The sequence below is a fragment of the Acomys russatus genome, chromosome 31 (assembly GCF_903995435.1).
Source record: "Acomys russatus chromosome 31, mAcoRus1.1, whole genome shotgun sequence".
Lineage (NCBI taxonomy): Eukaryota > Metazoa > Chordata > Mammalia > Rodentia > Muridae > Acomys > Acomys russatus.
This window is the reverse complement of record NC_067167.1, coordinates 12,738,642-12,810,183: the sequence shown is the minus strand read 5'-3', so window position 1 is coordinate 12,810,183 and position 71,542 is coordinate 12,738,642. Positions and strand designations below refer to the sequence as shown.

At 43.6% G+C, this 71,542-nt stretch overlaps 1 protein-coding gene across 1 annotated transcript; it reads left to right on the top strand.

Annotated features, from left to right (window-relative positions):
* The first annotated feature begins 16,782 nt into the window (after window positions 1–16,782).
* On the top strand, window positions 16,783–52,835 carry Slc17a8 (solute carrier family 17 member 8). The gene is made up of 11 exons (XM_051139834.1): window positions 16,783–17,027; window positions 21,774–21,892; window positions 24,363–24,477; window positions 26,369–26,456; window positions 34,260–34,346; window positions 35,236–35,375; window positions 36,092–36,241; window positions 37,364–37,496; window positions 43,706–43,816; window positions 51,054–51,181; window positions 52,491–52,835. Exons 1-11 carry the CDS (start codon window positions 16,914–16,916, stop codon window positions 52,833–52,835), a joined length of 1,530 nt encoding a protein of 509 aa, XP_050995791.1. The 5' UTR covers window positions 16,783–16,913.
* Window positions 52,836–71,542: the final 18,707 nt, after the last annotated feature.

Genomic DNA, 71,542 nt, shown 5'->3' with positions numbered 1-71,542 from the left:
CAGTGCTTCGTTTTAATTAGGTCTATTTTAAATATATTTTTATTTATTTATTTTTGGTTTTTCAAAACAGAGCTTCTCTGTGTAGCGTTGGCTGTCTTGGAATCACTTTGGACACCAGGCTGGCCTCGAACTCACAGAGATCCACCTGTCTCTGCCTCCCAGAGTGCTGAGATTACCGGCGTGTGCCACTGCACCCTGCTATAATTGATATTATAATTTTAATTAATTAATTAACTTTATATTATATCTTGATCAGAGTTCCCCTCCCTCCTCTCCCAGTCCTCCCTCTCTGCTCCCTCCCCTTCCTTTCTCCTCAGAGAAGGTTAGGCCTCGCATGGATATCAACCTGCCTTGGCATACCAAGTTACAGTAAGACTGGGCACGTCTTTTTCTGTTGAGGCTAGACAAAGCTGTCCAGTTAGGGGAAAAGGGATCCAAAGTAGGCAACAGAGTCAGAGGCAGCTCCTGCTCCTGATGTTGAAGAGCAAGCTACACATCTGTTACATATGTGTAGGGGGCCCAGGTCTGTTTCCTTCGTTCTCTTTGGTCGGTGTTTTAGTCTCTGTGAGCCCCTTGTCAGCCCAGCTTAGTTGATTCTGTAGGTCTCCTTGTGGTGTCCTTGACCTCTCTGGCTCCTTCAATCCTTCTTCCCACTCTTCCACAAGGCTCTCCAAGCTCTGCTCAATGTTTGGCTGTGGGTCCCTGCATCTGTTTCCATCAGTTGCTGGGTGAATCCTCTCATGTGACAGCTATGCTAGGCTCCTGTCTGCAAGCATAACAGAGAATCATTAACAGTGTCAGGGTGAGCTCTCTGTCACGGGATGGGTCTCTAGTTGGGCCAGTAATTGGTTGGCTATTTCCTCAATTTCTTCCCACCTCCTTTTTGAAACAGGGTTTCTCTGTGTAGCCTTGGCTGTCTCCTGGACTTTGTAGACCAGGCTGGCCTCAAACTCACAGCGATCCACCTGCCTCTGCCTCACTGAATGCTGAGATTACAGGTGTGCAGCACTGCACCTGGCTTTCTGCCCCTTCATTATTCCTGAAGATCTTTTTTTTTTTTTTTTAAGATTTGTTTATTTATTATGTATACAGTGTTTTGACTGCATGTATTCTTGCAAGCCAGAAGAGGGCATTAGATCTCATTATAGATGGTTGTGAGTTACCATGTGGTTGCTGGGAAGTGAATTCGGAACCTTTGGAAGAACAGACAGTGCTCTTAGCCTCTGAGCCATCTCTCGAGCCCCTGAAGATTGTATAGGCAGGAAAAATTGTGAGTCAAAGTGTTTTTTGGTTGATGTTCCCATCTGTTCATTGGAAGTCTTGCCTGGTTACAGGAGGTGGCTGTTTCTGGTTCCATATCCCCTATTGGTAGGAGTCTCAGCAAAGGTTACCCTCATAGATTCCTGGGAGTCTCCACTGTCCTAGGTTTCTAGATCATTCCAGAGATGCCCCCCCCAATTACAGCACACTCTCCCTCCATCCTCCCCACACCTGATCCCTCCTGCTCTCCTCCCTACACCTTCTCCCACCCAACACCCTCCCTCCATCCATCCTAACCCTGACCCTGACCCTAACGCTAATCTGATTATCTCAGCAGTTCAGTTTCTTAGCTGTGTGAACTGCAGCAAGTTTACTTAACCCCTCTGTCTGTGCCTCAACTTTCTCACAGAGTGTCATTTGATCATAGAACCTACTTGGGATCATTGTGAGGGCTTAGTGAACCAGTGACTAGTAAATGCTTGATGTCTGGGCCCTGAGAAATGTCCTTCAAATCATAGTGATCATTATCATCAACCATCCATAGCCCCCAGAGACTCAGCACTTGCCTCATGCCGTGCCCAGTGCTTTCTGCATGAATGGCTGAGCCCTAGAGGCTGATGCGGGCTTTGTTGCGTTCTGTTCCAGGTACACAATGTAATATTGCCAGTAGCCTGAAGCTATTTGGGACTTGGAGAATTGGTTTGAAGTTCTGCTAGGGGTTGTGTTCTGTGGAAGAGGCTACTTATATTTTACTGGCTTGCATTTGCTTTGAACAAATGCGTGGCCTTTGTGGGGAGGGATAATGTCTAGTAGAGGGATTGGATTTGTGGTTTCCTGGGGCCATAAGGTTCTGTGTCATGCAGGATTGTATTGGCAAGGTTGGTGACAAGAAATTATTAGGAGTACAGGGCTCAGAATGATTGTGCATGCATGCATACTTGTGTGTGTGTGTGTGTGTGTGTGTGTGTGTGTGTGTGTGTGCGTGTGTGTGTATAAACTGAAAAGCTTTTCCTAAAGCTCATGTGCAAAATACATATAATGAGCCAAGGCAATTCTTCAAAAGAGCAAAGTTGAAGGACTTTTCATTTTCTCATCCAAAGCGTATAAAGCAACAGTCACGAGAGTGTGATACTGACATATTAAATAGGCATAGATTGATGGAACTAAATTCAGAGTCCAAAAGTAGGGGTTGGTCCAATTGCTTTTTAAAATGAAGGTGCCAACGCGATCTACTGGAGAAAATATAGCATTGCCGGGCTGAGGGAATGGCTTCGCTACTAAAGCAATGAATTTTAAGCATGAGGATCCAAGTTGAGTCTCCAGAAATCATGTGCAAATAACCTAGCCAGGCAGTGTGCACTTGTAGTCCCAGCAGTGAGGAAGTGAGGCAGGAGGCTTCCTGAGGCCTGCCAATCTAGCCTACTAGGTGAGCTCCAGGGCAGTGAGAAACCTCGCCTCAAAGGAGGTAGAAGGTGTCCTGAGGATGACACTTGAAGCTGTCACCTAGATTCCATATGCACATGCACACATGCGCACACACGCACGCACACATGCGCACACATGCACACATGCATTAAAAAGAAATAATAGCACTTCTGACAAATGATGCTGAAACAATTGGGTCCTCACATGATGAATTTGAATATTTGTCTTATGACAAGGACACAGATGATCTCGGCATGGCCCATAGACTTGCACTTAAGCGCTGAAACATTGACACTCTTAGATGAAAACACGGGAGAAAACCTCAAAGGCTGAACAGAACAGCTGAATCGAAGTTTGTAAAAGAAAAAAAAAAAAACCGCATCAGGTTTTTTTCCCTCATCAAAATTCAAAAAGTCTGCCCTTTAAAATATAGGTGGAAGAGAGTGAAACCACAAACTGACTTGGGAAACTGTTCTGCGAAACACATATCTGACAGAGAACCTGCATTCATCAGGCCACCTGCCCATGGTGTCATTAATAATCAGACAAAAACCCGCTTAAAGTATGTAAAGTATCTGAAGAGAAACTTCACGCCCCTCCTCCAAGAGATGCTAATGGCTCATAAGCATGTGGTGAGGTGGTCAGTGTCATTGGTCATCAGGGAAATGCAGATTAAAACCACAGAGGGATGTTATTATAACCATATCGATGGCTGTACTTTAAAAAGATGACAAGCAGTGGCATGGATATGGAGGGATGGGAGCAATCATACGTGCTGGAGGAGTTGTCAAATACTGCAGCCACTTTGAAAATAACTTGGCGGTTTCTGAAAAAGTGAAGAGTACATTTTCACATCACCTAGAGTTTTAAAGCATTTTCACAAGAGAAATCAAAGCAGGCAGTCATATGTAAACATTCATAGTAGTTTTATTCGTAACAAAATAAGAATATAGAAATGCCCATCAATAAATCAACGGACAATGTGTGAGACATTCACACAATGAAATGCTATTGGCAGATGCAGGGTAGCCACATAATGAACTGTTAATAACTGCAAAAAGGAACCAGTACACGCCACGACCTGGACATCTCACATAGTGATAGAAGCCGACCACAAGAGACCAAGTCACACATGATTTTATTGACAGGCCAGAAAAGGCAAATCCATTAGAAACACTACGCATGTGGTTGCCAAGGGTAGCTAGGGGGTACGGATGGCGATCACCTGTGGGAGTGAGGGATCAATCTAGGTGATAGAAATATTCTAAAATGCCTTCATGAGGTGATTGTCCAAGTTGATAAATTTTACAAAGACTCATTGTACCATTTGCTTTGGGAGGAAAAAACACAATGCTGTTTGGATATGCTAATTACTAGCTGTGGAATCTCAGACACAACTAACTTCTTGCCTCAGTTTCCAGCCATTAAAAACTGGGAAAAATACGAAGTCAAAGGCAACAGTAGGGCGATGACTACGGTGTGTGGACAGAGTGTCGACACAGCATTCACTAGAGGAAGATCTTAGCAGGCCCTAGTTCCACGGACGCCTACTAAGGTCCTAATTTAATTGAATTCAAATCTGAAGACGGACTTGGACTGCAGTGTGTGGCAAACATGTCTAGCCTTGTGGAAATGGTTCTTGGGGTCCTGAGGGCCTACATCTGCAGATGGTGTCTCATCTGTCACACAGTGTCTTGGGCTTGGAGCATCAGTGCCACGGCTGTTTCTTCATGGCGACATTAGCCGTGGAGGCATCTTCCCGAAAAGCCTGTAACATTGAAGCAACTGGCTATTTCTGCAAGAGCCCACCCAGCTGGTGTTTAGGCCACACCCACTATCATCCAGGCCCTGGCAATTTGGTGGCTCGGAAGAGGGCCAGCTCTCCGGGTCTGTGACGCTTGGAGACGATGTCTTTGAGGGACAGCAATCTCCAGAGGCTGTGTAGATGAATGGGCAAGGAAGGTTTCTCAAGCAAGGGATGTCACTCGGGGAAGCCTTAGAAGCTTGCGTTGCTATGGAGAGCAGAGGGAAAGAAAACAAGAGTCAGGGAGGGTCCTGGGAGAAGTTTCAGGCCCCGCAATGAAGCTTTTACTTATCCTGAGGACAAGCGGTGAGGAGCTCAGAGCAGGTGGGAGGACAGGCTCCGATGTCCTGATGTCCTTGCTAAATCCTAAAGGCACCTGCGTCCCTCCTGGATGCTGCTGCCTGGGGTATGCATTCAGCCTTGAACCACAGTGCCCAGATGAAAGACTGCCGCCCCCCCCCCCCCCCCCGCAGCTACCCTAAAAGGTGGTGGCCCAGAGAGAGAGCCTGTCTGCAAGGCTGGTCCCTCGAAAAGCAGAAGCCTTGTAAACGTTTCGTAAACTTCACTCTGGGCTCCTGCCCTGGCTGAGAGCCCATTAATAAGCCCGGGCTGCAGAGGGGCAGGTGTTGCGCTGGTTACTATAACATCACCTGGTGGTGGGGGTCGGCGGGATGGGGGAGGAGGCTGACAGCACCACCTGAAAGCTAAAGGAGGCAGGAGGGGTTGGATCCGGCCTTGGCTGCTGCTGCTGCTGCTGCTGGTCTCGGGACCCCTCACTGGAGCTCACTTTAGCTCCTCTAGCTGCAGCCAGGGAGACAGGCTGTGTGCTCAGTCTGAGGCTGGCTGCCCAAAGACAGCAGCGGCCACACAGGCTGAATGAGCAGCAGCCTGTAGCTTCTGTCAGGGACTGGACTCCTAACCAGCAGCCCCCCCCCCCGCCCCCACTCAGCGTTTTTGATTCTGGAGCGAGAGGAGAGAAAGGGAGAGAGGGTTTTTCTCTTCTTGGAACACCTGAGCTGGGGGCTCAACCTCCTTTCTGATTGGAAGTAGTTCCCTCCATGAGAACTGAGTGTTCCTCAAGCGCAAACGCAGTGCCCCTGGGCCGGAGAGGGAAGAGGATGACAGTTTCTGAGGCTGCCTGCTAAGCATCCCCCCCCCCTCCGAGGTGCCCCTCGCCCCGATTCAAAATGCCATTTAAAGCATTTGAGACCTTCAAAGAAAAAATTCTGAAACCTGGGAAAGAAGGAGTGAAGAATGCCGTGGGAGATTCGTTGGGGATCCTACAAAGGTAAAAGACTCTGAACTCTCAAACTTTAGGTTTATTTCCGAGAGTAGCCTCGTATTGGCAAAGTCTGGGATACTTTGAACCGTGTTTATAAAACCGCATGTTAACGGGGAGGAGGTGGGTCAGACTAGATGGTTTCTGGAGCCAAGTTTAAAGATGCATCGAAAATATTGGGTCTTCCCTAGCATGCACAAGTTTTCGGGTTCTAACCTCAGCACTAGGAAGGGGTGGGAGCGTTAGTTTTAGTTAGGGAGCTACCAGGATAGGCACTGAGTTCTGTTTTTTTTTTTTTTTGTTGTTTTGTTTTGTTAGAGCTAGCGTTCGCAGCTGGTGGAAGTATTAGACAGCGTGCTCGTCATGGAAGCAAAATGAATTTTGGAGGCAAAATTTCATGTTAATTCAGCATTGAGCTGAAGTAGCTTAAGAGTTGTTTTTACTATAAATGGTAATCAAATATTTTCAGTGGTTTTGTTTTGTTTTTTAGTTCTCAACCCTAAAGACATAATACAAAGTGTATGAAATGGCTCTTCATGGCATCATTCTCCAAAAGGAGAGTGGGTGCCAGGTGGTTTGGAGGTGGTACCTTAAAACATTAGTGTTCTCTAAGGCAGACAATCTCCTGAAGCAGCCGCTGGGAAATGCGAAGAGGTGTCTAGTCCGTGACAAAAATAAAAATTTTAATACAAATATTAAATTTGTATTATTGTATTATATTGTATTGTATAATATTACTAACAGCTGGAGAGCTTGCCATGTGTGAAAGATTCAGTGTCGCATTTTAATTTGTTCATTTTTTTTTTAGACAGTAGTAAATATCTTCCCAGGTTTTGTGGATGAATTAATCAGTAGTCATTTTGTGCAAAGTAACATGATTCTCTTATTTCTCTGACATAGGGAGTGTGAACAATATCCTTGATATATCTTTTATTTTTTTCATGTGCCTGAATAATTATTTCTAATCCTGGGGCAGAGAGGAAATGACATTTGGCTTCTTCTTTTAGTTTTTTTTTTTTTTTTTTTTTTTCCCCCCACAAATTTCAAAGCTTTGGTGCTTCAAAGACCAGTTCTGGGTAATCTGAGTGATGTCCCAAGGTCTTCCTATCTCTTGTTTTCGCATCGTATGTTCCTCTTAGTGCTGAGTTTTCCATTGTGTCTCTCCTGATCAGGGCTCATCATCTCATAAGAGGAGGGAGATAGCAACCTTCTTACTTTAGTAATTAAAAGCAAAAAGGCTTCCCTCTGCGATGCCAGATCATCACGTGCAGATGAGAGCAGCTCACCTCAGCGAAAGCGCATAAACCAGCCAAATATAGAAAATGATTATGGTGTTTTTTTTTTTTTTTTTTTTAATGAGTGCTTTACTCTCTTGCTGATCACTTTTCAGGTAGCAGCTCACTGTGGCGGCGCTCGCTTGATTATAAGTGAAAGAAAGAAAGCACATTAGTATAATTGGCCTCTCTAAGGGATAACAAAAGGAATCGGGCAGCGTCAGGAGTGAAAACCCCGGCTTTGACCAGGGTCACCACTGTCTTCACACACATACACACACACACACCCTGCCCCCTCTTCCCCCGCCCCCCCAAGTCATCCAAGACTTGACAAAAAGTGCTTAGTCATCAGAAACGGCAACTTTGTCCCCCAGATACGCGGTTATCCACCTATCCCTACCACGGTTCCATTCTTCCATAAGTGACTTATGGTCAGATTTTTGTCCTCAATTACCATACACTCGATTGCATCAAGAAGAAGAGAGGTGGTTGCTTCCCATCTTATTATAAACATAGTTAACCTTAAGCAACCTTCCTCTGAACTGCCTTTTTTTTTTTTTTTTTAAAGAAACTTTATCACTTTTGAAAATAAGAAACCTCAGTGCTAAGAGCCGTTCCTACAGTGTGGCTGGGATGACTCGCATGGTGTTTACCAAGCCAGCTGGCTCAAGTTCACGGCGGAATTAGTAACGTCCAAGTCACACAGCCACAGCTCGAGACGGAACTGTGTGTCTGGGGCTCTTTAAACAACATCTGAAGCACTGGTTCCCAAACCTTCCTAATGCCGAGGCCTTTAATACAGTTCCTCGTGTTGCGATGTTCCCCCCCCCCCCAAATTATTTCATTGCTACTTCATAACTGCAATTTTGCTACTGTTATGAATCATAATGTACATATTTGATATACGGCTCTCGAAGGGGTCACGATCCCTTCATTCCATATAACAGCTAGCACAGGACAGGTGGAGAATACACTAAACTAATTCTGCATAGTGTCCTTGCTGGCATGATATGGGATGGCTTTAGAATAACCAAACCAAACCCAAGACTCAGTGTGCTTATCTGTGGAAATTGCTGGCAGGGAAAGGAAGGGAAGATAACATGTGGTCCTCAGTGCTAGTGATCTTTGCATCAGAATTATCCAGAGCCCCTCTGCCACAAGCCTCTATGACATACAACCTGTCCTGCTGAGAGCCCAGCATACAAAGGGCCTTTCCTCATCTTGTGGTTTTTTTTTTTACATAAAACCAGGCGATAGAATCCAAGCGTTAAGAGTAAAACAAAGCACGAACTCTTTTCTACTGCACGGGCATTAAGAGGTTAGAAGCCCTAATTTTAAGTCTGGGCAGGTGAAGGGTGATACAGGTGAAGGGCCGATACAGGCACGATCCCATCATAATGTTTCAGGTGGAGCGCATCTTCTCACTGGAATTCCCGAGATGGTTTTTAAATCGTGGACTGCTCCTCGTGGTTGAAGGGAGTGTCCGCCAGGCAGGGCAGCCTTTGAGAGTTAGGCATGGGGTTGATTACAGTCGGGCATCATTAGCCTCCCTGGAGAATGGTTTCTGGCAAGGAGCAGCTAAAACAATTGCTCAGCTGAAGGCACCATAAAAGTTTACAAGTGTGGAGTGAACGAAGGTGCTCACGCTTGAAGTAGAGCCTTGGCCTGCAGAGTTGACACAGAAGGCTTTGAACTTGGAATGCGTGTCCCAAAATCAGCATGCAAATTTGCTCAGCTTCTATGGCAATGAGGTCATGCCCATGACCTTTGATCTATAAACATATAATAATTATGGCAAAGGCATGCCCCCATGGGGAAAAAAATATTACCATTACAGTTCTATAGATGAAGAAATCAAGGCACAGAGAAATTCAGTAAGTTGTCCAACAGGACATAGCTTACAGATAGCATAGCTTAGGTTTCAAACAAGAAGTACTATATCAAATTATTTTTTCTCCTTCATTGTTAATTGACACATACTGATTGTGCATATTCATGGTGCATAGTGTGATGATTTGATGCCTTATACAATGTAATTTTCATATCAAGATAATTAGCATTCCCATCTCCTTGAGCATCCAGCATTCTTTGTGTTAGGAACGTTGGAGCTCCTTTTATCTTGTTCTTTATAAGAGAGACAATAAGTTGTTATAAACTATGGTCATCTTCTGTCCTGTTCTCCAGGCCTCCAGTCTTTTTCAACTCTTCCTAGCCTGTGCTGGATATTATTCTACATGCTGTGTCTGTGACATCACCCCCTCCCTGCCTTGAGTGTGTATGTATGGGATACTGGGAACTGAACCCAGGGCCTCACACAGACGTGCCACACATGCACTCACTGTCCCACCAACAAACAACTATGTGGTAAAGACACTCTGGGACCAAGAGAGCCTAAGTTCCAGCTGCTGTGACATCCTTGATCTGCATCACCTTAGGCACAACCGACACAGTGACACCAGGTGATCCTATTAAGCCATGTCAGACCACAACCCATCAGTGCTCAAAATGTCTTTGTTGCACCCGTGTCTTCTCAGTCTACTCTGTACCATCTAGCCCTCCTGGCTGTTATTGGAACTCCCAGAATCACCCAAATCCTGGCATTCATAGGGCTGGTTCCCAGGAAGAGCTATCCTGGCTCACCTATCTCCTCCCACCCACTTCCCAGCACCTCTTGCTTCATCTTATTCTATTTCTGTTTAGGCAGGGGTCTCTAAAAGCAGAGTGCAAGTCAGGGGAGTTCGGACAAGGCTGAACTCGAATTAGTGGAAATAGAACTTGTTCATTTAAAAAAAAATGTGGCGCAGGAAGTTAAGCAGGATAGGAATGGGGAGGTGACCAGCCTTGTATAACATGCTGTTAGTCAGTCAGTGGCTGTGGGCTGCCCCGGAGGGTGTGAAGGCAACCAGTCTGTGGGTAGCTTTAGAAGGAGGAGCCGTAATCTCCTGGTAGCCCTGAAAGACACTAGTATGTAGCTGTACTGTAGGCACGTGAGGCATTATGTGCTTCAGATCTACTTGCTTCTCTCAGAAAGACCACACAGTTCAAGTTTATCTGCTCCATGGCTCCGTGCTCTTAATCTCTCAAGACTCTTCCAGAGAAGTTACCAGAACAAACCCTAGCTCTCTCTATCGTAACCGGTCTCTCCTCTTCAGTCATTTTGATTCCTCTCACTTCCGTTGTCTCCCCTGGGAGGCTGACTCTGATATTCAGCCCTAAGGCATCTGAAGCCAAGTTAATATTTCCTTCTTTGGTCCATTGTTAATGAACCTATCCATTTGCAGGTCAGGCTAGACTGAGCGGCACTGGAGGATGTCTCAGTAGGTGTCGAGGTGTTGGGGTGTCAGGGTGCAGAATGTTTCTTCTTCTATGGTGAAGCCACAGTCCTGATCTCTCCTAAGGACCAGGATCCATTCTATTTGTCACTGTGGTGATTCTTGGTCTTTCTGTAGTCTTTCATGAGGCCTTCAAAGTGGCCAGGCAGTAGTCATAGCCCTTTATTTAATGGGAGGTCTGTTGTGTTTCATACATGACTTGAGCCAAGAGGTCAGGAGGTGATTCCAAGGTGCTGGCGAGATGGCCCAGCGGTTGGGAGTGTCTATTGCTTTTGCAGATGACGCGAGGACAGTTCCAGCACCCTCGTATGTCTAGAAGCTTCCTGGAACTGCAGTGCCAGGGGATCCAACACTCCCTGGCGCCTCTATAGGTACTGCACCTGTGTACAAACCCACACACAGACACATACGAAGACTCACATAATTAAAAAAAAAAAAAAGAAGTGATTTTATTAGGTTCCAAATGGGAGAGCTCTTCCTGGTGAACCAGGATCCTGTTGAGCCATGAGCTGAAATCTGAAGTGCTGGTTGCATCTCATGTGTTCGAGAAGTGAGAGTAAAGCAGGGGAACTTGTCCCATCTCTTTCCTCAGACTTAGGCATTTCTCCCCACTGTTTTAGTCACTGTTTTGTTGCTGTGAAGAGACACTAGAACCAAGGCAGCTCTTTAATAAAAAGAAAGCATGCTGGGCAGGGGTGGTGCGAGCCTTTAATCCCAGCACTTGGGAGGCAAAGGCAGGCAGATGGCTGTGAGTTCGAGGCCAGCCTGGTCTACAAAGCAAGTCTAAGCAAGTCCGGGATAGTCAAGGCTACACAGAGAAATCCTGTCTCAAAAAACAAAAAAAAACAAACAACAAACAAAAGAAAGAAAGAAAGCATTTAAACAGGCACTTGCTTATAGTTTCAGGGGAGTTAATCCATGGATCGTCATGGTGGGATGCAGACAGGGATGGCAATGGCTTAGAGCTTTACATCCTAATCTCCAAACAGCAGGCAAGGGACTGGGAAACACTGAGCCCGGTGTGGGGCCTCTGATAGCTCAAAGCCCAACCCCAGTGATGCACGTCCTCCAATGAGAACATGCCTCCTAATCCTTCCCAAACAGTTTCACCAACTGGGAACCAAGGATGCAACTGTCTGAGCCTATGACAGCCTTTCTCATTCAAACTACCACCGTCTCTCCAGCGCCCCCTCTGCTCCTCCCTCTACCCCCCCAACTATATTTTTGTAGCTTTGATCGCACCAGCTCATGAGAGGTATTTTTGGCTACATGGTCTTTTGCTACTGTGTGGCAAGGTGTTCCATTTTCCTCCAGCTCTGTTGCATGCTAGGGGCTAGGGCCTGACCTACTAGAGAGATATGGTTTCATTCTAGAATGCATGCTGCCTTTGAGATTCTGTTAGAAAGCTCATATGATACTTACCCTCATGTGGCACCATAGGTATGTTACATAATATGGCCCTCACAGCTCAGATGACTCTTACCGCATCTTGGATGAGTTGGGGCCACTTTCCTTGCTTTTGGAGCTTACTTAAAACTAACTGTTTTCAGTGTATACCTTGTATCATGGAATAAGTCTGTTTTGACTCCTGGCTTGAAGTCTAGAATGGTGGTGGCTTGTGGCTGTGGAGGTGGGAGTGCAAGGCTGCTGGCTCACATCCGGTTAGACCAGGAAGCAGAGATGGGGTAGGAAGCAGGGCCAGGTCACACACCTCAAGGCTTAGCCCCACTTGGTGAGCCTCTTACTCCAGCTGGGCTTTACCTTCTAAAGGTTCCTCAACTTCCCCAAAGAACACCAATATCCAGAGACTGGGTGTTTGAACATATGAGCCTGTGGAGAACATTTTACATACAAACTCTACACACACCCATACACACACACACACAGGCACTATACATATATATATGTATACACACATATACATACACACACACAGGTATACATGTATATATACATATACACACATTTATACACATATGTACATACATATACACACACACATATATTATGTTCATATACTTGTTTAAGCCCCCCATCTATTATATAATATATTATATATAAATGGAAAATGTATATTATTCCTTAACTCATCATATAGCCCTGAGAGGATATACCCCTTCTTACTTGGAATTGCTCCACAAATACTCAATCAAAACGAGTAGGGTTTATGTGTTCTGCTCACTGTGCGTGACTGCGTTGAGGTTGTTTCTTCCCAAGGGAAAAACCTTGTCCACAGTCCGAGGAACATTTGGAGTCACTAACAGGTTAACCTTTCTGAAAACGCTTGAAGGCTGCTCAGAGAGCCTTGGGCAGCCAGCCCCCGGGGCTTAGATGCTCACTAGACAGATGTACGTGAGAACAACGGAAGGAGCCTCCTATCGAGGGTGAAAGGCCCCAGCCCGCGCTCTGCAGTTTTCTATATTTGGACAAACAACAATGCTGGCTGTCACTCTGTAACCTAAAAGAAGCACCATAGGCAACCATGGAGAGAAACCCGAGTGGTCTAAAGAGCTATTATGGATAATTAAAGCCCTCTATTTCTTCAGAAAGAATTCTTTTTTTTTTTTCCTCTCTCTTATTCTTGGCCAAGTGTGCCCTCCATCCTTCCTACAGAGATTATTTGGAGGCATGGATGAATAGATTCTCACTCCGTCTCTAAGGGCTGCAAGTTTGGAGTGATGTGCGGGCAAGCCTCCATTTCCACTCAGCTGGGTGAGGACTCGTCTCTAGGAACTGTGGTGAGTGCTGGGAACTGAGACAAGGAGACAGCTTCTGCTCTTTGCATGCCCAGAGCCCACCAGATAGGGCAGGCCTTTGTGCACTACTGCACACATCCACACATGCACACACGGTCTCCACTCCGCATGCTGAAGATAGCAAACAAAACAAAAACAAAAAAACAAAACAAACAAAACAACACTCAAAACAACAACAACAACAAACACAAAAACCCTCTAACTTGATGTGATAAGCATTCAGACAGAGGAATATAATGTCTTCTGGCAGCAGAGGATGCAGAAAGTGCGCTCAGCACAAAACATAAGCCAGAGTAACACATGAAATGCCAAGGATGAAATACAGCTCATCATTTAGTCAATGTTCGCTCCATTACTGGTTGTAATAGTTGACTCTTTGTAGAGTAAAATCTTAATGGCTCCGTGACATATTAGTTTTGTTGTACAGATGAAAAAATGGGAGATTCAGAACAGCCAAGGCACCTGTCTAAAGCCACACAGCTAGTCATCACACCCAGGTTGTCTCACTGTCTGAAGTGGGCTTTGCCTCTCAGTCTTCCTTTTTGAGCCTGCATATATAAAGACACCAAGCCAAACCAACAACAAAACATAGCATAACCCCAGTAATTTCTTTAAAAATTTCTGAGACAGGGTCACACTATGTATCCCTTGCTGACTAGGACCTCAGTGTGCAGACCAGACTGGCCTCAAACTCACTGAGATCCACCTGTCTCTGTTTCTAACGTCCTGCGATTAAAGGCATGTTTCACTAGGCCTGACATAATTTAAATTTTATCATTATTACTTTGTTGTTATTGTTGTTTGTAGCAAGGAGGATGAAACACATGGCTATATACATACCAGGCAAGTGCTCTTTCACTAAATTACATCCTCCTGTATTTAAATTTTTTTTAAAACAATCAATCTGGTTGTTATCCCTTACCCAGTAAAAAATTACACTCTCATCAGTTTGATGTCCCCCTGCATCCAATCAGGCTGAGCAAATGACTCACACACACGACTTAGGAGATCTCTGTAGGATCCATACTTCCTTCTGACCCCTTGGTCTCTTAAAGTGGTGGCTCAGCTGTCACTTTTGACAAGGGAGCCTGGACCCAGTGCCCAGTGTCCTCTCTGCCTCTGTCATGAAGAAGTGGCTTCAAGTCGAGCCGCAGATCCTGCTGCTCAAAGGTCCACCGTTTCTTCAATTACTCCTGTGACCCCCATGCTGTCTTGTGCTTCCTTGGGAAAGTCTCAGGATGTCTTAGCAGGTACCATGTACAAGAGGATGCTCCTGTTGGTCTCACATCTTAGCAAGCACCGTGTACTAGAGGATGCAAGTGATGTATTGATTTGAGCCTTCTAGGAAGCAGACTCTAAGACAGATAGGACTAGACATAGGATACATGTGTTGAGAGAAATCCAGGAGGTAGTGGCGTGTGTCTGGTTGAGCATGCAGCCTACATGCTCTGTGTGAACAGAGAGGGAAGGGAGCCAGGTTAGGTAGAGCATTTTAGGTCACAGTACACTGCATTGTCTGGTGACTGTCACTGTGCATGTACGCGTCTTCCCTCTCTGCCAGCATGGGAGATGTAGGAGATTGGAGAATATGCCACATTCGTATGCTGCTGTTCTCCGCCAGCAGCACAGTACCCGGCACACAGTAGGTGCTTAGTAAATGTCTGCTGTGCCGATTTGAACCTAAGGGTTGTTTATTTTTCTGTGTACTTGCCTCATATCTAACAAAAGAAGCTGCCAGAATTATCCTCCATATACATTCGTGGGGAAAGGAAATGATTTTGCTTTAGAAATTAACTATTTTGTTAGTAATTATATTAACTACTTATATTAGTTTAATATTTATGAAAACAATCATATTAAAAAGGATTACAGTATGGCATAGAAAAAGTTATTTTTTTGTGTGTTGTATGTGTGTATGTGTGTTTACACATTTGTGTGTGTGTGTGAGTGTATATTTGTATGCATGTGTGGGTGGGAGTGGAGGTCAGAGGTTGATTTTAAGTGTATTCTACCATCATTTTCCATTTTATTCTTTATTTTGTTTACCTATTATTACTGTATGTGTGTGTGTGTGTGTGAGAGAGAGAGAGAGAGAGACAGAGACAGAGAGAGAGAGAAAGAGAGAGAGAGAGAGAGAGAGAGAGAGAGAGATTGCCTCTGTGTGCATGTGAAGGTGAGAGGTCGATTTTAGGAGTTGGTTCTTTCTTTCTACTGTAGGACTTGGGGTTTGAACTCAGGTTGCCTGGCAGACACTTTTCTCTTCTGAAGCTTCTTGTCTTCCCTCCACCTTGTTTTTGAGGTAGCATCCTCACTGAAGCCAGAGCTCATCAAGCTGTCAGAATTAGGATTACAGGCATGTTCTCCAGTACCCCAATTTTTTTATGTGGGTGCCACAGACCTTATGCTTGTATTGTGAACACTTTGCTGACAGAGCCATCTCCCTAGCACAAACAGCTCTCTCTTCATAATTGATCGGGTTCTGTTTGCTCCATTACTTTTATTGCTTTAGAAGAAGGTAATTAATTTTAAGTCATATCATCACTTGCACCTATAGAAATCAGTGAAAACCATCCACACATAGCTTTCTTTTCCTGAATATAATCTTAGCAAGCTTCTAGTAACTCTAAAATAAAAATCTCATGCAACATATAGTTGGGTCGGCCATTTCTCTTTCAGCGGGAATTCAGAACAGCGTGATTGTTAAGGACACAGACTCTGAACATGGTTTTGCATACCTCCTCAAATGAGATTTCCTCCTCTGTAAACAGAATGAGGATCCTGCATCTCCTTGGGTTTGTATGACATGTAAGAGACTCCCCCCTCTATTTTTTTCTATAAGGCCTCACTCTGCAGCCCAGGACACAATTAGACTTGCTGTATTGCTCAGACTTACACTTGAGCCCTTCCTTCCTGCCCTCACCTACCACATGCTGGGATGACAGGTGTACATGGCCAAATCCAGCAGATCTGAATGATTTAGTGACCACGAAAGTCCAACACAAAATCTAGAGCATTGGTCATTTTAGCCACTATTGTCTACTTTAATGATGATGGTGATGATGGTGGTGGTGGTGATGATGGTGGTGGTGGTGATGATGGTGAGGAGGAGGAAGATGGTGGTGGTGGTGATGATGATGATGGTGTGGTGATGATGATACTGGTGAGGAGGAGGAAGATGGTGGTGGTAGTGGTGATGATGGTGGTGGTGGTAGTGGTGATGATGATGATGATGGTGGTGGTGGTGGTGGTGATGGTGGTGGTGGTGGTGATGGTGGTGAGGAGGAGGAGAATGGTGGTGGTGGTGATGATGATGATGGTGGTGGTAGTGGTGATGATGGTGGTGGTTGTGGTGGTGATGATGGTGGTGAGGAGGAGGAGGATGGTGGTGGTGATGATGATGATGGTGGTGGTGATGGTGGTGAGGAGGAAGATGGTGGTGGTGGTGATGATGATGGTGGTGGTGGTGGTGGTGATGATGACTGATGATGATGATAATGATGACAATAACTTTCAAAATATATTTTCCACCCTTCTGCAGTGTTTCCTCTTTCCGTTCCTTGGCACCATTCTCATTTTCACTTTGTGTATTTTCCCTCACTTTGAACACTGGCTTCTATTTGCTTTCCATTGTTTTTGTGACGCAGGAAAATCGATGGGAGGAATGAACAAGAAGACAATATTGAGCTGAATGAAGAAGGGAGGCCCGTGCAGACATCCAGGACACATCTCCCCATCTGTGACTGCAGCTGCTGTGGCATCCCCAAGCGGTACATCATCGCTGTCATGAGTGGGCTGGGCTTCTGCATTTCCTTTGGGATTCGGTGCAACCTTGGAGTGGCCATTGTGGAAATGGTCAACAATAGCACTGTGTATGTGGATGGGAAACCAGAAATCCAGGTCAGTATGGAGCAAGCGTGTGTGTGTGTGTGTGTGTGTGTGTGTGTGTGTGTGTGTGTGTGTGTGTGTTAGTTGTGTAAAAGCAAACAGAGTAATTCACTAATTAATGTAACAAACACATAGAGTGACAAACCTCATTCTGGGTCCTGGACACGGCGATAGGGATAGTAGGCTGAATGTGACTGACCAGGACATTGTCCAGGAGACACATGGCATAAGGGACAATTTGGTGTGACAGTTGCTATGTCAGTGTGGCTGTCTCAGACACTTGGGCTCCTCTAGGAGTGGGTATACCAACCACAATGTTGGTATTGTGACATTCCACAGAAAGTGATGGCTGAACCAGACAGGGATTTGGTAAAATAGGAAGAAAAATGTTCGAAAGGAACATTGTGTGTAAAGGACTGTAAGGAAGTCAGACAGACAGACAGACAGACAGACAAACCATGGTGTGTTAGGGACACGAGACCCCACACTTTTTCTTTGCTATGAACCCCTTGAAACTTGTGAACAATTTGGTGAACCTTTGGTCCAAGATAATGTTTGAAATTCTTGGCATAATAGGCAAAGAATTACAAAGGGAGGCGATTATTATTTTTTTTAATACTTTTATTTTATTACACATGTAAAAAACAAACTACATACAGCAGGGAGAACAATGTGACAATCATGAGAATAATGAGTTCTGTACATGTTACATTCATAGTGACTTGGCCATCTGCATTCATACAGTTTGAAGTAAGTGTCTTTCCTGTCTTGTTGGGTCTTTATTTCCGAATGAGATTCAATACCTATCCTATCTCAACTCTAATAGCTTAACGTCTTTACCTTGATCTAAAACGATCTTGTTCCCTAACCAAACTTGGTTGTAAAACTATACTATCTTGTCTTCAGTGCCCCTCAGAGACTTGAGAAGGAGTAAAACTTAAATTCCTGAGTGAACCAGCAGTGTGGGTTGGCAGCTTCCAAAATGCACAAATTGACTTAAGACAGTTTACTACCTGACCAGTCACCCGATACACTTTATAACATTGGAGCCTCATCTTCAGCTTTCTGGCCTAATATCTCTGCCAGATTTGTTCACAGGGCAGGAACTATTGAGGACTTGCTTACCCTGACTTGGAAGAGTGCGGCCATCGACTCTGCCTGCATCTAAGTTGCCCATTTTTAGGCAGTATTAAATGTAGAAGAATATGCTTTAAAATTAAATTTATGGTATAGAAACAGGCTTTCTTACTAGTACATTAGATGAAGAAATTAGCAAAGTGCCTGAAATTGCTGTATTTTAAAGACTGAAGTATAAATAGCAGTTTGAGAACACGGCAATAACTATAATGTCATTTGAACATGTTTCTGGCTTTCACCCATGACACCGATATTACCATGTTTTAAACTATATTTATATTTTCAGAAACTCTAAATTTTAGTCAGTAGGTAGTGAAGATAAAAATGGTGACTTTTCTGTGGTTTATTAGAACACTGGAGTGCAACTTTGGTGATTGCCCATGGACTTGGAGTAATTCCAGGGAAAAGGAGCGTTCTAGAAACGTGAACCAAGGCAACCCACCCCAGAGCATTTTATTCCAAGGTTTTACCCCAGATAGTATACAAATCAAGAAGTTGGAGCCTGGTGTGGTGGCACACGCCTGTAATCCCAGCACTCAAGAGGCAGAGGCAGGTGGACCTCTGTGAGTTCAAAGCCAGGCTGGTCTACCAAGTGAGTCCAGGACAGCCAAGGCTACACAGAGAAATCCTGTCTTGGAAAAACAAAACAAACAAAAACAAATCAAGAAATTGTTTTGCACAATATTTTTGTGAAAGCAAATTTTAGTAAAAAAAATATTATATATTAAGCTTAAAAAAAAAAAAAAAACCCTGATTTTTCCCTATCCAAGTTTACAGACACACCGGACTCCTCCACACATCCCAGAAAAACCACTGCTCAATGGACAGAGACCTGGTAAAAGTGTGATGAGCAAGGAGGCATCATTTTAGTTCTTGTGGTTGGCCTGGTGTCATACAGAAGCACTGGAGTTCTTTAACAAACTGCTCTATGAATATAGGAAACATAAATCTAGTTTGTTTCCTACCTAAGCCTCATAAATTATGGGGTGAATAAATGAAAACACGTCCCCTTGAACCACCCCATAACTGGATGTCTGTGCTTGGATGCATGCTTAGACCTTTGGTTTCCCATTTTGGTGTCTGGGAAGCCATGGATTGCTTACAGGGTTTTATATGAAGATATCGTGTGACGCGAAGCCTGGACTGTTTCTGAGTGCTGTGTGACTGTGAGAAGGGGACATGGGAGGTACTATTTCCTCAGCTGACAACACGGTCGCCTTCTCTTTGATGTCACATCAGTTAGCGTCACCTAGCGTAGTCCCCTGCCAAGGACTGGCCTTGGGGAAATTTGATGTCAGTTGGTGAAAAAGAGGTCTTTAGCTGGCACGCAGGCTTTCCCCTGTCATTCATAGAGAATGTTCTTGCAGAGGGATGCAGCACCATGGAGACGCTTTAGTCTGTTTTGGATGCCTCAGCTGAGTCTGTCTGAGACAGATAGCCTTCTTGTTCTGGGGGATGGTGGTGAGGTAAGGAGATGAGACGGAGGGAGAGAAACACTCAATGCATTTAAAATAAAGAGTGCTGGTGGGGTTTCAGATGTGTATCACAGGTATTCTTCCAGCCTTTTGTGAGTAAGGCTAGCTGATTAGAGCTTGCCTGTGGAGACACAAATCAAAACAAGACGCTGTTCGTATTTGTCTGTTGCGGGAGAAGACAGCGGGTCATCGGAGTCTGCTTTGGGGCCTATGGAAAAGACATTTTGGTACAGTGTGCTCTCCAGGTCCTGTGGTTTTGCTTAGAGGATCTGATTAAGAGCTAAAATATGGTTCCTCTCATTCTGTCTGGCAGCAAGGGTAGGAGATTAGGAACTAGGTATGGTGGCTTGTACCTGTAATCCTAGCACTCAGGAGACCGAGGCAGGGGCCGGGGCAAGGCAGAGTCCAGCCCTGCTCTAGTTAAATGGTGGGTTCAAAGACAAACTAGGTTACATAACAAGACCCTGTCCCCAAAAGCTAACCAAAGAAGAAGGGAAGGAAATAAAAGGGAAAACCTAAGCCCAAACATGGACTCCAAACAATAACAGCCCCCCTTAATAACAAGAGCAATAACCTCACCAAAACCCAATCAAACAACAACAAATGTACATGCTAACTCATGGCAGGCTGTTCCTCTGTTGTTCATACGGAACAAGTCCGGGATCAGCCGAGAGTGACCATCAGGATGACAGTACCCCGAGTGGCTGGCATTTCTCTGTCTGTGTTTTGTTTCATGGGAAAACATAGTTATTTTACACCAAGATATTTTGGGGAGGCTCATTTGAAGGTATGGATAAGCACCACAAACAGGGAAGTCTTTCAAATACATATGCGGCGTGCTTCCCACGAGCGGCGTGAGAGAATTACTTAGCTGATCTGTGGAGAGTTAGATGTTAGTCAGCTAACCTAGGCCCATGGGGGCTCACAGGGACTGAACCACCTACCTAAGAGCAGGCATGGGCTGGACCTAGGCCCATGTACAATTATGGAGTTCATGGACAGCTTGGTCTTCATGTGGGTTCCCTAACAATTGGAACAGGGGTTGTCTCTGGCATGGTCTCTGTTGCCTGCTCTTGGGTCACTTCCCCCTAGCTGGGCTGCCTTGTCTGGCCTCACTGGAAGAGGATGAGCTTAGTCCTGGTGCAACATGGGGATAGGGTGTAGGGTGGTAGTGGTGGCACCTTCCTCTGAGAAGAAGGGGAGGGAGAAAGTGGGAAGGGGGTGGGCCTTGGAGGAAGGAGGGAGGGGGCTGCGATTGGGATGGGATATAAAATAAATAAATAAGCAGGAAAAGTAGATGAAGATGAAGATGAAGAAGAAGAAGAAGGAGAGAGAGAGAGAGAGAGAGAGAGAGAGAGAGAGAGAGAGAGAGAGAGAGAGAGAGACTCAGCCAGGTATTGGTCATACCTTTAATCCCAATTCTCAGGAAGCTGGGGCTGGGGGGGGGTCACAAGTTTGAGGCCAGCCTGGGTTACATAATGAGACCCTATCTTAAAACAATGATAAAAGAGGACTTGTCTGTTTCTTATTTGTCCTGGAGATTAAATCTAGGGTCTGACACAAGCAAGGTCACCACTCTACCACTGAGCCACATCCCCAACAAAATATATCTGATAATTCAATGGTAACTTTGTTTTTGGGTTTTTTTTTTTTTTTTTTTTCCCATTTGGATATTGAGCCCAGGGTTTTCTTCATGCAAGGTGGGTTCTTTACTTACTAAACTATGTCTGTAGCTCTTAAAAAAAAAAAAAAAAAAAAAAAAGGAATGAAAAAAATTAAAGGACCTGAAAGACCTGAGACTATAGTTATCTTCGGACTATCAGTACATTGGCAGCTGAACACAGCATAAATCACGTGCTATGTACCGGGCTTGTTTTGCTTCCTACACAAACTGTCTTATTTTCTCCTTAGCACACAATATTTGGTGTGTCACATTTTATACACACACATGGACTTTAAATTTGTGCGTCTCTTCCCCCTCGCTAGCAGGTAAATTTGTAAGACCAGAGACCTCTTGTAGCCTAAGTATTCAAGGTGTCTTCCCGAAGTACTTGCTGAAGATGAAAGACCTCACAAAGCTGTCACATGGTGACACAGCGTATCAACTGCTCCTCAAACATAATTGCATCTGAATTCTTGTTTCCAGATGGCGCAGTTTAACTGGGATCCAGAAACTGTGGGCCTTATCCACGGATCTTTTTTCTGGGGCTACATTGTGACACAAATTCCCGGTGGCTTCATTTCAAACAAGTTTGCTGCTAACAGGTAAGAGTAAAGGACATGGTGAGGACGGCCTGGGTTACCACAGAGCCTTGGACCTTTTAAACTCTGTGTATTTGTTCTTAGTGTAGGGGTGCAGAGTGGAAAACAGGAGCCATGCAGGCAGAGGCAATTCTGAGACCTTGATCCCCGGTGGGGGCTATTTTTAAGAGATTTGCTTCCCCACCACCCCACAATGTAATTTATCTTGTAATTCATTACATGATTATGTTGTAAAAAGAATAATCATTTGTGAGCCAGGGAATGTGGTCATGTCCTCTCACTGGCTCACCGAATTACCTCTACTGAGTCACATCTTTCTCTTTTGGGTCCCCAGTTTCCTCAACTGAGAAATGAAACATTAGTTTAAGTTGTGTTTTGGAGCAGTGACCTTTTGTACATCTATGTGTTCATGTTACTGTCACCAGCACAGCAGGAACTGTGTCTTGTGGACCCTGGGTCCTTGCCGTTAGACCACAGGCTGCTTTTATCGCTCTCCAACGACTCTGCAGTTGTCTGAGGAGCAAACTCTCCACAACAGAGTGAAGTGTCTCAGGAGAAGAGGGGGAGTTTTCTCTCACTGAAGTATTGGATGAGAAGAGCGTGTGCGTTTAAGGGAGCTGCTGTAGGCTGGCTCCTGTTGCAGAAAAGGAGTGGCCCACACTTCCAGCTCCTGCCTAGCATGCTTGTCATGAGACATTGCACAAGTCCACTTCGTGAAGTAGATCAAATTTTGCAAGGTAGTTATTTTTTTTTTTTCTATCTCTGAAACCACAACTTACACAGTTGTGAAATCAGGATAGTGATTTGCCAATGGGCATTTTATTTGAAGAAGGGAACAGAAGACAATGTAATTAAAGAGAATAAAGACAATGAAACATCTATCTGTATGACCTCTGAGAGCATTTTTCTGAAAATGGTCTCATTTACATGTGTGTAAATAAGTATAGACTGGGCTATACTATGAAATGCATATATTTATATACACACCCACACATAACTACATACATATATACACACCATACCTGTGTGTGTGTGTGTGTGTGTGTGTGTGTGTGTGTGTGTGTGTGTGTGTGTAGGGGCCTGTGGTTAATGTAAGATGCCTTCTTCAGTCACACACCACCTTAGTTTCCTGAGACAGGGTCTCTCACTGAACCTAAAGCTAGCTGATTCAACTAGATTATGTGGCCAGCAAATCCCAGAGATTCCTGTATCCTCATCTCTCATTTGCCTGACTTACAGGCTCGCGCTAAAATTGGCGTTTTATGTGGGCTATAGCGGATTGAACTCAGCTTAATATAAAATGTATTTTTTTTTTTTTTTTTTTTTTAGAGTTAAGGCATAACGCTTGAAAGCCACCATCATAGTATATACACGCATTGCTGCCTTTACTTCTGTCCTCGGCTAGCTTGTTTCTTTTACTTCCTGCTGTTATTTGCCTACTGTATTTCTTTAAGAAGTGATCAAGTCCTGAATGCCACCAACTCTTCACTGGTAACTGCTTACACTCCCTGCCTCGAGGAGAAAAACCACACATACAAAGATTTCCTAGTATGTAAGGAAAAGTGGGAGTGTCATTAAAATACGTGTGGAGGGGCATCTGGGGATGTAGTGCAGGTGGTAGGGTGGTGTCCTAATAGGCACAAAGCCCTAGGGTTAGTGCCCAGCACTGCATAAAACCAAATGTGATAGAATACATCTGTAGTCCCAGCATTCAGGAAGTAGAGGTAGGGGGATCTGAAATTCAAGGTCATCCTTAGCTAAGTGTTGATTTCAAGGCTAGCTTGGGATATGTATGTATGTATGTATGTATAGCAAACATATACACACCACACACACACCACACACACACAGACACACACACACAATACACACTCACATGACTCTGCCTAAATGAAAATTCTGAGAGGAGAGAAGAAAATGGTGCCTGCCTTTTTTCTTCTTCGTTCTTTCCCAGAGGTTTTTGGGCTAGCAAGAAGGAGAGAGCAAGTGGCTATGTTGGGAGCTGGGGAGTAAGGCAGGTTCGCAGTGTGGTCCCAAGCTGCATCTTGGATGGTCAGTGGTCTCTTTTGGTCTTTTGAGAGCACAGTGGAAAGCAGGAGACACAACCCCAAACATGCAGAAGTCACAAATAGGAATGGTCACTTGAAGGAGACCTGGTTGGATGTAGGGGCACCGGAAGTTCCCCTTGGCGTAGTCATCCCGCGGCCTTCTAGGGCACCACGCAGGTTCGGCACCCCTGGCCTTCCATGAATGTAAGCACAAATGGTCCATCGGCTGGAAGCTGAAAATCAAGGCATCCCAGGAGTCTGGCCGGGACAGAGCAAATTCTAGCACACTGTCTACTTCTCTAAATTAATTTCTCTTAATTTTCATTGTGGTGTTTCATGACCTTTTAGGCTGTTTTCTCGTGTTTAACTGAAGTACTCTTAGCCGTCATCATCCTAGGCAATAATACAGTGCTTTGGTCCCCTAGGGTCTTTGGAGCCGCCATCTTCCTGACGTCGACTCTGAACATGCTTATCCCCTCCGCAGCTAGAGTGCATTATGGCTGCGTCATGTGTGTGAGGATTTTGCAGGGTCTGGTGGAGGTAGGAGAGACCCTTTCTTTATAGTGTTCATCTTTGCCAGAGAAAGCAGGGCGGTTTAGACCGCTCAGCTCCTGAAGTAAACCCCCTTTTCTCAATTTTTGGGGGTTCTCTAGAGACCCCTTTTTGCATCTTTGAAACCATGTGTTCACTGTGCTCATTACATTCCGACGTAAAACACACGTTGTATGTGTATCCGCAGTAACTGAGACTCCCCTTGGGCCTAGTGATGGACGGTGCAGGCCTACCATCTCAGTTACAGAGGAGACTGAGACAGGAGGGCCTCAAGTTTGACGCTTTCCTGGGAAAATTAAGTGAGGCCATGTTGCAAAACAGAACTTAAGAGAGGCTAGTGCGTAAAAGCGATAGAATTCCGTGTCTAGCACGTGCCAAGTCCTGTGCTCAGTTCCCATTTACCCTCCATAAGAAGAAGAGAAAGAGGGAAAAAAAAAAAAAATCTAGATTGCTGCTGACTCTCCAGTCCAACTTTAGTCCTGTTAGGAGGACATACACTGTACTTCAATAACTAGTGGTGTGACACAAAGAAAGGTGACATTATTAGCTGTGAAGACCAACAAATCTGAGCCTCAGATTCTGTGCCCGGAAATGAGGAGACACATTGGCTGACGGTGGAAGTCATTTCCTGCACCCATATTCTTTAATAGCGTGACATCTTTCTGATTCTCCACCACACTTACATTTGAACTATACTCTTGAATGTTGGGATTGGCGTTATGAGTCAAGATGAGTTAAATTATATAATTAATGTCTTTTTTTCTCATTTTTTAAAATTTTTTATTAACTTATTCTTGTTACATCTCAATGGTTATCCTATCCCTTGTATCCTCCCATTCTTCCCTCCCTCCCGTTTTCCCCTTATTCCCCTCCCCTATGACTGTTCCTGAGGGGGATTTCCTCCCCCTGTATATGCTCATAGGGTATCAAGTCTCTTCTTGGCAACCTGCTGTCCTTCCTCTGAGTGCCACCAGGTCTCCCCCTCCAGGGGACATAGTCAAATATGAGGCACCAGAGTTCATGTGAAAGTCAGACCCCAGTCTCCACCCAACTGTGGAGAATGTTCTGTTCATTGGCTAGATCTGGGTAGGGGTTTAAAGTTTACGGCCTGTATTGTCCTCGGCTGATGCCTTAGTTTGAGCGGGACCCCTGGGCCCAAATCTGCCTATCATAATGTTCTACTTGTAGGTTTCTAGGACCCTCTGGATCCTTCTACTTTGCTATTCTCCCATGCTTCTCTCATCTAGAGTCCCAATAGGATGTCCTCCCCTCTGTCCCAGTTTCCTGGTAAGTGAAGGCTTTCATGGGACATGCCCCTTGGCCTAGTATGCAGATATAAGTGAATATATACCATTTGAGTCTTTCTGCTTCTGAGTTAACTCACTCATTATGATCATTTCTAGCTCAATCCATTTGTCCATAATTCATGTCCTTAACCATCTGTTTGGGTGTCAGTAACAGAGTACTACACGTAACACACATTCGTTTCTTGTGGTCCAGAGCCAGGACGTCCAGGACATGTGCTGCCAACATGTTCAGTGACTGATAAGGGCCTGCTTTGTGGGCCATTGACTGGCAGCCATCTCTGCGTCCTCACCTCACAGGGCCTGCCAGAGTCTCTCCTTGTAAGGCACTAATTCCACCCACGAGGCCTCCACCTTTGTTCCCTTGTTCCCCCTCCCCAACACCCATATTCAAACGCCATCACACTAGGCATTAGATCTCAGCATAAAAATTTGAGAGGAACTTAGGCTCTGTAGCTGGCAACGCAAACACATGATATTTTCATATCGTGGTTTGTGTGAAGCAGAGAATTTACATTTTAAACACAGACAGTAGTGAAACAAAATTAACCATCAATGTTTAATCTTTTTGCCAGGGCGTGACCTACCCGGCCTGCCATGGGATGTGGAGTAAGTGGGCACCTCCCCTGGAGAGAAGTCGATTGGCCACGACTTCTTTTTGTGGTAAGCATGTTAGAATCATAAATTGGCTTAGGAACACTTTTGGCTTCAAGTAGCTGAGAACTCTACCAAGAGTCTTCAAAAGAACATATTTTCCTTCCCCACCAAACAGAATTCCTAAGGTGAGTGGTTGCTGGTCTATATCCGTCCCACTGAGCTGTCTCAGCCCATAGGTGTGTTCAAGCCCTGGGTCTTGCATGGTAGAAGGAAAGAACCAACTTCTGCAAGTTGTACTCCGACTTCCATGCCTGTGCCATGGCGGGTGTATGCCCCTCATGTGCACATAAAACAAACAGACAAGAATGTCATAAGATGTCTTGGAAGTAGAAGAGATGGGATTGTCAAGTTCTGTGTCCCCCTTGTTTTCACAATGAAGCAGAAGTACAGTGCCTTGCGTGAAGATGCAAAGATGCTGTCATGGAGCTGAGCTGAGAAGACTTGGCTCATGGTATGGGACTTTCCTTACTACATGTGACTACCAGGAGACCTAATTGTGGGCATTATATTCCACATAAAAAAATGAAGTGGAGTCTGTTCATCTCCACTGAAAGTAGACCAGCGATCCCCAAGTAGTGACATGACTTCAATTCTTGGGTCTCTGAACTTTTATCTTGCCAAGGTTTCCTCATTTCAAGCCAGCCCTTCTATGCATGGCTGAGAGGATCTGAAGGGGTTATCTCAGTCCTGAGCAGTGAGAGAAATGAGAGCCACCAGCACAGTTATAAAATGCATTTAAAATGTTTATCATAGAGGAAGGGGCCCAGGAAGGCAGAAGTACCTTAGTTTATAGAAGTTACAATATGGTCCGGCAGTTAGGATTAGAACTTAGGTGTGTCTGACTTTTTTTTCCCTATAGACTGACCATTAATGTTGCATTATAGTGCAGTTATGAAAATAAAGGTAAGTTTTTAAAAACTATTTTTACCCTTAAAAAGAATCATTAACTATGAAAAGAGCTACAGTTACTATATTTAGAATACATTTTAGTCAACTATTCTTAGAGAGTTTTTTTGTAAAGATTTTTATTTACTTTTACTTGTAACTGATTTTTGACACTAAAAAAAAAAAAAAGGTTAGTGTGTAAGTGTTGCCTGCATGTGTCTGCATGTTCCTAGTACCTGAGGAGGCCCAAGGAAGGCATTGGATCCCCTGGAACTGGAGTTACAGAGAGTTGTCAGCATCCATGTGTGTGCTGTGGGAACCGAACCTGTCGCTTTTAACTGATAAGCCATTTGTGTCTCTAGCCCATGATTTTTGACTCTTAACTACTGCTTTTTATTTTTGCATGGATGTCTGTGGATGATGATGATGATGATGATGATGATGATGTGTGTGTGTGTGTGTGTGTGTGTGTATGTGTGTGTGTATGTCTGCATGAGCACATACCACAGTGCAGGTGCAGAAGCCCCAAAAAACCTTGGGTGTCAGTCCTCACCTTCCACCTTGTTTGAGAGAAGGTCTTTTGTTGTTTCATTACTGCACACAACAGGCTAACTGCCCTTCAAGTTTCCATGTATCTCCTGTCTCTGCCTCCCATCTTTGTGTAGGAGCCTTGGGATTACAGGTGCTCCCCACCGTGCCCGGTGTGCAGAGGTTTGGGGCGTGTGCAGCAGGTGTTTAGCCCACTGAGCAACCCCATGAGCCCTGCTTCCTTTCTTTGAGGCAGGGTTCCACCTAGCCTAGTCTGAACTTGAATTTGAGATCCTTCTGTATCTGTCTGCAGAGAGCTGGGATTATGTGGCTCCTTGGTTTTTGCTCTAATAAAATACAAATATCCCTACCCTCCCCTTGACTTGGGGCTCATTTTCAATAATGGAGCGAAGATTGGGTCACTGAATGCCAGTTACTTTTGCATTCTATGTAACCATTGGACTGCGGTAGATAATCACTGCACTGCAGTATGTAACCATGGACTGCAGTAAGTTAGCTATTGGACTGCAGTTGTAACCATTAGACTACAGTAGGTAACCACTGGGCTGCAGTAGGTGACCACTGGACTGCAGTAGGTGACCACTGGACTGCAGTAGGTGACCACTGGGCTGCAGTAGGTGACCACTGGGCTGCAGTAGGTGACCACTGGGCTGCAGTAGGTGACCACTGGGCTGCAGTAGGTGACCACTGGGCTACAGTAGGTGATCACTGGACTCAGATTCTTCACCAAAGGAACCAAGGCCCCTTTCTTTGTATGAAATCTCTGAATTCCCACTTCACTGTCTCTGTGAGCCAGTATTTTATCCGCATAACAAATGTTTTATTCATAATTTAAAAAGTCTTAAAGATGTTAATTTTTTCTTTTAAAAAAATAGTATATCCTTGCAAGGTTCAGCTGTCTTCTTTAGTTATGAAGGTGGTTTGGTACATAAATAGCTGTTTGAATTGGTGTATCTGTGGGAACTTGATCTTTGGAAGGTGTTTTTAAGACAGGGTTGGCTATGTAGCCCAGGCTAGCCTCCAACTCATAGTCCTCTTGCCTCTGCTTTTCTAGGGCTGTGCTTACAAAGTGTGCTCTACCACACCCAGCAATCTGATTTGTTTTTAAAATTACAATTTATTTCTCTCCTCTCTCTCTCTCTCTCTCTCTCTCTCTCTCTCTCTCTCTCTCTCCCCCTCTCTCTTTCTCTCTCTCTCCATGTGTGTGTGTGTGTGTGTGTGTGTGTGTGTGTGTGTGTGTGTGTGTGTGTGTTTGTGTTTGTGTGTGTGTGTGTGCGCGTATACATGTACATGTATGCCAGGGCATGTGTAGATGTTCTCTCCTTCCACCATGTGGATCCAGGGGATTGAACTCAGGTCATCAATCTTGGTGGCAGTTGCCTTAATCTGATGAGCCAATCTAATCAAGTCTTTGAAGTGATCATGTCTTTCCTAAGATAAGCTGATTTGAAAAATTTTTTTTTTTAATGTTCTTTTTTTAAAAATTTTTTACTAATTTACTCTTGTTACATCTTAATGGTTATCCCATCACTTGTATCCTCCCATTCTTCCCTCCCTCCCCCCATTTTCCCCTTATTCCCCTCCCCTATGACTGTTCCTGAGGGGGATTACCTCCCCCTGTATATGCTCATAGGGTATCAAGTCTCTTCTTGGCAACCTGCTGTCCTTCCTCTGAGTGCCACCAGGTCTCCCCCTCCAGGGGACATGGTCAAATGTGAGGCACCAGAGTACGTGAGAAAGTCATATTACACTCTCCACTCAACTGTGGAGAATGTTCTGACCATTGGCTAGGTCTGGGTAGGGGTTTAAAGTTTACGGCCTGTATTGTCCTTGGCTGGTGCCTTAGTTTGAGCGGGACCCCTGGGCCCAAATCTGCCTATCATAATGTTCTACTTGTAGGTTTCTAGGACCCTCTGGATCCTTTTATTTACTGAGGGGAGAAATTAACCTTCCTCTTTATTAATATGAATGTTTTTATTTTTCTTTTAAAATTGTTTTTTATTTTATGTGTATGGGTATTTTTGCCTGCATGTGTGCCTACATACCACGTGCATGCCTGATACCTATGGAGGCTAGCAGGTGGCACTGGGTCACCTGAGACTGGAGTTACAGATGGTTGTGAGCTGCCATGCAGGTACTAAGAATTGAGCCAGGGTTCTCTGGAAAAGTAGCCAATGCGCTTGACCTCTGATCCATCTCTGTAGCTCCAACAATTCTCTTTCTTATTGTCTCTACTTCTCCTTTAAGTCATCATTAGCATCATGAAATATTCCCTAGGAGTTTGATGTCTGTGTCCCTGTTTTGTGTGGAGTTGGAAAGAGTGCAGAGTTGAGATGCCTTTAGTTTTTTATTTGCCCTCTTGATTGCCAGAGTGTGTCTTCACCCTATAAAAGTTCCAACCAACCCCAGAAGATGTTAACTCTACCTATTGACTGTGGGTGGTGTGACCCTTGGCCTTACTTTCTATGATAGTTGATGGGCAAGATCTTTCATTTTGATATGCCAGGAAAAATTGCCACACCCCACTCTTGGAGTGGTTTTATAACCCTAAGAGGACTGATTTAAAAATGATTTGATTCAAGGAAAGATACCTGGTCAAGGCTACAGGCCTTATTACATTTCCCAGCTAAGGTGTGGCTTTGTCTCAAATAACAGTTAAGAGAAATATCATTAAAAGGAAACTTAAGCTTGAAGTTAATCCATCCTTAGTCTCAAAAAGATACAGGAATTGGAAGAGACTCTACAAATGGGACCACAGCCCATTGTGTTAGAGTTGAGGAAACTGAGGAAAACAGATGAAATTGACATGGCTAGTGAGAACAGAACTCAGGAGTCTCTCCCGCCCGCACCTTCATCCCTTCTCCAAGCACACCGCTCTCTGAGGGCTTTGTCTGCCCTCAGCGGTAACATCCACTCTGCTCTCTAGGGTAGCCCAAGGGCTGGGTAGCCCACTTGGAACAAGCTCGAGCGGCCGTGAGTGTGGGCTAGGAGATGCTGTTGGAGCTGTGACTGAAGAGGAGGGAGAGTGATAGACAGGGGAGGCAGTCTGAGTCAGGTATAGTCTCTCCAGTGATGGAATGTTTCTTACGGTGGGGAATTGTTGACATTTGATGGTGAAGGAGACAGGGATGAAAAAATCACAGAGTAGTCGAGCAGTGGTGGCGCACACCTTTAATTCCAGCACTTGGAAGAGAGAGGCAGGTAGATTGCTGTGAGTTTGAGGCCAGCCTAGTTTAAACAGTAAGTCCAGGACAGCCAAGGCTAACACAGAGAAACCCTGTCTCGAAAAACAAAAACAAACAAACAAACAAACAAACAAAAAAAGAAAGAAAGAAACACCACAGAGTAAGATCTTACCACCCTGTCACCATAGACAACTCATGTGTCCCCAGCCTTGGTTTTTTTTTTTTTTTTTTTTTTTCCCCTATAAAATGGAGGAGAATATTTGTATCTCCCTTATCAGGTTGAAAGAAGCTAAATAAAAATTCTGGGGTCAGAATGCTTGGCTCTGTATTTAGCACATAGCATGCACTATAGCTGGTCTTCCTTTCTGATTTCGTCTCAAGAACTCCTTTGCTCATGTAATCTTCACCCTACTGCTCCCTGTGGCAGGAGGCATTGCCCGCGGTGCCCATGCATGCACCCACTGCTTGTGAGAGAAAGAGACAGAGAGAGAGAGAGAGAGAGAGAGAGAGAGAGAGAGAGAGAGAGAGAGAGAGATATGAGGAGGAGGAGGAGGAGGAGAAGGAGGAGGAGGAGGAAGTAGCGATTGCATTGCTAATTTATGATCTAGAGTGCTTGCTTTATTTCTGCGAGGAATTCTAAGATTTAAAATCAATGTACCTTAGTGGTGAGGATTTTAGCTCACTTGAGAGAGCACTTGTCTAGTTTTCAGGAAGATCTGGGTTTGGTCCCAGTACCACCGAGGAACAGATGTGCTGACACAGAAAGAAATGCAGCACCTGGTAGGTGGAGGAAGGAGGATCCATAGTGCACAGTCGTGTGTAATGAATTCAAGGCCATCCTATACTACATAATAGCCTGTCTCAAAATAAAACACGTGCTTCGCTGTTCTGTACATAATAAAAGTATTAGCGTTTGGCATTTATGTGGCAAAGCTTACAGAGCATCCTGACATACGCAGGAACCCCAAGAGGTGGGGATTTCTTTCCTATCTTATCTGCGAATGAGTCTTCCTACTTCCTCAGATCTCACAGTCACATTCCAGGTCCCAGGCTGCACCTGTCTCAGAGATAAGGCCCAGCTTAGGCAGGTGTGATATTTCCTTACTTCCCTGGAGCATCACCTACTTCCTGAAGATGGTGCTTAGTGTTAGATGTGCACAATCAACTCTGCTTTCATGGCAACTGTTTGTCTTCAGGAACAACTTCTCATCCATGGCCCAGGGGGCAGTTTCACAGATCCAGTTAGCATTTGCTAGGAATCTACAGGGCTTTAGTTTTCCTACCAGATGTCCAGGAGCTGCAGAAGATGGGGAAACCAGGTGGCCCCTTGTGGTCCCCACTGTCTTCTCCAGACAGGACAGATATGCTCAAGCAAGTCCATAAAGTTCAGTATCCATAAAGCAAGAAACGCCAAAGGACAAAATCAACACAGTCTAAATTTCAAGGTCTCAATTGGCTTTTTTTTTCCTTTCAGAATCATCAACAGTTCAATTCATAAGATAGAATGGTTGTTACAAAGGGGCCAAGCTGGAGTGGTTGCTTCATGAGCAGAAAAGGGCTGACAAATGGCAGAAACTAAGAACAAAAAAGCAGATTGACCCTTTCAGGGACTTCCAGTGCATGGCAGCAGGGCAAAGACCCAGAGCAAGAGAAAACTAGCCAGTTAGCTTCAGGTAACCCATTTAATGTAAGGGTAAATTCAAGGATACTCAAGAAGTCTGTTTTTATACACAAGGAAACTAGCCTGTTATTTTTCCTGGGTTTCCTAAAAGAAATCTGATAAACAGCTTAGCTTTGCCTTTGCTGTAACCTGTTTAACCTTCTTAAACTCTATAGCCCCTCCATTGAGACCTACTTTAGTTCTTAGCATGACTGTGGCTCCTCTGTTAACAACAGCTATGGCTCTTAGTGAATCAGAAGCCATTTTGCTCCTGAGTCTCTGTTTTGATTATAAGGTGAAATTAAGTTCACATTCTCAGGGCCTACGTGCCTGAAACCAGGAAGGTTCAATGTTTGCTGCTTAGAATAAAACAATATATGATAAATGCATGTTCTGCTTGGGTTAAGGTAAATGATGTTCTATCAGAGTTGAGGCTGCAACATCCTGCTGTGTCCTTACTCCCAGAGAGCTGGAAAATCCCCAAGAGATCCCCTACCCTAAATCCCAGCCAATCAGCTTAAAATATTTTGTCTAGCTACCAGGACATTGTGCTCAGAACAAAACCAATTCTTTTTGTGTTTAACAGGTCAAAATGATGTAGTGCTGCCCTCCCCCTTGCCTTCCACCTGGTTACCTGGTTGTGACCTGCTTATGGTTTTTCTTATTTAAAAAAACCTGCCTTTGAAACAGTCCTGGGTCATAGTATGGCTCCGGAGTCCACTATGTCCCTGCCATGGTCAGTTTTGGGGTGTGGCATACTAATAAGCCATCAGTATCCCATTGAGAATGGCACTCGAGTGGTTTGTTTGGCAATTCTTGCATTATAACACATTGGTGATGCAGAAGCCTGGGAGTAGTGACTTCACTTGATCTTTAGTCCAGTCTGCCGGGGCTCACTATATCCACATCACCCAGGACATTGATCTCCTGCAAGTTTTATTCAATGGAAATGATTTTGAAAATGTACCCATTTAGGGAGTGAGTGGAGATAGTCCTCCTGCCAGCTTGGAATCTTCCTGAGTGAGGTGTGTGTGTGTTATACTTTATTTTTGAAAAGATTATAAAAGCATTTAAAGGGGTTCCTAGGAGCTCTGAAAGCAGGCTCCATGCTCCTGTACTCGCTGTCTTTGGCAGCCAGCACTGTGCCTGGCTGCATTAAAACTTTTCTCATCTCTGGATTCTGTTTGCTCATGGAATTCTAAACTGCAGTTCCCCCAACCCTCCCCCCCCCCCCGTCCCCAAAATTGTCTAATCCCTGGAAATGTCTCTCAGTGAAGTTAAAGAGCACCCTGAAGACTTTCCTCTCCTAGATGATCTGTTTTAGGGTACACTTCGGGGACTGGGGTGTAAGCTCAGTTTCAGAGATGTCGCTTTAGTCCCCTGCATGCTAACAACATCAATGATGTTCACTGGGAACCCCTGACTGAATCACGGAGACGTCTGACTTGTATTTTATCACATACACTCTGCCTGGGCTCACAAGACTCATATGATGATTGGTCAGTGTCCTTTAATCTTTTCTGCTTCCAGGTTCCTATGCTGGAGCAGTGGTTGCTATGCCCCTTGCAGGAGTATTGGTACAGTACATTGGCTGGGCCTCTGTCTTTTACATTTATGGTGAGTGATTTGGCTTCATGAGTTCATGTGTTGCCACCCAGAGATATGTTTTACTATATAAGGGTAGGCTTAAGGGTTTGCTATGTGAAAATAGGAATGTAAAAATCAATTCATTATACAAACAGGAAGTCTGCTTGTGATTAATTTAATGCTTATATTAAACTTGGCATTTTAAACAAGCAGAATATTGCCTTCTTTTTATGTCTCAATTAAAAAGATGGAAATCATCAAGATACTGCTCAATGAAGCCATTGAAGAGAACTCTTTTTTAAAAGATTTTATTATGTATACAGTGTTTCACTTGCATGTATGTCTGCACACCAGAAGAGGGCACCAGATCTCATTATAGATGGTTATGAGCCACCATGTGGTTGCTGGGAATTGAACTGAAGACCTTTGGAAGGGCAGGGAGTGCTCTTAACCTCTGAGCCATCTCTCTAGCCCCTTAAAACTCTTAAAAATTATGATAAGGATGCTGAAGTGTAGCCCTTTACAATTGGTGGCTTCTGTTAGGGGTGGGGTTGAGGAAGGACTCAGTTTTTTCTTAAAAGGAACTGGCCACTGGAAGTTTGATCATGCTCCAGTGACTGTGTAGGCAACACAAAAAGGACTTGTGTTTCTTGTTTGTTGGGTTTTGTTTTGTTTGTCTTTTACTCTTCTGGCTTGTTTGTTTCTTCTTTTCTGTGGGGGAAAGAATCACAAGGATTGGGGACACTGACCTGGGAGGACTGGGAAGGAAGTGTGATCAAGGTGCGTCATGTAAAATTAACAAATAATCAATAAAAATATTATGTTGGAAACAATTTACAGCTATAGAGATGGAAGCAATAAGTCCATGTCACTGAGCCTTTTGTTTTTGTTTTTTGTTTTTTGTTTTTTTTATCTGCAGGCATGTTTGGGATTGTTTGGTACATGTTTTGGCTGCTACAGGCTTATGAGTGCCCAGCAGCTCACCCAACAATATCCAATGCAGAAAAGACCTATATAGAGACAAGCATAGGAGAAGGGGCCAACTTGGCCAGTCTGAGTGTAAGTATAGATGGAAGGTAAATTCTGATTTCTTTCCCCGCATGTTTTTTATCTCCATGACTGTATTTGCCTTCTTGTGGGGGGATCTCTGCAAACACTAAGGCTGGCAGAGGAGCGATCCACACAAAGCAAGAGGGAAATCCAGTTCAGCACAATTGAGTGGTGGGTGCTGGTTTAAACTTCTATGGTCTGACGCTGTGCAGTTCATGTTAGACATATTTAAGAAAAAAGTTTCCTGCTAATGATGATCTCAATCCCATGTGCACAATAAAGCTTAAGATATAACTACACCAAAACTCTTCTGCAAAGTACACGTGGCCTCTTCCATGAAGACGGCTTCTATAGCTTCAGGGACTAGGATCCAGTGTGGTCTCAGTCATACAATTAGTGTAGAGGTCACCAGAATATAAAGTACATGTGCCATCTCCCATAAGGAGAGCTGAGAAACAATGCTAAGAGATAAACATCTAGGGAGGGAGAGTCCGAGATAAGTGGCCTGGCCCTCCAGGTAGCAAAGGTCACCAGGCTATTAACTACATCCACTCCCAGCCTTCCGGGTGGAAACCAGGTAAGCACATCCCTTCTGTGTGCTTAGCACTGATAGTTTCGCCTGTGCTTATGTGTGAGCTCAAAGACTTCACGCTCCCCACACCTTCTTGTAGTGACACGATATCGGCGCCTTTGCTCAAAACGTCACGGTCTCTTTTACTCCCCAGAAATTCAGCACACCGTGGAGAAGGTTTTTCACTTCCTTGCCTGTCTATGCCATCATTGTGGCAAACTTCTGCAGAAGCTGGACCTTCTATTTGCTCTTAATAAGCCAGCCTGCTTACTTTGAAGAAGTCTTTGGATTTGCAATAAGTAAGGTAAACACAGACATTTCCAATGTTCTTGAACGGTTTAACTGTCTTGATGCCTGGCTGAGGCTAACTCTGCCTGATGAGGTAGTTAAAATGGCTATCATTATTCAGAACAGCTCTGTGACACTCGGCTTCCCAGAGATCAGACAATAATCTGACCATGTAGTTCCTTCTCAGTAGCGATCAGAGATATGTTAATCTGCTTTTAAAGACCTTGACTCTAGCTAATCTCAGGGCACCACTGAAGCTAACGACAGACACTGAATATTAGTTCAAAGGTAAAACGATTTTGATGGAGTGGGTTTTCTCTGTACAAACTGCTCATTTTGGGCACTCGAGATGGTTTAGTGGGTAAAAGTGCTTACAGTCATAACTGGTTACCCGAGTTTAGTCCCCAGGACTCAGATGGTGAAGGAATGAGTCAATTTCTGTAAGCTGTCCTCCGACTTCAACATGTGTGTTATGACTCGCCCTGCCCCCACCCCCAATAAATAAACAAATAAATGCAATTAACTGCTCATTAGGTGGCAGAGAGAACACTGAGGTTAAGTTTCAGACCAGCCTCTTTTCTCCTTAACGGTAAATGTAGCAGGAGCAACGCTTGCTTGTGACAGTTTAGGACGAACCTCCTTCAATGTCCCCACCATTGTCAGTAGGTGGGCCTGTGTTTCAGGGAGGTCTTGATAGTGAAACCAACTGACCATCACGAAATAAAAAAAAAACTCCCTTTCTTCAAGAGAAAGAACCGCAGCAAGGCAAAAGTGGACATCTGACTAGCTACAGGCTTGACAGTTCAAACAGAGACTGGAAGAGCCAGCATAGTCATGTGATGATTTTTCCCCTCTTAGACCTTGTTCTGGATACTGGGACATTTGTGATAAGCAAGATTTGTCTCTGTCCCCAAGAAGCTTCCAGTCTGGTGGGGAAGACAGTTGGTCCATACACAGAATCACCCCACCATTCATCACTTAATGGTTATGAAGTTTAGACCTCCAGGGAGGGGGGGTTCCCATGTTAGATGATTAAACTTGGTAATGGCTACGAGGCTGTGTAATGGGAGGGTGAGCAGGGACTTGTGAAGGTCACGCCGAAGAATTTAAGTTGACTCTTTGTTGCTTTTCCTTCCAGGTGGGTCTTTTGTCAGCTGTCCCACACATGGTGATGACAATCGTGGTGCCTATCGGAGGACAACTGGCTGATTATTTAAGAAGCCAGAAGATTTTGACCACAACTGCTGTCAGAAAGATCATGAATTGTGGAGGTACCGTGACAACAGGCTTGAGTGGTTCCTGTAGAGTTAGAGCTAACAGAATTGCAGAGCCTACAGTAGAGCCATGCCAGACACTGTCTCCCATCCAAGTACTAACTCAGCCTCAACCCTGCTTAGCTTCGGAGATTGGGGTTCTATTAGGCTCAGCCAGGCAGAGTCTAGGCATTGTAACGGATCCTGAAGACCTCTGAGTCCATCTCCTCATATATAGTTGAGTGTCGCTCATCGTATCCCTGCCAAGTTGTCATGTGACCAGTGCTTGTGCAATCTGGGGCAGGGCGACTTAACTGATAGCTGATGAATCAGGACACACTCAAAACCAAAGAAACACTTCTTCCATCGATTCTGAAGCCAAAGTGATGTAACTACTGGCTGTGTACCTACTTGCTAGTTTATATTTTCCATACATCTGTCTACTCACTATTTGCTTACATAGTTTACTTCCTTTTCTTCTTCATTTTATGTGTATATATATATGATTGGGTAAAAAAAAAAAAAAAAAAAAAAAAAAAAGACCTGTGATTATGAATGGGGTCCTGAACACCATCCTCTTCACCTGTATTTCCCCGCATGTAAGCTGCTCTTTCCTGATTGTCTTAGTTCCTGTTTTATGTTTCACTTTCTCAATGACAAAATGGAAGTTCATTAGTTTCACATAAGAAGTCAATGAAACCAGCCATGAATCATCTCCATTTTTGGTTAGGTCATCTATTTTTTTTCCCCTAGCTCCCAAATAACGACATGGAGGCCTTAATATTTATTGAAAGATTCAGGCACTATAACTGGGTAGATACACAGCTATCTGAACACTGGCCTGGCCTACTTCCTGCCACATGGCTTGTTACCTGTCATCTTAGTCTCGGTCTGGCACCTGCTTCTTCATCTGTGTTCTGATGGAGATTCTTGGTCCTCACCTGAGAGTCTCTCTCAGTTTCTGTCTCTGTCTCTCTCTCTGGGCCTGGAAGTCCCACCTTATCCGTTCCTGACCATCCATTAGCTGTTCATCTCTTTATTTAACCAATCAGAAGGTGATGGAGAACAATGTTTACAACACACCAAGACAGGGGATGCTTCACAATAATGACAACACCAAAGTCCTGACTGCAACCAGATCTCTGGGTACAGAAAATCAGCATTTGAATGCACAGTGCACAAGACATCCTCCAACAACTTTCTAAACTTTTTATTGGTTCTTTGTGAATTTCACAGCTTGTACCCCAATCCCACTCATCTTCCTGTCCCCTCATACCTTCCTTCTACCCTTGCAACCTCCCCGACAAAAGAGAAAAAAGAAGAAAAAAAAAAACATTGTGGAAGCTATAGTGTGCCTCAGTGTGTCCCACAATATACCCTTTTGTCCACATTTCTTTACTTGCAAATGTTCATTGCAATGAGTCCTTGATTTGGTTCGAAGCCTCTATATTCTGTTGCTCTATCAATACAGGAACCTCACTGGACCTCCTCTCAGATATTTTGTTGTTGTTCTGTGTCATGGAGATCATGTAGTTTTGGATCTGGAGGACCAGCCCCTTCATACCCTCCAGCCGTTCATCAATGGGGTAGATGTTGGGATGGGCCAATTCAAAGTCCTGGATCTGGGCCTCAGAGGTATCAGAGCCACCAGTACTTCTGCACTACCTCCACCAATGTGAGCTCTTCTGTCTTGTCCCCAGCTAGCCAATCAAATGCTGCAGCCAGCAAGGTGCAAAGCCAATTCTCCCACTCTCATGCCCTTGGGGCTAGCTCATTTGTACCCACAGCATCAAGGCCAGCTCTACTGTGCTGCCCAAGTGAGGTGCAAGGCCCACTCTCCTGAGTGTTGTAGCTGGTAAGGGGCAGGGACAGCTCTCCTGCTCTCATGACCCCAGGGCTAGGTCTCCTGCCTGCCACAGGTGGTGAGGGGTGAGAGAGGAAGTGGTTATCTCTCCTTCACTCATTCCACTGCATGGGAAGGGTAGAGCTAGCTCTCTCCCACACTCATACACTTGGGGCAGGCTTACCTATAATTCCTGCAACCAGGCCCAGCTCAATTGTGCTTCCTGGGCAATATGTGACTCTTGGTCTCCCAGGCACTTCAGCAGGCTAGGGGCAGGGTCAGACCTCCTACTTTCACATCTCCAGGGCCAGGTCTCCCAAGATACCCATGTGAGGGGTAGGGCCAGTTCTACATAGTGTTCAGACACCAACATATCCCTGGGTAGTAGCTCAGACCAGGGACATCTGCCTGGCCTCAAGTTGCATCAGACCCCTGCTACTGCAGGTCCAGGGATCTAGATGTGGTTTCCCAGTGGCAGCACAGGCCAGGACTCCACCATGGTCCCAGGTGGAATCAGACCAGGCTATTCCTCACTACCCGCAAGTCTCCAGTTCTGCCTCTCTTCATTGTGCCCACATCCTTCAGTTTTTCTTTTTCTTCCATTTCTCCACCACTTACTTGCTCCTGTTAGTGGCTCCTGAGGTCTCTGCATGTCTGGGTCATATCTAGAGTAGTCTCAGGAGTGTGATGCCCTGCCTGTACATTGTGGCACTGGACGGGGATCATCTTGGGCATGGTCTGTGGTACCAGGCTGGCGGTCATCTCAGGTTAGCTCTCTGTCTAGGCTCTCTGGTGCTGGACTGGTGGTTGTCTTAGGCTCACTCCTAGCCTGGGCTGCTCCTATAGCTCCATGTGGACTGTGGAGAGTTTATCCCAGGCTCACTCCCACCTGGAGCCCTTGGTCTCAGGCCCAAGGGGAGGTTCTTCTAGTCTCTAGTTCACTCCCACCAGGCCACGTGGTCCCAGGCAGGGTTCATCTCCGTATTTTACTTTTCGAGTATGCATTCTTGAATGTTTTCAGTGCTATGTACTAATGTAAGTCTTCACATGTACTGCCTGGCTCCAGCTTCATTATTACCTTGTGGAGTGGGTACTCTGTGCTGTGAAGTTCACAGGCAGAAACAAAAATAAGCTGAGATAAACTAAAATGACTTTTCAAAAGCCAGGTCCCGTGCAATGCAACAGGTTTGTCTTGAGCCCATTGTACTCTTTGTTGTTGTCTTTCCAAGGGACTGGTTGAGGGTGACTGAGTGGGCAGTAGAAGAAGCATCACCAATGGCTACCAGGTTATGAGTGTGATCTTAAACAGAAGGAAAGTATGAACATGCTCAGACTCCAGATTAGTGGGTCAGACCCATTCACAAATGAAGAAACTATATGGAGAGATACAAGAGCTGGGGAAGTCTGACCTTGTAGCATGGTAGGAGTTAAAGTATGACCAATGAGACAAGACAGGGGGAACTTTGTATCCCAGGAATCTATCTGCTGGCCAGCAGAGATTCTTTAGTCTGCCCTTTGCTTGAATAATTGTTATATAGGGCATTGAAGGATGGCAGAGGTGGATTTACTCCCTGGTGGGCAGGAGATGAAGGTTTAGAGCATCATATTTAGGATCTTGAGCATTCACATGTCAAATAGGACTTTGCAGGTGTAATTAACTCACAGTTTTTGTTGAGATAGAATCCCATGTATCACAGGCTGGTCTTGAACTCAACGTATTGCAGAGGCTTGCCTTGAGCCCCCCTATCCTCCTGCCTCTCCCTTCAGAGTGCTGAGATTACAGGCGTGAACCACTTTACCCAGTTTTTTTGTTGTTGTTGTTTTTGTTTGTTTGTTTGTTTGTTTTTGTGGTGCTGGGGATCCAACCCAGGGCTTTGTGCACGCTGGGTAAGCTGTCTACCAGCATAACCTAAATTAAAGGGTCTTGAGATGGAGAGATTATTCTACATCAGTTAAGTGGGGCCAGTATAGCTATAAGTTTTAAGAGAGGAGGCAGTAGGTTAAGGGTCATGGCAGTGGAATTGGGAAGAATGACAAGTAGACTCTTGTGGCCAGTGGAGGCAAGGACAGACTCATCTTTAGAGTCTTCTCAATGACTACAGCTTTGCTGACAGATTGCTTTTTTTGTTTGTTTGCTTTTTAAATTATTTTATTAAAGATTTGTTTATTTATTATGTATACAGTGTTCTGCCTTCATGTATACCTGCACACCAGAAGAGGGCACCAGATCTCATTACAGATGGTTGTGAGCCACCATATGGTCTGTGGGAATTGAACACAGGACCTTTGGAAGAGCAGACAGTGCTCTTAATCTCTGAGCCATCTCTCTAGCTCTGATTTTTATTTTTTCTTTTCTTTTCTTTTTGTCTTGGAGACAGTGTTTCCCTGTATGGCCTTGGCTATCCTGTCTTGAAACTCTCTCTGTAGACCAGGCTGGCCTCAAACTCAGAGAGATCTGCCTGTTTCTGCCTCCCATGTGCTAAGATTAAAGGCATGAGCCACCATGCCCAGCTGACAGCTTGCTTTTATCTTAGGATGGCCCATTTAGGACTTCTGACTTATAAAACTGTATGATAATAAATGTGTGCTGTTTTGAGTTTTAAAGCTTATAGTAATTTGTTACATCAGCAACTGGAAGCTAATAAGATAGCAGATGACTCAGTCCTCTGTCTCATTTTGTACCAGCTCATCATCCTCCTAGACAGATGTGACCATATTTTCTGTCCATGACATTGCTCACTCACTTCCTCTTCACCATGCATTCTACTCACATTCTTTTCTCTCCACAGTCTTCTCTACAAGTCTGCAAGAGTTTAGATATGAATGACCTCAAAGGATTATAAGTTTAAGGCTTGGTTCCCAGCTAGTAGCACCACAGTAAAGTGATTGGATCATGAAGCTATTAATTTCATGAGTAGGTTAATCCACAGATGAATAAATGACATTTTTTGTCTTCTTCTGAGTATAGTATTCCCTTAAGTATTTTCCATAATGCCAGCATGGCTGTCATATTGCCATGGTTTGTGTTTATTTGAGTATCTTCATATTTTTCGATCAATTAAAAGGATTGCTTTGCTGGATAAAGCAACCTCCATTGGAAATTACTTTTAGGGTTTAAAACAGCACCAGATGCTTTCCTGGGTTTGATGGCAGGAGATCTATGTTTCCATTTGTAGGCAAAATGACATTTCTTTAAATATCATTTCTTTTCTATATAGTCTTGACATCCCACCTCTGACATGGTGTGGAGAACTTCTTCTCTGGTCATACACCTGTCTGAAGGTCTAGATACTTCTTATATTTGCATCCCTACTTCTTCCTCTAGATTTGGAAGTTTTTCTGTTATATATTTATCTAACACATTGTCCATTCTTATTTGTCTGTTTGTTTGTTTGTTTATTTCTCTCAATTGCTTCTTTTGCATTGTGGGTTCTTAGATTTGGTTTCTTGAATGTATCAGAATTATTAGGGGTTTTGCTCATGGTCATTTATTTTCTTTCCTTACATGCTTCTGATATGTAATTGTTTTGACCTGTTTTCTGTTTCTGACATTTTTTTTTCTTCTGCTTGAACCCCCTACTTCCTCCTCTAACTCCTCCTCCCCTGGCTGCCAGGAAGTCCAGCCCTATTCTCTCCCCTGCTCAGTGATTGGCTGTAAGTTGCTTTATTGGCACATCAGGGTCTACACAACATTGAGACAGAAATTAGAATTTAAATGGCACAATAACCTTATGCCCACAGCTAAGGATCTAAGAAAGTTTGTGATGGTCCTGAAGTTTTTGCTTGGTTGTCAGTTGACCACATGTACCCCCACATCTTGTATACCCAACTTCCTTTCCTTCTCCAGTGCTCCTCCAGGCTGTGATGGCTCTGCCTTTTAATATGAGGAGTTGAAGAGGTAGCATAACCAGTGAGTCATGGTTTTGAAGGTAGAAAACCTTTCTGACTCTATGGTCTAAGCCCTAAGCATAGGTAAGCTGGAGGAAATCTAGGGAAAGGGAGAAGGAAGTGGGAGCAGTGGTTTGCTTTGCTATTTTCCAAGTGAAAACAAGAGGAACAGATATTCGATTGGCCATGTTGCCTTGGAGGGAGCTATTGGACCATTGTGTGGAGATATGTGGACTCAGCAGCTAGTTTCCAGAATGAAGCCTCCACTCTAAATATTCCCCACATTCTTCATACAGGCAGGAAGGTAGATAGTTCACAGAATATGTCAGCAGTAGTGTAGTCATACAGTCATGAACACCACAGAATGTTGTAGATACCGAGCTAGGATGTATGCACTAATAACATGTGAAACATGGGTTTGTTCCATGTGCTCAGTCAAAATGGCTTTGGAAGATGGATAGAAGCATGACAGTTCCTCTTCTGTTTCTATTTGCAGGCTTTGGCATGGAGGCAACATTGCTCCTGGTGGTTGGCTTTTCCCATACCAAAGGAGTGGCTATCTCCTTCCTGGTGCTTGCTGTAGGATTCAGTGGCTTTGCTATTTCAGGTAAAGTGTCCTTTGGGTTTCTGAATCATATATGTAGATTCTCCAAGTCTTATGAGGAAGAAAGGACAAGGCATTGTAACACCTTTATTTAATAGCCCAGAGGTGGAACAGGGCTATCACACATAGTTTCATCAAGTGGGGTGACATAAGACACTCTCCCCACCACCCCTGCCAAGGATGTGCTTAGAGCCCATTCAGGCTGGGGTTGTCCCTACTAATTCTATGATGAGAGACTACTTACATGCATCTGACTTTCCTGAGGCATAATTGGAGCCCAGGCATGTGTCCCAGGCTAGGCCCAGGCTACCCTACCTGACAGACTCACTTCCTGATGGAGGACTATTAATTTTAGCTCAAATGGCCATGCCATTTGACATGTGATCATAAGCATTGGAAGCATTTGGAATGGTTTCTATAGTTTTCAATGCATTTTCGTCTCCTTTATTGCTTTTCATTTCTTACATAAGAAGGTTGAGGTGTAGGGTGGGGTGGAAGTCCTTCGGGACAAGTAACAATGATAATACAAATCATCACATGCACGTACTATGGTCAAGCGCAGAGTCCGTGATGAGGTTGCTCAAAACCCTTTGTGTGCCATGCTCACAATTACCCTAGGGGGCTTCAGTGTTATCAGAGTCTCCATTTGACAGGAGCAGAAACAAATGTATAATGCGGAGGGGACAGAGTGCAAGGCGCCATGCTTACAGACCCCAGAAGCTCCCCATGCAAATCCCAATGAGAATGTAAAATGGCTGACCTGTTTATATGATTGCATCTGCCCCACAAAACCGTGAAGCAAGTGGTGATAGCAACTTTTACTGAATGATGATGATGATGGTGATGATGATGATGATGACAGTTCTTCCCATTGACACATAGTTAGTGGCATAGGAAAGACAGAGACACAGGTCAGCCTGCCTCTCTATGCCTAGGACACCTTAAGTATCAAACAGAGTAGGAATATACCAGAACAGAAAAACATATCCATCTCCTAACTACCCTAAGATAGAGGCTTGAAATATCTGTCAAAATAAACAGAGCTCATCAGTAGGTGGGAAAAGTCTGTTTTCAAAGAGCTTGCAGCCAAGAACTTGGGTTTGGAACACAGGGAACTGGCTCTGAGATCTTCCTTGATCACTTTTTGTGTGTAAATAGTTTGCTAAATTAAATTCTGACATAGAGATTGGAGGCATGTGACTGACTGCCATATGTATAGGCTGTCTGGAGGCAGTCCTGAGGTCTTTCATGCATTCTCTCACACTGCTTGCTAGGTTAGCACTCTTTCATCCATCAGCACTGGGTACCATCCATCAGCACTGAGTAACATCCATCAGCACTGGGTACCATCCATCAGCACTGGGTACCATCCATCAGCACTGTGTGTCATCCATCAGCACTGGGTAACATCCATCAGCACTGAGTAACATCCATCAGCACTGGGTACCATCCATCAGCACTGGGTACCATCCATCAGCACTGTGTGTCATCCATCAGCACTGTGTGTCATCCATCAGCACTGGGTACCATCCATCAGCACTGAGTAACATCCATCAGCACTGGGTATCATCCATCAGCACTGGGTACCATCCATCAGCACTGGGTACCATCCATCAGCACTGGGTACCATCCATCAGCACTGTGTGTCATCCTTCAGCACTAGGTAACATCCATCAGCACTGTGTACCATCCATCAGCACTGGGTACCATCCATCAGCACTGGGTACCATCCATCAGCACTGGGTATCATCCATCAGCACTGTGTGTCATCCATCAGCACTGGGTACCATCCATCAGCACTGGGTACCATCCATCAGCACTGGGTATCATCCATCAGCACTGTGTGTCATCCATCCGCACTAGGTAACATCCATCAGCACTGTGTACCATCCATCAGCACTGGGTACCATCCATCAGCACTAGGTAACATCCATCAGCACTGGATATCATCTATCAGCACTGTGTGTCATCCATCAGCACTAGGTAACATCCATCAGCACTGGATATCATCCATCAGCACTGTGTGTCATCCATCAGCACTGGGTACCATCCATCAGCACTAGGTAACATCCATCAGCACTGGATATCATCTATCAGCACTGTGTGTCATCCATCAGCACTAGGTACCATCCATCAGCACTGTGTACCATCCATCAGCACTGGGTACCATCCATCAGCACTGGGTATCATCCATCAGCACTGGGTACCATCCATCAGCACTGGGTACCATCCATCAGCACTGAGTAACATCCATCAGCACTGGGTGTCATCCATCAGCACTGGGTGTCATCCATCAGCACTGGGTACCATCCATCAGCACTGGGTATCATCCATCAGCACTGTGTGTCATCCATCAGCACTGGGTACCATCCATCAGCACTGGGTATCATCCATCAGCACTGAGTAACATCCATCAGCACTGGGTACCATCCATCAGCACTGGGTACCATCCATCAGCACTGGATATCATCTATCAGCACTGTGTGTCATCCATCAGCACTAGGTACCATCCATCAGCACTGTGTACCATCCATCAGCACTGGGTACCATCCATCAGCACTGGGTATCATCCATCAGCACTGGGTGTCATCCATCAGCACTGGGTACCATCCATCAGCACTGGGTATCATCCATCAGCACTGTGTGTCATCCATCAGCACTGGGTACCATCCATCAGCACTGGGTCTCATCCATCAGCACTGAGTAACATCCATCAGCACTGGGTACCATCCATCAGCACTGGGTACCATCCATCAGCACTCTGTGTCATCCATCAGCACTGTGTGTCATCCATCAGCACTGGGTACCATCCATCAGCACTGAGTAACATCCATCAGCACTGGGTATCATCCATCAGCACTGTGTACCATCCATCAGCACTATGTACCATCCATCAGCACTGGGTATCATCCATCAGCACTGTGTACCATCCATCAGCACTGGGTACCATCCATCAGCACTGGGTATCATCCATCAGCACTGTGTACCAACCATCAGCACTGTGTGTCATCCATCAGCACTGGGTAACATCCATCAGCACTGGGTACCATCCATCAGCACTGTGTACCAACCATCAGCACTGTGTGTCATCCATCAGCACTGGGTAACATCCATCAGCACTGGGTACCATCCATCAGCACTGGGTATCATCCATCAGCACTGTGTGTCATCCATCAGCACTAGGTAACATCCATCAGCACTGGGTCTCATCCATCAGCACTGGGTACCATCCATCAGCACTAGGTAACATCCATCAGCACTGGATATCATCTATCAGCACTGTGTGTCATCCATCAGCACTAGGTAACATCCATCAGCACTGTGTACCATCCATCAGCACTGGGTACCATCCATCAGCACTAGGTAACATCCATCAGCACTGGATATCATCTATCAGCACTGGGCATCATATTTCAGCACTGGATCCTCATCAGCACTGGGAATCATCACTGAGCTACACCCCCAAGCCCTGGTCTATTTGGACCACAGTTTTTCTATGTAGCTCATCTTGATGTTGGATTTCCTATATAGCCCTGGCTAACCTTGAACTCTGGATTCTCTCTCCTCTGCCTCCCAAGACCAGGATTTCGAGTGTGTACCATTGTACCTGGTGGCAGTCTACACACTGACTAGGGAGAACACAGAAATCCCCATGTGCTTCCAGGAAGATGATGAGTAAAATCTCTCAATGAGTCTGCCATACAAAAGAGATTTATATCCTGTCCCCAGAGACACCGAAACCTTCAGGCTCACATTGCTTCCTTTCTGCAGGACTGCCAATTAAGTTTCAAGCACAGGTTAAAATAAAACAAGGCACAAACAATTCTTCTGACTATAGCAGCTGCCTTAAAGCACTTACCCCATGTTGGCCACTTTTTCATCCTTTAAATTTTTTTGAGATTATAATTTAATTATAACCTTTCTCCTTTCCCTTTCCTCTCTCTAAACTCTTGCATATTACCTCCCCACTCTCCTTAAAACACATGGCCTATTTGTTAGTGCACATGCACACACACACACACATGTATATGCATATACAGTTCTATATAATCTAACTGTTCAGTCTGTATAATGCTACCTGTATGTATGTTTTTGTGGCTGATCATTTGGTGCTGGACAACCAATTGGTGTGTGCTCTTCCCTAAGGAAGACCACTTCTCCTATTTCAGCCTTCCTTGGTTGCCTACAGTTCTCTCAGACCTCAAGTAATATTTTCATATGTTACCAAAAAAATCTACCAGTATCCCACTCTCCCCATGATTTTCCTATCTGAATACGGCAATGTGTGGATAGAAGCCTAGTGGCTTTCCTTAAATTCTCTAGCGGGGTGCAAATGCCCAGGCTGGCTTTGTATCACAGCAGAATGCTCAACAATCACCTTAATTGCCTCCTATCTCTAGCTCTTTTCTAATAAAGTATTTATTGCATGCAAATCACAGCAAGATTAACTAATCTCGCAGCAGCTTTATGTCCCAATTGTCTGGTACTTTGATTTGAAAGGGAAGGTATATCTATTGCAGAATGAATTAAATAAATTGTTTTTCTCTCTGAACGTAGGTAGAGAAAAAAATTACCCATATTGAATGAAAGTTTTATTTTAAAACTCGTTTTCAGGCCTTCCCCCTCCCCCAAGAACAGGGGATTAAAAACCAAACCAATAGTCAGCCATGAAGGGCTACTGGAGCCCTACCCTTTATTCCTCAACTATTAGCTACACTGATAGATTCTGGGGAAGGCGGAGTCATTGTTTTCAGTTGTGCAGTCCCCACTGAGCCCACGAGGCTTCAGTGGATAGCTCCAAACCCATGTTCAGATAGAGGGCCTGTTTAAACTCAGCAGGTCCTAGAAACAAGGTGAACAAGAAGGCAAGAAAGAGATTTGTAGAAGAGGGGGGGGGGTAGGTAGGGGCGGCAGGTGAGAGTAGTAATCAGTATGTACTATATGCATGTATGGAATCTTCAGAGGACAGGGTGAGGCTTGGAGAGACGGCTCAGCAGTTAATAGTGCTCGCTGAGTTTGGTTCCTAGAACCTGTGTCAGGTGCCTTCAAACTACCTGTACCTCCAGCTCCGGGAGATCTGATGCTTTCTTCTCGCCTCTGCAGGTACCTGTGCTCATGAACACACACATGCTCACATGCACACATACTAGAAATAAGATAGCCGAGCTTCTTTCATTATTTTTTTTAAAAGGACATTGTCAAAGGACAAGTTACTATATTAAAAAGCACCACCACAGAACAGAAGAAAGCAGAAGCAGGACTAAACAGAACCCACAATCCTTTGCTGTACTTCCCATAACTTATACCTGTAAATGATCACGAGTGTTTGAGTGATTCCTATAGGGCAGATACTTCCCGAGTGGAGAGAAGACAGTGGGAAACAGGACAAGTGGCTGTCTGCACCTTACACCCATGCGCATTGCTAGATATGATGTGCGCCTGTGGCTCCAGGCACTCAGGAGGCTGATGCCAGAAGGCAGCTTAAGTCTATGAGTTTGAGACGAACCTAAGGCACCATCTCTAAATAAATAGAATAAGTAAGTGAAAAGTGAAATTAAAAATACTTGGAAGCGAAAAGCATGAACTTGGCTTTCACTTCTAGCTATCGATCACTTAGTGCGCGTCATCATTTAGTTTAATTCCTGCAACGGTTTTTATAAGAATGATCATCCCAGTTTATAGATAAAGAGACTGAGGGCCAAGGATGTTAAATCCTTAGTCCATATTAGCATCTCAGTTAAGCTATCAGAGTAGAGGGTCTCGTTCTAAAATGTGCCTCTGGGTTACACGGGCAGAGTTGGTTTCTAGGGACTTGAGCATCTTCCAATGCTCAGCCACCCTCTTCTCCTCCCCTCGGTTCACTCCTCTTTTCTTACAGTGGACGGCAGTGGCATTTATCCCTCACTGCTTCCAGCAGCATTTTCTCTGTTAGAAGACCTCAATGGCAGGGAGATGACAGGGAGACAGGGAGACAGGGAGACAGGGAGACAGGGAGATGCTTCTCAGTAACAGCGGCAACAGCTGTTGTGCGGTTAGAGTAACGGGGCTGTTCACATGGTGTTGTGTGGTTACAGCAGTGGGATTTATTTATTTATTATTTTTTATTATGTTTCTTTTTTAACATATACATTTATATTATTACACATGAGTAAAATAAGCTACATACAGCAGGAAGAACTACGAGACAGTCAGGGATTATATAAATGTTACATTCATAGTGATTTGACCATTTGTATTTGGCAAACTTGAAGTAAACATCTTTCCTATCTTGTCGGCTCTAAATTTCTGAATGGAGGCTAATATCTATCATATCTCATCTCTATTAACTTAAAACATCTATCTTGACCTAAAAACATCTTAACCCCTAACCTATTAAGCTTAATTGAAAGGCTAAACTATCTGGTCTTCAAACCCATCAGAGACTTGAGAAGGGATAAAATTTAAATACCTGAGTGAACCCGGAGTTCAGCTTAGCAGCTTCCAAAATGAAAAAAAAAAAAAAAATATGGCTGAGACAGTGTACTGTCTGAACAGTCACTCTCTATAACGTGAACAGCGGGAATATTATGCCGTTAGAAGGACGATAGCTATTTACGACGGTGTTGTGTAGTTAGGATAGTGTAGCAGCTCACCATGGAATTGTGTGGAGAGAGCCCCAGAGCTATCTATCATGGGTGTTCAAGTCTACATTTCTCCTGGGTCTCATGTCACACCACCTTTTACGGATGTTCCTATGCTTGATTGTATGATAGAAATATTTTGAACCCAAACATACAGATTTGAAACATGAAGATCCCTTGTGAATTGAGAGTCCTATCTACGTTTCAGCAAATAGTTAGACAATGTCCTTTCTGGCAAATCATGCGGCCACTGAGGTCAACTCATCAATGGGGACTTTTAGTGATGGGCTACAAGAGGCCATGTTGGAAGAGAAAGCTCTGTTCTGTAGGATTTGATTGTTTGCTTTGAATGAACATGGTCTAGGCCATAGGAGACTTTTGGTTTGGAGCTCTAGGCACACTTGCTATAATTCTCACTAACCAGAGCCTATAGAAACATTGCAACCCAGCACATACAGTCCTGGCAATGTCCAGGCAGCCCCTCTCAGTAGAATCTCCATTAAACATACGCTAGACAAGATCAAACTGATTGGTGAGATTTGGGGCAAGCCACCCATCTCCCAGAGGCTATTGGGAAGTCTGCTCTCAACTCTGACATTGAGGTTTTGGCTTTACCACAGGTTTCAATGTCAATCACCTGGACATTGCCCCGCGCTATGCCAGCATTCTCATGGGGATCTCAAACGGAGTGGGAACCCTGTCCGGAATGGTTTGCCCCCTCATTGTGGGTGCCATGACCAAGCACAAGGTAATCATCTGCTCTGTGGCTCTGGGCTACAATATCAGGGTGGAATCACCGCATAAACTTGGGGTCTTGGTGACTTAACCGAGTGTGTAAGTCTGTGTGCCGTTTGTCCTCAGCTGGGTCTTGAACACCCGCCTCCTTCTCTTCTTCCTCCTCTCTTCCTCCTCTCCTTCTGCCTTACTGTTTATTTTATTGATGGCACCAGGATGTATTGTTATGTAGTTCCACATCTTCTCAGCTGAGAAAAATAAATATTTAGGGGGCGGGGAGAGAAATAAAGGTTATAGAGATTGTTAAGAGACACAAAGAAGAAGCTAAGGCAGCCAACCCCCAGAATGAACGATTCCATTTAAGATGGTTCTAGGATTCTAAGTGCTAAAACCAGATAGCCCTTTTCCACTCGTGACTCAGGACGTCATGCAAAAAGAAATGTCCCAGCTTCCCTTGCTGTTGCTTAGGAGAAAATGAACAAGACGTTAATAAGCTTTCCTAAGAGCCTTCAAGGGGCGAGAGAGATGGTTCAGAAGTTCAGAGTACTCGCTGCTCCTTAAGAGGATAATGGTTCAGTTCCCTACATACACATGACTCAACACCATTAGTATCTCTGGCATTAGGTCCCCTGGAGCTGGCGGTAGAGATGGTTGTGGTCCTCCATGTGTGTGCTGGCTCCTGAACTTGGGTCCTCTACAAGAACATCTAGGGCACGTAACCACTGATGCTCTCTTCTGGTTTCCATGGACACCCAGGCATACATGTGTTGCAGAGACCTATTCGCAGACAAGACATCCATAAACTTAATATAAAAACACTCTGAACCTTCAAGGGTGTGGTACTTAGTCTTTATTGAACCGTTGTTGCTTTTTAAATTCATTTTGATCTTAAAAAAAGATTTATTTATATTTATTTATTTTTTGAGTGAGCGTTTTGTATGCTTGTGTATATGTATACCTCATCATGGAAGCCAGAAGTGGGAGCCGGAGACACAGATGGTTGTGAGCTACCATATGGATACTGGGAATTGAACCTAGGTCCTCTGCAAGAGCATTTACGACACTTAACCCCTGAACCATCCCCTCAACCCCATGTGGCCTGTATTTTTCTTACATATTTATTTTGATATGTGGTCTTAGCTCTCACTTTCTAGTACTCAAATGAAGTGTAGATTCTGGGTGTTGGTTCTAACACACGTCTACCTGGACACACAATGTGGCCTTTAAGGGACAACTGCTTTTATCCATATGAGGCCTTCAGGGCTCACTGTAACCTCTTTTGTTGCTTAAAACAGTAACTGGCACCGTATTTCCTTTGTTAGACCCGAGAGGAATGGCAGAATGTGTTCCTCATAGCGGCGCTGGTGCACTACAGCGGAGTCATCTTCTATGGGGTCTTTGCTTCTGGGGAAAAACAAGACTGGGCGGATCCAGAGAATCTCTCTGAGGAGAGATGTGGAATCATTGACCAAGACGAATTAGCGGAGGAGACAGAACTCACCCAGGAGGCTTCTGTAAGCCCCAGGAAGAAGATGTCTTATGGAGCTACCACCCAGAATTGTGAGGTCCAGAGGAGTGAGTGGAGACAAGAGAGGGAAGCTGCCTTTGACGAGGAGGAGACACCATCCTACCAGAACGAAGAGGGAAGCTTCTCTGAAACATCCTAAGGTCCATCCATCTTCTCCTCAGCTGCCAGTGCGAACTATCCATACCCATCGGCTTTCCCACACCTCGGCTTGCCAGGGGGCCAAATCACAGGACACTGGAGGGAGTGGGAGAGGAGGAGACCAAAGCAACAGCAGAGAAAAGAGAAATGCCTTCTTACAGAGATAGGACTGTGGATCTTGGTCTTAGTTCATAACATAGTTGATCGTATTATTTTGGGGGGGTGGGGTGGCCATTGGCTGTTGATTCTTCTCCCAGAGAGTGAGTTATTCAGGAAGAAATGGCTAGAAGAATAGGAGTAGATTGTCGCACAGGTAAACACAGAAAGAAATACCTCTTTTCTCCTGGAGATGAGCACATGGTGATTGCCATTTCATCTCCTAGGAAACCCATGCAGAGGAGAGTTTCCTAAACCTAGCGAAGGGAACCACTCACGGAGGCCCTCTATCATGTCAGGTGCTTTATGAACACTCCTCTTTAACCTCCCTATTACATGTAGTTATTATACCCATTTTACAACTATGAACACTAGAGTTATAGGTTGACCGCCCCTTCCTCCCCAAGGTTGACCTCTCAGGGCCAAGGCTGAGACCGGCAGATGAGCGGGAGTTTTTGGAAAGAAGGGTCCAGCTCAGTGTAGGAACATTTTCAATGACAAAAACTGAAAATGAAATCAGATTTTCTGTGGATAATGCTGTTTGGTAATGTGTGTGTATGTCTGTCTGTCTGTCTGTCTGTCTGTCTGTCTGTCTGTCTGTCTCTCTCTCTCTCTCTCTCTCTCTCTCTCTCTCTCTCTCTCTGTGTGTGTGTGTGTGTGTGTGTGTGTAAATATTTAGAATGATGTGGAAAGAGGATTCAAATATATGAAATTTTGGACTCGAAGACCCTTAAGGTCCTATATTACCTGTTGTTGGACCAATCAATTTAGTAAACCAGTGGCTTTTTTTTTTCCTCTTTAAAACCCTCAAACTAGTGAAAAACATAAAGCTAACAAGATAGCTTAATTTCCAGGGATGATTTAAAATAAGTGTATGAAGGGTTGGCTATTAAATTAAATTTAAATCCTCTACAGTATCAGGAATGTGGTTAAATCATGTCCCAAGTTAACTACATGCCCCAAAGACACTGAATAATCTAAGAAGTAGATCCGGGAGAGACTATTTGGCTAATGGTCTTTTTGAAAGAGTCTTGTGTAAACAAATATGTGCCACCAGCTTTCTCTGCTGGTGAGTATAATAGAAAGTGTGGTCAAATGATATAAAATTATGCCCAAAGTAGTTATGATGACTCTATCTGGAGTGTTCACTGAAAACAAAAAGGTAGCAGTAGTTTGATAGAAAAATACTGCAGTCAAAATGCCTGCGACAATCAGGCCTATAATTGGTGTTGGAAAATTCATTTGTGATTGTGATTGTGTTAGGCAAGAACGTGGACACTCTCTACAAACATTTAAAATGTAATGTTGGCATATAAGAGCTTGTTAGAAAATAAAATTATTTTCCTGCTCCTTAGTTTTGAGGATGGTATTCATATTTTCAGAAAGAAAAGTTAACATGATGATAAGATATAGATTTGCTTACATAATATTTATTTTCTAGTTTTCCCCATTTTATTTCTGGGCCCTTATTGTACTTAAGGAGTTATAATGCACTTTATAAGAAGACTAATCATAGGTTTTAAAAGAGAGTGGCTGACTTCCCATTAAATAATATTCTTTATTTATTTGTAAATAATTTGCGTTATCCGACATCATTAAATCTCCTATAGCATGAATCTCTGAAGTCCCCTAGAGCAGCTCTCAGCATATAGAAGTACTCAGCATATAGAAGTACTCAGCATATAGGAGTACTCAGCATATAGAAATAGCTGTCACATCAGCATTATCTTTAACTCTTGTGTGACATCATCTGTAAGAAAGAATGCTGTGCCATTTCATCCATTGGCCACAGAGTTTTATTATGAAAATTGTATTGTTTTCTTAGTTAAAAAGAAAATAATAGTGTTTATTTCTTTCTGTGTTAATAAAGCATAACAATTATATGTATGAAAAAATCCTCATGATGATCATGAAGGCAATGCTGTACATTGTGACAATCTATTGTTAGTGTTGATGCCATGCAGAAATACATGTTGCTTATAACTTGTGCATACTGTATTTTTTTTAATGGTGGGCTGGATCATGGCATTAAATGCTATAAAGCATGTTGCCTTGTGGTGGTGGTCTTTCCACACAGGTTGCATCGGGCCACTAACTACACTTGAACAGCATTGACAAGTGACAGATGCCAGTGTTTGTAGCTTGTGCTGTGCATTTGTAGAGCTATCCTCCAGAGGCAAAGTGTGGATTCCCGCAGGAAGGGTCCTCAAAATGTTGGATTTACTGAAATAAAGCCTTCATTGTACTTTTCTCCCCCAAACAATTACAGTCTTGGCTATTCCTGAAAATAAGAAGAACAATCAACAATGTTTTAAACATAATGGACTACTTGCTACATTTTCCTGGACATTAGCTCCACTGTGGAGCCCAGCATTTCTATTTCACATCACAGCCTCGCAGATTCAAAAAACTTGTTTTTCCATTCCTTTCCACTTTTCTTGGTCAATCACATCATCATTTGTTCAAGCTAGAACTCTCAAAACTGTCTTTGACTTAAGAAAATTTCCAGAGTCCTCTCTTTCCTCTACCAAGTTCCTTTAGGTTATTTTTCCATCTATAGATTCATGTCTGACACAGCTTTGGAACACTTCACCATTGTCTCTCAAGATGTGGCTTTATTTAAAAATTATTAGCATATGTTAATTATTTGTAACAATGGGGTTCATTGTGAGAGTTTTATTAACATATACACACAATATCTTTTGATCATATTTACCTTGTTTTTCTGACTGTACCTCCCTTTCCTTTCCTTTTTCCTTTTCCATTTAGTACCCCTCCTACATTACTTTTTGTTGTTGTTGTTGTTTTGTGATCCAATGACTTTCATTAGGTTTGCTTACAGGAACATGGGCACCTTTTCAGTGACTCTTATAAACTTCCCTCTCCTCAGCAACTATTAATGGCTTGTAGGTCCTTAGGGAGGGGAGGGGCCTTGTGAGTGCTGCTGTGGGTTTGAGAGTGCAGCAGCCGCAGTATGCCTGGAAGACAGCATTCCACAGCATTCTTACCGTGGCTCTTAGAAATTCTTTCTACCTCCTCTTGCACAGTGTCCCTTGAGTCTTGGACAGGGCGATATAGATGTCACATTTAAGGTTGAGCAATTAACTGTTACTTTGATTGGTAATGCATTTCTAAAATTACGTCCTGTGACTAAAGGTGACAGCTGTATTAATATACAGGCCTAAACATGAGTTAGAAGGCAATTTGATAGGTATATCATTCCATTTAGCAGTAGCTTTCTCAGTAGGACCCATATTTATTGACCATTTTACAGTCATGAATTTCCTACTGTGAAGTGGGCTTCAATTCCAACGATAATGTTATCTCCATAACCGCCATACCACTTTGGCACAAGTGAGCACCACTTGCCTGGCAGTTTGAGTGTAGGAGACAGTGTCCACTCTGGTGTAAGGATGTTGTTGACTTTTCCCCCTGCAAGCAGTCTGTGTAGAACATCCCAAAGATAGCCTGCAAAGAGGAAGCTTCTATCTTAGTTCTGACAATTAGGGATGGGGAGAAGCAGTTTCCTGGTTGTGCTATCTGGGGAAAGAGTCTGGGCTACTGTTAATCCATTCATGCGTTTTCAGTGGGAGTGCTCAATCGAGCCGTCCTAAATTTCACCCCATCTGAATGTTTTTAGCTCTTATCCTCTAACCCCTCTTCACTCCCCTTGCTCTGTCCTCTTGAGGTGCTGGTACCTAGTGCCTTCGATTCTGCATCTTTCCGGGTGGCTGTGACACAAGAGAGCTCCCTTCTTTTTTGGAGTCAGTTCTTCAGAAGTCAGCTAAGATTCACACATCCCCCGGAAAACGTCCTAAATATAACGTTTCCCCCCACATGCTTTAAAGTTATTAATTACAATTTTAGAAAGCAGATATGAGTCTGATCTGTTGTGTTTAGTAAGTCAACCAGAGTGCTCAATCATCAGCCCAGTTGTCCATAAATAAATACCACAGAAGATTTTGAGGAGTGAGCCTACTGGGCACCCATGCATGACATAGGGCGTGCGACAAGTTATTTCTAACCCTGGATGCCTGAGAAGAAAAATTAATGCCCAAAACCCAGATTCTGGCCCATCTCTCATGTAGCCCACGCCCATTATGTCCCTGGGCCTGTACTAAACTGCCAGGCAGGTTAAACAAGACTGTCTTGACCCTGAGAACACCAGTGTCTGGGGTCGCTACCACACAAGAGAAGCTGAGGAGAACAGAGCGACTGTGAAGAACTAAGCCAACGATTAAATCAAAATCAGACTAAAACATGAATCTAATCTAAAACTTGATATTTAATTAGTTTATCCATTGAATGAAACCTCATATTTAATTAGGTTGAATTAAGAATTAGAGCTGCTGTTTAGTAGAGCGAGGAAGCATTTGTTTACCATTTATGAGGTCTTATGTTCACTCCTCAGCACAAAAGAATTAATAAGACTAATTAATCCTCTATTATTATAAAATAAACAATATGTTAATAAAACTAATATAATAAAATATCAATATGATATGATAAAAGATTAATTTATTATTACTGTTTTAAAGGCTTATTTGTTTCTATGTATCTGTATCAGTGTCTGCGTATATGAAATGCACCATGCATATGCCAGGTGCTCTCAGAGGCCAGAAAGGGTGCTAGAACCCCTGGAACTAACATCTGGAAGTTGTGAGGATGCTGAGAACAGACTATAGGTCCTCTGTAAGGGCAGCAGGTGTTCCTAACCACTGAGCTACATCTCCAGCCCGAGATGTGCTCGTCTTAATAGAAAATTAAGAAGCTAGATATGACACTTATTACGTGGGCATTCAGAAAACTGGGTCAGGAGGATTGCTGTGTGTTGAAGACTAGTGTTGGTACAGTGTGAGCACCAAGACTCCCAGAGCCACATAGCACTGTTCCCACCAGCAGTGAACGAAGGTTCTTTCTGCCCACATCCTCACCAACATTTGCTGTTTGTGGTTTCTTGCTGACAGCCTTTCTGACCCTAGTGAGACAGGACTCAAAGTGGCGTTGGTTTCTTGTTGCCTTATGGCTGGTGAAATGTCTATTAGCCCTTTGCATCTCGTCTTTCCAGAACTTTCTTTGGACCTATGGCTCGTCCTTTTGTGTTGAGTTGTTTGTTCTCTGACGCTTTTGGTTTTTAGTTCCTCAAAGGCCCATGTGTTAAGGGTGTGGCCCTCAGCACAGCGCTGTCAGAGGTGGTGGGAACTTAGTGGGTGGGGCCCAATGGGAGGTCTCAGGTCCCTTGAGGTATACCCTCAAAATGCGCCCATGGAGCCCTGTCTTTCCTCTTCCTACAGAGCTGTGCGGGGAACAGATGCTCTCAGACTGGAGCTCCTACCAGGAGGCACGGTGTCAGCGCAAGCTCAGAGCATCAGCTGTGATCAGAGCAACTGCTCTCTAGCTGGCTTTGTAAAGCATTTCTCTAGATTTGAAGTAGACTGATGTCTGAAACTCTGGGGCTTGGAAGCACTTTAACCATGCACGTACTCAGTTGAATTGTCAGCTCCTCCCCCCCTCTGTAAATATGTGAGCACGGAAATACAATGCCTGGACTCAGATAAAGTTTGCAAGACACCACTAAGGCATACATTTAACATGGGAGAACTTTGACCTTGTCTGTTAATTATATGGCAGAACCCCTCCCCTCCCCGAGGAGCCCCCCTCAGCTTTCTCCAAAGGAGATGGATGGCATCGAGCCTCATCCAGGGCAGAATTGATTTTCCTTTTCAAAAGCAGTGTGGCAGCTGATGCTTTTGGTGACGCTCCCACAGTGGCTGCCATGCGTTGAGAACGTCGTGGAGAAGGAAGAATGATGGCAGTTGTACCCTGGAGCTGAGGGGCATTTGGTGTTCTGGATGCAGCCTGTATGAGAGAAGCTTCCAGTGCATTGAGGTGAGACCCACCCTCCCCCGCCCAGACATCTCACAGAGCACACTCCGACAGTGTGACTGGAACACCAGTGGATCCCTTCATTTGTCTTTGCGTTCATCACCAGCCGCCATATTCTCAGTGTTGGCTTGATACAACAGAGGCTAAAGTTTGCTCTGAGTGGGATGCAGAGACAATTAGCACTGCCTGTTCTGGAAGCCTGGGTCTTTGACTCAAACACCCAGTTTTCCCTCTTACTTTCTTTTCTTCTCTCTTTGTTTAGTTCCTTCTCCATTTGAACTTGTCTCTTCCTCCTCCTCCTCCTCCTCCTCCTCCTCTTCCTCCTCCTCCTCCTCCTTTGTGCCTCCCTTTGTCTCCTAGGTCACAGAAGTGTGGCTTTAGTCACAGGTAGCTGGGCAGGTAAGAATTCCTCCAATATATCTCTTTTAGACCCATCCCTACCATTCCATATAGCAACTATAAGCCACTGAAATTTAAAGGCTAAATTCAACTAGGAAGTCCTGCCATAGTGTCCTCCCAAACCAGGCAGCAGCACCCGATTGCAATATATACCTGAGCAAGATGAACAACAGTCCAGGGCAGTGGTTCTCAACCTGTGGGTCTCGACCCCTTTGGGGAGTCATGTTATCAGATATATACTGCATAACAGATATTTAGATTATGATACATAACTAGCAAAATTACAGTTAGGAAGTAGCAGAAAAATAACTTTATGGTTGGGGGTCACCACAACCTGAGGAACCTAGGAAGGTTAGGAACCACGAATCTAGGGAGACAAAGTTAGTGTCTTTGAGAAACTAGTGGGAAATACTCTGAGGTACTGGGAATACATAGCCGTAAAGACTGGCCGAATAGTACTACTTAAAGAACTGTGTGAAATCGCACTATTTATATAATCAAAGTGAATCTCACTTCTCTCCAGATTAGTTGATGATGCATAGCACGAGGGAGCATCTTACTATCTGTATAACTTTTCACAAGACAGTTTTTTGTGTTTAAGGCAAAGATCATCACTGAAATTTACATTTTAGGGGCGGGGTCTAGAAAGGGTTTCTCTGCATAGCCTTGGATGTCCTGGACTCTCTCTGGGCATGCTCCACTGCTCCTGGCTACCGAATCCACATTTTTAAGGAGGACGTGATGCTTCCTTGGTTATTTCCACCACATGGGACCAGAGTACTGTGGAATGCGTGGATAGTTCATTTTTAAAATCTTCTTTGGGAATAAGTTCCATAGTCAGTTATGATGTGAAATATGATCCTGATTGCTATCAGAATTTTAAAATCCTTCATCGAAATGACTGCTTTAAAAAAATGGCCTGGTGGTTGTAGTGGACGCCTTTAATCCCAGCACTGGGGAGGCAGAGGTAGGTGGATCTCTCAGTTTAAGGCCAGGTTCGTCTACAGAGTTGAGTTCCAGGACAGCCAAAGCTACATAGAGAAACCCTGTCTCAACAAAACAAAACAAAACAACAATAATAATAATAATAATAAACTTGGGAGCCAAAGGCAGGTGGACTTCTATGAGTTTGAGGCCAGCATGGTCTACAGAGTGAGTTCCAGGGCAGCCAGAGCTATACAGAGAAATCCTGTCTCAAAAAAAAAACAAGACAAAACAAAACAATATATATATGTTATTTTACATAGTTATTTTGTCTAGTTCTTGTATGTCCATCTGGTTTGCCTATACTTGAGGAAAATGTTTACTTCGAGGAGGTGATTCTATGGTCCAACACAGCTAGGTGAGCTTTTCTTTCTCCTTAATAAAGGCATATATTTACATATTTTAGAAATGTTGAAAATATACTTCTTGTGGAGGGATTCATTAATATATTGAGACAAGTGAATGTTTGTGCGTTATACCCAGGCATGATGAACTGCCACTAAGTTTCTACGTTTTCAGGGCACAAACCTAGTTATTTGCTCACAGTTCTCTGAGTCAGGAATCTGGGTTGTGCTCAGCAGGATGGTTCTGCTGGCATCCCCTGGGCGTGGTCCTGGGACTGTAGTCACTTGACCTCACTGGTAGCTGATGCTGTCTGTGGACTGTGGTTCCCGCGTTCCATGCCATGTGACCTCTCGTGCTCCATTCTGGTAGGCGTAACATCTTAACGGGGTGGACTTGGGTCAGTGCTATGTGGAGGAGATTATGGGGGATGCAGGATATCTTGAAGCCAATTCTCAGATGTCTCACAATGTCCTGTGACATTCTTCTACAGAAGAATACAGGCATCTCAGATTGGACTTGTTTGGTTATTTTAAAACAGGATATGAAGTTGGGGAGGGTACGGAAGATGGTGGATGTCGGAGGAGTTAGAAAGAAGACCGTGTGTGCACATGATCAAAGTACATTCTAGGAAATTCTCAAGGAATCCATAAAAAATATTTTTAAAATAGAAAAGAACTGAAGTCATGTGCCCACATGCCTTTAATCCCACCATTTGGAGACTTAGGCAGGAGAATTGTCATGAATTTGAGGACAACCTCAACTTGCCTACATTGCAAGTACCAAGCTAGTCAGGGCTACAAAGCAAGACTTTTCTCTAAACAAAAGGAAAAAACCACAAACAAATAAACAAAAGACCAAGGGGCGGAAGAAAGGACTCAGGGGCTCAGAGCACTATTCTCACAAAGGACCCAGGTTTGATTCCCAGCACCCACATGGTTCGTAACTTTAGTTCCAGGGGACCCCACACCCTCTTCTAACCTTTTGGGGCACCAGGCACATATGTGGTGCACATACATGCAGGCAAACAATCATACACTAAAGCAAAACAAAACAACCTGAGCCAAACCCATAACAGCTAAACAAGCCCTCCAAAATGACAACAACAAATGTGATACAAATTACAAACATTGATTGTGTGGCTTTTAATCACCACAGGAAGAAACACTGTACTCCTTAATAGTCATCCTCCCATTTCCCACCTACTTCCTGCCTCTATGGGTTTGCCCATTGTGACCATTTCGTATAATTAGCATGGCCTTTTGTGTACAGCTTCTTTCACTTAGCGTGCTCTTGAGGTTCATTTATACTACAGCCATTTCCTAGTTGAATAATATTTCACTGTATGGATATACTGTGCATTATTTTCATGCATCAGTTGATAGAAATTTGATATGTTTCCAATTTTTTTTGGATATTATAAACAATGTTTAAGTCCCGCCTCTTTGAGAAAGCTTTTGACCCCTTTTCCATGGGACTTTTAAAAATATTTTAAGGATATGGTGGAAATATATCATTGGCTCCCCACAGTTATTAGAAGGATGTTATTAAAATGGAAAGGTATAGTGGCTTCGGAGATGGCTCAGTGGGTAAGGATACTTGCTTTGCAAGTATAATGGGTTCGAATCTCTAGAACTCACACAAAAAGCTGTGCATGACTGTGCATTGGTTGGGCAGGGGCCGAGGCAGGGAGATCCTGAGAACTTTATACTGAGACCTGGATCCTGAGAACTTGCTAGCCAGTTAGCCGATCCAAACGAGAACTTTCTTGGTTCAGTAAAAGACTCTGCCTCAAGGCGATAAGGCAGACCAGTAGAGGAAGACATTGGAATCCTGCCATGGGCTCCATATGGCTTGTGCGCATATGGGTGCATGCATGCACGATTGTGTAGACTACACATACACTGTACACACACACACACACACACACACACACACACACACACACGCGCGCAGACCAGCTCCAGGAACAGTGAAGAGGAGAGAAGAGAGGTGGATCTGTGGTAGAGAGAATTGGTGAACAGCTAGGTGGTTAAGGGGAAGCAACCATTGGTTGAACATCTAGCTAGAGGAACCAGTTGTTGAGGACAGGTTGAGGAAAGGAGGAAAAAGAAATACTTGGAGACTCAGGCATGTGCTACAAACTGAAGGTCTTAGAGCCCAGGAGAACTTTACTTTCTGTCTCTCTTGCATGCTTACTGTTTATCTGTCTCTGTCTCTGTCTTGCTTGCTGTCTGATTCTTCTTGCTGTTCTCTTACTTTTCTGTCTCTCTTTTTGCTTGTTGTCATCCATCTTTCTATCTCTCTTCTTGCTGTTCCCCATCTCCCTCTCTCTCTCTCTCTCTCTCTCTCTCTCTCTCTCTCTCTCTCTCCCTCTCCCTCTCCCTCTCCCTCTCCCTCTCCCTCTCCCTCTCTCACTGTTCCATCTCACTCTAGCTTACTCTCTCATGTCTGTTACTTGCTTACTGTTCTCCTTGGGCCAACCCCAGTATTTTATTTAAGGTGAAGTCCAGTTTTCTCCATTACACATTACATCATGATTTTTCTCATCTTTTACAATCAATAGAGCATTCAATAGTCAACAAAGCAAGAGAACAGTCTAACAAGGAAATACAAAAAGTTCTGTATAGCCCACAATAAAGCATACAGCAAAAAAATCAATCAATTTCCAAGCAATGGTCAGCATAGCCTGATTATTGTTTCTTAAACAATACTTGGAAATTTTTAATCATAAATTTTCCCAGGCTAAAGCCATGGTGTTTACAAGATTTTCATAGCAACGTAGCTGGAGCTAAATGTTCTCTAATTAAAAAAAAAAAAAGCTTGACTTACCACCAGTCCCTAACCAACAGCTGTGCTATCCATGCCTAGGCTCATTACCAAGGGGTCCTCTATTGTAAAGTATCTGTAAAGCATGATGTTCCAAGCCCACCCTCTATTTCTTTCAAAGCAGATTCTTAAAAAAAACTTTTCTGCAGTTAACAATATCTAGCCAGGTACTCTTATGTCAAAGTCTTTTTTTTTTTTTTCAAGATTTACAACAGTTTTATTTGGGAAAACAAAACAACAATAGCAAAAACCCCACAATAGTTAACCCAGAAGAAATACTGATGTAAAAAGTGGGTGTAAATATTTTTTCTTGATATTAAAAAAATTTTACATATACATTTATATTATTATACATATGTAAAATAAACTGCACAGAACAAGAAGAACCACAAAACAATCAGGAATTATATTCATGTCACATTAATAGTGTTTGGGGTATTTGTATTTGGCAACCTTGAAGAAAACATTTTCCTATCTTGATGAGTCTAAAATTCTGAATGTAAATCAATATCTATCTTATTTCATCTCTATCAACTTAAAGCATCTATATAGACCTAAAAACATCTTCAGCCCAAAACAACTAAACTTAATTGTGAAACTAACCTATTTGGTCTTCAACCCCATCAGGGACTTGAGAAGGAATAAAATTAATTACCTGAGTAAGCAGGAAGTACAGATTATCAGCTTCCAAATTGAAAAAAAAAAGTCAAGGTCTTAACTTTCATTCATTCAGTTTCTGCTTGGCTGCTCACAGTCAGAGCAAAAACCTCTATCACTGCCTCAAGCCTTTGGCCAGATGCCCTCTTTCAACATTCTCTGTGGGAAAAAGCTTTCCCTGTATGGTTTTTATTAGAGCTCAGAAATAAAAGAAAAAAGACAGTTTTAGGAGAAAAAGGCAGATTTTTAGACAAAATTACCCCTGGGCCATGCATAATATCTAAGGGCAGTGATGATCAGCCAGAGATCTTTGGAACTTTGTCCAGCAAAGCCTCAACAGCTGTTCTGGATGTCTAGAGATCATGCTGGACAGTCAGAGGTCTCTGGAACTTTGTCAAGCAAAGCCTCTACAAAGTATCCTCATGTCTGTGACACACATGCCCACACGTACATCCATGCACAAGCACAAAGATTGGTTCATGTTTCACTTTTTTCCCCTTAAAAAGCTTGTCCTCAACACACCCTCAGGCTCTCTTCAGTTTGTCCTCACTTTATTTCTGTGTGTTTCCACTGTGCATCAGCTTCACTGGGGTCTAACGGATGCTTAAACATATGGCTGTGCTCCACTCAGGACCTCCCGGTGTATATTCAGTCTTCAATCTTCAATCTTCAACATTCAATATTCAAGGTAGGGGTCATGTGTCTGTTCTTTTTATTGCTTCCTCTGTGGCACACAAAATTGTGCCTGACAGGTTGATTGGTATTCATTAAATATATGTAAAATGAGCAAGTGAACATGCTTTTTTTTTTTTTTTTTTTTTTTTTTTTTAAACAAGTGGCTAGCTCAGCCTGCGAAAAACATCAGATTTCTTTGTATTTGGCTGGAAGCATGGCTTGTACTGTGTGAGTCCAACCTAGGCTGGTCAAAAGTTCTCATGAGAATAGATAGGTCTTTGGCCAAGCTCATCAGTTAGACCCACTGGGGGGAAAAAACCCACAGAAATGATTATGTAATGCATCAATCTATTTGGTAGAAATAATAAGGTTTGAAAGCCTGGGATTTATTTGGGGGGGGGCAGGAAGACTGTGGGAAAACAAAGGGGGAATACCTGGTGACTGAGAAGACTGGGGTCAACCGCTCAAATTTTCCATCTTGGAGGGTCTTGGAGCATTTGGGTAATTACTGAGAAATTCCGGGAAAAGGAGCTTCATTCTAAATAAACGTTTATCAGCACATACCATTTGCTGAGCTGTTCAAAGGTCCCTATTGCACCTCATGTTGGCAGCTCTTGGATTAAACTGAGGCAGCAGAGAGTGGCAAAGGTCTTATTTATCTCCTCTTACTACCTGTTGACTTTTGAAGAGCTCAGTAGCCAGCAGCTATAGATTAGTTAACCTATTGGGAAGGGTGAAGCAATGGTCTTGGGAGGCCCAAGGTACTGTCAACCCCCTCTTCATGGTACAGCTGCATGACCAGAGCCCAGGCAGCAAAGGAATGGACTCAAAACCCATATTAAATAAAGTCTGGCTTAAGTAAATGGAAATTTCTGATGGGAGAGGTTGGATAGTATCTGTTCTCAGTTCAAAGCCGACCTTTGACCCCTTTGTCATCCTTGTCGGTACTGCGACCTGCTGAGACAGGCATGGTCTGTCCCTTGTACTCTTCAAAAGATGAAGACACATGGAGGTTAGATAATTTGCCCAAGGTCTCAAGTATGTATGTAGTATGTAATCTGGATCCTACTATTTATTTCCCCAGTACCCACCAAGGTTCCGTCGTTCCACTGGAAGGCCATCCACTGCCCAGCGTTCATTTTACCTCAGCACTCACCAGTCTCCCCTTTGGGTTCATGTTTTAGTAAGATCATTCTGCTGCCTGGTGTCTTTCACCCCCAAAGATTGTTTCCATCCTACAGCCTTTGCCTCTCTTTTCTACCTCAAAAAAAATTTCATCTACTATGTCCACGTCTCCAAGCCTTTGTGCTAGGATTGCCTTCCTTGACCATGGATCTTGAAGTTGTCACTAAATGTTTCTAAGCCCCATTCACATGCTCTTCACTTCCCCCATCACACTTACCATCCTTTTCAAAAAAATGATGCATGTTTATTCTATTTATTTCTATACAATGCAAGAATGGAAGAAAAGAATTCTTCTTTTAAATATTTATGCATTCCCAAAAGGTAGGATATTATATTTGCTATTACTAGACAAAACCTATTAAATAAGCATTGCCATCACCACTGCCATCATCAGTCACTGGTGAATGCCAAGGGACAGAAATGACAAGGCCCTCGGAGACAGTTTCCCACTTGGACACACCATTATTTAGAGAAAGGCCAAAGATTCTCATAGTCGAAGATGACTGAGATCTGAATCCCAGGTCCACTTCTCTCCCTGGACTGAGTCCTCTAAGCACAAAGCCATAAGGGAATGGAAGGTTCCAGAACCTTCCTGAAGTGTGCAACATATTTAATAAACAGTCTACCATCAGAGAAAACCTTAAAACACTATAAAGGAGTTCATCAAAACACCCCATTATAAAGTGTAGTCTTTAAAGGACCAAGAATCAGGATCTAATTTCTTTAGTTCTGTGCTTGGGCCGTTCTTGAGACTGGTGAAGCAGAGCCCTTGGCCTCTCTGAGCCTTTGTTTCTTTTGCTGTGAAATACTGGCTACTCTCCTGCCTTGGTTACGAGGCAATAGGACTTCCATGAGAACAGTGGCTTTGTTTGGAATACTCCTGGCCAAGGCACTTAGCAAGGGTGCCTGGGACATAGTAGGTTATTAATAAGTAAGTGCTGAGAATGTTCTCAAAGACATTTAAGAAAAATACATAGATCTATGTCAGGTTAATTAGTAGTGGATAAGGCAGCTGTCAAGGCAGGCAGCTTGTGGCAAGGCCTGGGTTTACAAGGTAATTACTTTGCTTCAACTCAGCCTGTCATTTCTGCTTGTTCATGCAATGGGAGAACAAAGATGCCTGCTTGGAGTTTCTCGCCCCTGGTGCCCCAACACATTTTCATTAGCCAACACCATCTGGATAGAGCTGTGTGATGAACATTTTTTTTTAAATGTAAAAACATCTGTTCCCTTACCAGCTTCTTTAGAGAGCCTCTCTACACCACATATATGATCTATGGCGGGACAGACAGTGAGACCCAGCAGCTTCAGAAGTAAGGGAAACTCCAGGTCTGAACTTAGCAGGATGAGTCAACACATGAGAGTACATGGGACTGGGGACAGCAAAAGCCCTAGGAAGCACGTATTAGCCATCCTCCATACCATTGCAAGCCCCCCCTCTCTCCCCGACCCATGTATCTCATAAGTGATCTCCGACACCTGTTTTGTGGCAGGTGCTATGTTACAGGCAGAGGACCAGGACTGAGACGACACTCCTGCTCATGTGCTCACCACATGATGATAATTATAAAGCAATGTTGTGATCTGGGGCTGTAGTTCCGTGAGAAAACCCTTACCTAGCAAATGTGAGCCTCTGGTTCAGTCCCTGGCACTGGAAAGAAAAACAAAACAAAACAAAACAAAACAAAACATGACATTGGCAGCTTTCAACCTTTTTCTCAACATGGTATTACTACATTAATACAAATAAATGCTTGAGTGGTTGTTTTTAAGTTCCCTAGATTTCCAAGTTTCCCCCTTAAATATCTGGACTAATAGCATATTTTAACACCCACCCCCCGCCATCCCCCTCCAGTGGTCCTCCACACCTTCTGGGTCTTACAATATTTCCACTCTTGCCTCTTCCAAAATGTTCCCACAGCCTTAGGGGAAAGGGGGCTGATATAAACACCGCGTTTCACGTTGAAATAAAGTGGCTTACACCTCCATTGCATCCGGAGTCTTACCCTTAGCTTTCTGATGACTCCCATTGGTCGTTCCCTTTCCTGCCCCCCCCCCCCCACAAGTCCTGTTCTTCATTTGTCATCTTGTTTCCTACTTTCCGCTTGTACTGTCTGAGCAGACCTAACCACAGGCAGGCCAAAGCAGCACTTCCTGAACTCAAAGTTACCATGGGGAAGAGTTTTGTTTTTTGTTTTTTTTTTTTTTTACTGTGTGGTTTGCTTGGCTAATATGAGATGGGGGTGTGTAACTAGGGAAGCAACTTTCTGTGTGTGGCAGCCTTTACCTTAGAAATATTTTTAGCCACCCTCCTCAACTTCCCAATCAGAGATGGCTCCTCTTAAACTCTGACATCTTGCTGTCTAATTTTATGCCCCACAATTCCATAAGCTGTCCTGCTTCTTCCAGAAGGTAGGGTCAGGGAGACAAGGGTGGTGACAGGAAATCAGGAAGGAAGGCCGTTGATTTTGGAGGTTTGGATCAGCAGAATCAAAGAGGCAAAATCTGAGTGGCTAGCATCAGGACTGAAGGTAGTGGACAGCTCTGCTGGGCGATCAGGTGTTGAGTATGGGGAAAGAAGGAAGATCAGCTTTCTTCAAAGCTGTCCTGTTTAGAGAGAAAACAAGGTTGGACTCAGGGGTGTCTCTCTTTTCCTTTATCTTTCATTCTGAGGTTTGGAGGTAGAGGCTGAAAAGAAAAAAGGGGAATATAGAAATATATAGGGAATATAGAATAAAAAGTAGATTAGTGAATCTACTCCTCAACTTAATGCCTTAATTGTTACTCACAAAGTTTTTATTTTATTTTTATTATTCAAGTATTATTTTTTATTAATTTATTCATATTACATCTCGATTGTTAGCCCTTCCCCTGTTTCCTCTCATTCTTCCCTCCCTCCCACTTCCCCCCTTCTCCCCTCCCCTATATTTTTAATTCACTGGTATGCAATTTTGTATATAGATGCAAAATAAGTTTAATTTTAGATACAATAGTATATAATTCAAATTTAATCTTGATTTCAATTTAATAATTATATAATTAAAATATAACTCAAATTAAAATTCTTCATACACATTATATTTATTTCTACTCTAATATGAGGTATTGTACCCTTATAACTCAATTATAATACAAGGTTTACTTCCAGTACTTTGAAAGTGCTATTGCAGGCTGTTTAGGATATGTAAGTTATACAAGTTAATTGTTAGTTGATCAAATCATGGTCATATAAATTACTAGTCTATTTTTTTATCACAAGAATATACATCTTAGGTGCAACAGTTAAATATCTATAAAAAGATAAGGTAAAACAGTTAGACAACGTCTTCAAAAACCTCAGAGACATACAGAATATGGCATTTAAATATTTTTTTATTATTCTAAAGATTTACTGACAATGAGACAGGTTAACTCCTGGTAATACCCAGCCTGCCTCAAATAATATGATGAGCATCAAAGAACCTCCTTATGGATATGGCTTTAAATGTGGCAAACAAGCCACTGGGCAAAATGTCCGCATTTCTACCACAGACAGAATTCTGCCTAAAAAAGGGCAAGGTTGGATACAGGCAGAGTAAATAGCCAAACCCTGCCAAGACAGGGTAAGCAAGTCCTCAATAGTTCCTGTCTCACAAATATGTCTCTCAGAAATACTGGGCCAGAAGGCTGGAGATGATGCTCCAACATTATAGAGAGTTTTGGGTGACTGTTAAGGCAGCAAACTGTCTCTGTCATCTTCTCATTTGGGAAGCTGCTAACCTGAACCCCCTGTATATTCAGGTAATTAATTTTATTCCTTCTCAAGTATCTGATGAGGTTCACGATCAGATAGTTCAGTTTTACAATTAAGTTTAGTTGCTTAGGGTTAAGATGTTTTTAGGTCTAGATAGATGTTTTAAGTTGATAATGAGGAGATATGATAGATACTGATTTACATTCAGAATTTTACATGCACCAAGATAGGAAAGATGTTTTCTTCAGGGCTGTCAAATACAAATAGCCAAAACCCTAAGAATGTAACATTTATATAATTCCTGACTGTTTCATGGTTCTTCTTGCTGTAGGTAGTTTATTATATATATGTGTAATAATATAAATGTTTATGTAAAAAAAGGAAGGTCAGAGGTACACATGTGATTTTTGGTCTAAGCAAAAGTAGACTTAATAAAAGTAACTCATGATGAATGCATATTATTTATGTGATATCTAAAATATAAAATATACTTTCCCACAATCACTTTGTCCTTGTTAGACAATTGGGCCTACTTTTTTTTTAGTTAAATTTTCTTCCTTACTAATTATTTTAGGGATTTATGTGTAAACATATACACACATACTTGTACCACTTAAAAAAAACTGACATTAGTGAAACTGTGTGTGTGTGTGTGTATGTGTGTGTGTGTGTGTGTGTGTGTGTGTTAGCCACTAGAATTCAGACAAGTTTCCTTGTGTCATTATCTTCTGGTATCTTGAATATTTCTCCTTGCCATAAAAATATTTTAGAAAAGTAATTTTAATAGCTGTATAATATCTGTGATGGCGTGGTTGTGGAGTAACATTTAAGCTGGCCTTCATTGTTGGACACCCACATCTTTTCTGTTTCTGTAAGATTAAAATAATCTCCTTTATCCAACCTTTATCTATAAATATTGGTACATGAGTCCAGTGATATTCTCATGAGAAACTGCTAAGTGTGAAGTACCTGGTTAATATTTTTAAAGTGGAAATTGATGTTTTGATCATTGACCTTTTTTGTTTTTGTTTTTTGAGAGTTTCTTCTGTGTAGCTTTGACTGTTCTGGACTTGCTTTGTAGACCAGGCTGGCCTCGAACTCACAGAGATCCACCTGCCTCTGCCTCCCAAAGTTCTGGGATTACCACCTTGCCTGGCTATTCTTGGCTGTCAATTTGACTACATCTGGAATTAACTAAGACTCAAACAGCAGCTGGATACACTTGTAAAATAGTTTCCCTTAATTCCATTATTTTAAGTATGAAGACCCACTTTTTTTTTTTTTTTTTTAAGTTTTTCAAGACAAGGTCTCTCTGTGTAACCTTGGCTGTCCTGGACTTACTTTGTAGACCAGGCTGGCCTTGAACTCACAGAGATCCGCCTGCCTCTGCCTCCCAAGTGCTAGAATTAAAGGCGTGCGCCACCCACTTTTAACCTAGATCTTTTTGGAATGGGAAGAGCCACCTCTAATCCAGGCTACACCTTCTGCCAGCAGCCTACATAAAGGACATGGAAGAAGAGAGCTTGCTCTCCTTGCTGGCTTGTTCTCTCTCGCACAGCAAGTTTACCCCCACCCCCCAATGTTAGAGCCTACTTCTCCTGGATCCCAGCATATACTAAAGACCAGCCAACACATCCAGCCTCATGGACCTTCTGTTGGTAGACAGCCATTGTTGGTCTAGCGAGCCCACAGTGACGTGCTAGGCAGTATGCTAGCTCTTAATAGGCATGATCTTAGTTCTCAGAGCAGGTCTCTGGAGTTCACATTTTCCTTCTCATCCGGCAGATGGGAAGCAGAGACTTAGAAAAAGACTTACTTGATCTTGCAGTTTTCAAGTGGGGCCAAAACCCAACACCAAACTC

Excerpts from the sequence above, each read along its gene's own strand:
- Slc17a8 (XM_051139834.1), top strand. The coding sequence starts at position 16,914 with ATGAGTGGGCTGGGCTTCTGCATTTCCTTTGGGATTCGGTGCAACCTT. Across the intron at positions 36,242-37,363 it reads TTGGATTTGCAATAAGTAAG|GTGGGTCTTTTGTCAGCTGT; the intron begins GTAAACACAGAC and ends TTTTCCTTCCAG. Across the intron at positions 43,817-51,053 it reads CAGTGGCTTTGCTATTTCAG|GTTTCAATGTCAATCACCTG; the intron begins GTAAAGTGTCCT and ends GCTTTACCACAG.